Source organism: Chrysemys picta, chromosome 9, assembly GCF_011386835.1.
Source record: "Chrysemys picta bellii isolate R12L10 chromosome 9, ASM1138683v2, whole genome shotgun sequence".
Taxonomy (NCBI): Eukaryota; Metazoa; Chordata; order Testudines; family Emydidae; genus Chrysemys; species Chrysemys picta.
The window spans coordinates 7804542-7865489 of NC_088799.1; the positions used below are offsets into that span (position 1 = coordinate 7804542).

The window sequence follows — 60948 nt, forward strand, 5'->3', positions numbered from 1 at the left end:
CTGCTGGGTGCTGGCACAGAGGCCAGGCTGCCCGCAAACTGGGACTCCTGGGGGGGGGAACAGACACTCTGACTTGTATGGGGGGTTGTCAATGCGTCTGGTCTCCCGCCACCCCCAATACGTGCTTGGTCGCACCAGGAAGAGCCCCTGTGTGTGCACGGCAAGGAGCAGGCTGCAGGGGACTCCGTCGCTGCTGCCATTCGCACTGTCCCTATGGAGGGGCTGAGAGTGTGGCTGGTTTGGCTGGGGGGGTGACTTCCTCCTCTCTCCTCCTCTTTGCAGCTGGACATAATGGAGCCCAAAGTGCCAGATGACATTTACAAAACACACCTGGAAAATAACCGTAAGCGAAAGCTGCATCTCCTTCTTCGCTTCCTCCTGCACGGGGGTGGGACGTCGCTGAGCGCAAGGCGTAGCCAAGTGGGCCGCCTCATCCTAGAGCACGCGGGCATCTGCCCGGTCGTGTGTCGGGACAGGTCCATCTGCAGTTGCAGCCCCGGAGTCGCACTGTCTATGCAGCGCCCCCCTGTGTTGCGCTGAATTGGCTTGGGTTCCTTGGCCATTCCTGGGGGCTTAGCAGGGTGAGGAGGGTAAAAGAACCTCGGGGATCAGGCACTCGAATGTTCGGGGCCCTACCAAGGAGGGCCGGGCACGGGGAGACGCTCCCGAGCTCTGTGGGCCTCGCGAAGCTGCGTTGTGACGCTCTGCCCGGCTCGCTCTGATTTCCGCTCCCTCAGGGTTCGGCGGCAGCGGCTCCCAGGTGGACTCTGCGCGGATGAACTTGGCCTCGTCCTTCGTGAACGGTTTTGTGAACGCGGCCTTCGGGCAGGACAAGCTGCTGACGGATGACGGCAATAAATGGCTGTATAAAAACAAGGATCACGGTGAGCAGGGCAGGACAGGGCGGTTCGACTCTCACCACAGCTAGGACTGGGCTCTGCAGGAGGTTTCCCAAATGACAGCTTGTATCTGGCAGTGTCCAGCAGCTTTTCCAAGGGATGCTTCTTATGTTCCCTGAGCCCCATGCCTGGAACTCCTGAGCCAGCCTCTCGGCCCCTAAGCCCTTGCTTCTGTGGGTTAAATAACCAATCCTGCTGGCTCGTGCCCGCAACTCCCAGGCTTACCTGATCCTAATGGGGAGAGCGCCCCGTAGGGGTCACGCTGGCTGACAGCCACGCGTGAACTTGAATGTAGAATGGTGGAGCTGTAACTCATGGGGACTACATATCCAGCATGCAACATTCCAGTTGGCCCTGATTTGCCAGGCTGCACTGCATGCTGGGGCCTGGAGTCTTCACAGGCCACTTCTCTGGGTTTTAGATGAAGGCAGCTTGTTTTACAGGCCTGCATGCCTGCCTCCCCCGTACATCTCTTCCCAGGCCCTGCGTGGAGGTCTCAAATGCCACCTTTGCATGGAGTCAAGGCCAAACTACTCCAGCAGCGTGTGACAGAGGAATTGACCCTTGTGGAGTATCCAGACCGACTGTCTGGGAGAACGGAGCTGCCAGTGAATGTGCTGCAGAGCTCTCTGTCCCTGGGGCTGCTCCCTGATTGGGCCCCCAAAAGCAGCAGAGGGAAACCAACAGTACAGAAAGAGCTGAATGCCCCAGTGGAATTGTTCTGAGGAGCTCCCCCATGCCCAGCACGTTAGGAATACGGGGTGTGCAAGGGAAAGGAGCCACTGGGGAACCCCAGCTCCCGTCTGGGGGCGTAGGGCCCGGTCGTGATTCCAGGTCTGACGTGGGGGCTTCTCCTTGTGCTGCAGGTATGCTGAGCGCCGCAGCCTCGCTGGGGATGATCCTGCTGTGGGACGTGGATGGGGGGCTCACGCAGATCGACAAGTACCTGTACTCCTCCGAGGACTACATTAAGGTGGGTGGTGCTGCTCTGGGCTCGGGCTAAGGTGCAGCCCCACTGGACATGGAGCCCTGGCTCACATGCTGGCAGGCCTGGTGGCATAGCTGCAGGGCCAGTCCTGCCAGGGACATAAGTACCAACCTCAGTCTGCCCAGCTGAATGCTTCACCCTGCCTGAGAACCGCCACACTGTTCTCCTCCTCTCTGGGTCCCGACTGGTGATTGGCAGCACAGTGCTCCCTGGCTGAAGCTTGGCTCATTGAGATTCACTAGGGGGCCCCCAATGCCCCCTTAATGCAGAGGCATGACCTTTGAAGACTACAAGTCCCAGCAGGCAATGCACCTGATCTGATCCCAATGGAGCATTGCATGATGGGGCTTGTAGTTCCCACAGGCTGCACCTCTGTGTGGGTTATGACCAATGCAATCTGCCTACTTTTGTGTGAGTTGGGTGTAGCCCTGTGGGTAGACCTTGGGCGCCCCCCCCCCCCCCCCCCCCCCCCCCGTTGCGTGTGGTGCAATAACTGCATGTGCCAGCTGTCCCCAAGGCAGCCCCATGATGGTCTGGCTGATGGTGCCTTTATCCTGCAGTCGGGAGCCCTGCTGGCTTGTGGCATTGTGAACTCGGGGGTGAGGAATGAATGTGACCCTGCCCTCGCTTTGCTGTCCGACTACGTCCTCCACAACAGCAACACCATGAGGATCGGCGCCATCTTTGGGTAAGGGCCTGCCCAGCCCCTGCTCCCGCCACAGGGGCGGCTCCTGTGGCTAACGCTCCTTTGGGATTCTGTTGCAGGCTGGGACTGGCCTACGCTGGGTCCAACCGGGAAGACGTTTTGACTCTGCTGCTACCCGTGATGGGAGACTCCAAGTCCAGCATGGAGGTGAGGGCTCAGGCCGGGCCAGTGCACTGATCTCAGGGGTGGAAGAAGGTTGACAGCATCATGGCTGGAGTATTGACATTGGCTGCAACCCGAGCTCTGGCCCGGCCTCTCAGCAGCTCCCCAGCATGGTTGGAGGGTAGCGGTGATAAAGGACAGGTGGGGGCAGTGGGTCTCTGAACTGCAGCTCCTCGGGATGCTCTGTGAAATGGGACCTGACAGCATCCCCAGGGTCTCCCCCCACAGTCTGTGGGAGCCAACAGGAGCAGCCCAGTCTCCAGAGACCTCTGGGTGTGAACGCGAGTCCTCAGACCCTCCACTGCCCAAGCATTGAGGTTGCTTCACATGCTTAGCTCCAATTGCTTCAGCTGTTCCTGCCCCCGTTCCCCTCTCCCCACAACCCAGAGGCTGCTCCCAGTGCGAGCCCCTCTGAGCAGTCCCCCAAAGGCTGTGGGGTGCAGGCAGGGCTGTTACGCAGTGAGCTCAGCTCTCCCTCCTTCCCGCCCCAGGTGGCCGGCGTGACGGCCCTGGCCTGCGGCATGATAGCAGTGGGCTCGTGCAACGGGGATGTCACCTCCACCATCCTCCAGACGGTCATGGAGAAATCGGAGACTGAGCTGAAGGACACCTACGCCAGGTGGCTGCCGCTCGGCCTGGGCCTTAACCACTTGGGTAAGGATGGGCTTGGGGTTCAGCAGGTCTGCGCATGGTGGCAGGGGTGGAGCGGGCTTTGGTGGAGCCGGGGGTGACTTGGGGGCTGTGGCAAGGAGGGAGTGGCCTTTCCCACCTCACCAGGGCACCGTCACTGTCTGAGCCCGTTCTCGAGGCTCAGAGTGCTGATGGGCACGGGCTCCTGGCTAACCTGAGGGGGTAGTGCCGTAGATCAGGGACTCGACCTTTTGCAGACAGGGTGGTTCATGAAACCTGGCTCTGTGGCCCATTCTATCCCATAATCCTTTGCAGCTGCCAAGGACTACCATTGGGTTCTGAGAGGCAGCAATGGGAGGAACTATGGGTGGTGGGGCTGGTGTACCAGTTAGAGCTGGATGCTGGGGGGGGGGGTGTGTGTGGAAGTCCCATTTGTTGCAGGATCTGGAATGTTCTGAGCAGGTCCAGCCATGCCCCAGGCGCGCACTGCTCCCCCGGGGGGAGAAACACCGGTGCTGCGCAGGACCCTGCTGGCTAGGGACGCTCATTGAGGAGCTTGGGACTTGCTGGTTTGAGCCCCCCAGCCAGGTGCTGGAGCCTGGTGTGTGTCAGCAGAGGGCCTGGGGCCATGCTGCTCTAACGGGCTGCCCTGTGCTCTCCTCGGCAGGGAAGGGGGAGGCCATCGAGGCTATCCTGGCGGCGCTGGAGGTGGTGTCGGAGCCCTTCCGCAGCTTCGCCAACACGTTGGTAGACATCTGCGCCTACGCGGGTGAGTCTCTGGCCAGCTTCGGGGGGGAGTGGGCTGGGCCAGAGCCTAGAGTCACCATAGTCCCTCCTTCCCCCAGGCTCGGGGAACGTGCTGAAGGTGCAGCAGCTGCTCCACATCTGCAGCGAGCACTTCGACACCAAGGAGAAGGAGGAGGACAAGGAGAAGAAGGACAAGAAGGAAAAGGACAAGAAGGAGAGCTCAGCTGACATGGGCGCCCACCAGGTGGGACAGGCGGGAGGGAGCAGACGAATCCCCGTTGCTTGGACCCTTTCCTGGTGGGGAGACCACTGGGGATCTCTCTTGGCCCTAGTGGATTTGTGGGAGGGGGACAGGCCTGCAGCAGAACTGCTCATTGTGTGAACCTGCCAGTGCTGGCGATGGGCAAGGGCAGCTCCCTGGACCGGAGATGAGAGCGTGCCAGAGGGGTCGAGTGGGCTGGGCCAGGGTGGGGGTCTCTGCACAGCTGAGCCACGGACACGTGCTCCCCAAAGGGAGCTGTACTAGAAGGGGTGAACGGGCCCAACGTGGAGCCATTCGTATTGGGAGAGAACCATCTTCCTGACTTCTGGGGGAAGGGTGATATAGCCCCGCTCTAGGTTGGTCCCACGTGGCCTGGGGAGCCTGTGGTGGGCAGGTGATGGAGCTCCCTGGCCAGTTCTCCGTCTCCTCTCTGCAGGGCGTGGCAGTGCTGGGGATCGCGCTCATCGCCATGGGGGAGGAGATCGGCGCCGAGATGGCTCTGCGCACGTTCGGCCACCTGGTGAGTGACGCTGCGGGACAGGGCGCTCTGCCTCGGGGGCTGCGGGGCAGAGCGAGGGAGGTGCCCGGAGCTGAGCCAAACGCCAGCGAAGGGCTTGGTGTGGTGGAGCTGGATCCAGCCTGGGAAGGGGGGGGACGCAAATGAGAGCAGGCACAGGAGTGTGTGGGGAGTGCCAACCTGGGGCGCTGCCCTCAAACCGACTGCGTAACCCTCCGCCCCACTCCCAGCAGGCTAGGGCCATGTCCGTTCTGGGTGAGGCCATTGCTTCTCCTCCGGTCCCCTGGATCTGGTCCTGACGCTGCAGCGGCAGAGGGCCCCTGTAGGATTTTCGTTTGCTGCAGCCCTGGGGCAGTTCCAGGAACTCTGGGAGTGGCTGCAAGTCCCTGCCTCGTGAGTGGATTCAGGGACGAGGAGAATGGCCTGGGCCAGGCGACCTGGGAGTGATAGTCCCTCGCCCTGGTGGCTAATGTCTCCCTCCTCCTTTCTGTGCAGCTGAGGTATGGGGAGCCTACCCTGCGCCGAGCCGTCCCCCTTGCTCTGGCGCTCATCTCCGTCTCCAACCCGCGCCTCAACATCCTCGACACCCTCAGCAAGTTCTCCCATGATGCTGACCCCGAGGTCTCCTACAACTCCATCTTTGCCATGGGCATGGTGGGCAGCGGTAAGGGCTGCGTGGGCCCGGGGCGGCCGAGCGGGAGGTGGGCCGGTGACAGAGTTTGCTTCTTGGGACACCCCCCGTCGTCCAGGCTGCGTTCAGGGGGTTCCTGGTCCGAGCGCAGCAGCTGGTAACTCGGGTCAGTGCGCCAGCGGGTCGGGGGAGGGGCTGAATAGCTTTGGTGCCCTCTTCCAGCGGCTGCATGAAACTGACTGCCCTCACCTGGTCACCTGTCGCTGGCGGGCGGGAGCCTTACTGTCAGCTGGGCTGCTGGTCAAATACTGCAGCCTCTGATGGGTGCTGGGTGAGGTTGGGAAGGGCCCATGGGCACAGGGGAGCTGGGCCTGCTGGAAGCGGCAGGGCCGGGGGGGAGCAGGATCTCTGGGGGCGGGAGGTGGGTGACGGGCCCTTGTGCCCCAAGGCTGTTGGATGCATTGTGTGGGTTATGCCAGCAGGGGGGGCTGCATGTGGCCCAGCACCCTGGGAGAGACTGTGTCCTGCGCTGGCTGGGAGGGGGTTGGATGCCTGTTCCCAGGGCTTTCCCGCTCACCCCGTTTCTCCTGTTTGCAGGCACCAACAACGCCCGACTGGCCGCGATGCTGAGACAGCTGGCCCAGTACCATGCCAAAGACCCAAACAACCTCTTCATGGTGCGGCTGGCCCAGGTGACTGCCGGAGCTGCCGGTCCTGGTTCCCTCGGGTGGGTGGGGGTTCTGGTGCTCTGAGCGCTTCCCAGCTGCGTCTTGCCCCAGAGGTCAGCTGGACTGATCAGCCGCTGGGGGATAGCGCCTGCTCAGTGAGCGGTGGGCCTGGGGCGTCACTGTCTGGTCTTATGCCATCCTGGCCAGGAGCCCTCTGTGCTCACGTGCTCTTTGCTTGCTGTGCAGGGTCTGACCCACCTTGGGAAGGGGACACTCACCCTGTGTCCCTACCACAGCGACCGCCAGCTGATGAGCCAGGTGGCTGTCGCGGGGCTGCTGACCGTCCTGGTGTCCTTCCTGGATGTGCGCAACAGTGAGTACCTGTGTGTCTGATCCTCCTGGAGAGGAGGGAGCCAGCAGCCGGCCCCTCAGGCAGGCTCCTGGGACCAAAGGGATGTTATTCCCGTGTGGAGGTGGGGCAGATGGCCGCTCCCAGCCCCAGGGAATCCCCTGCTGTGTTGGTTGCCTGCAGGCTCTCCTAGCAGGCAGGCTGCCTTGTCTTTCGCCCGTGGAGCGGATGGGGGGGGTCATGCCTGCAATTCTGGTACTGAGGCGGCGGCGGCCTGTTGGGATGCCTTGCCATGGCAGGTGGCAGCAGCCAGGCGACCGAGACCTCGCTTTGGGGTGAGCATTGGGGGCCTAACGCTTCTTCTCTCTCCCCCTAGTCATCCTGGGCAAATCCCACTATGTTCTGTATGGGCTGGTGGCCGCCATGCAGCCACGCATGCTGGTGACCTTTGACGAGGAGCTGCGGCCTCTGCCGGTGTCGGTCAGGGTGGGGCAGGTAAGGAGGCATGGTCCCTCAGGGCTCCGGTTAGAGGGGCACGTGGGAGGTGAACTTGTTGAGCAGAGTAAGTGAGGCTGTTCTGAGGTCCCTGGGCTGGATGGGGACGTGGGTCTGTTTCCTCCCAGGAGCTGCTGGGTCAGTGCAGAGGCCATGATGGCTCATGCCAGGGATGAAGCCTCGCCAGCGCCTGTCCTGGCGTCTGGGTCCCAGAGTTCGGCGGGTGATACGTGGTGGCCGGGATGCCTCTGTGCCCTCGGCTCTAACCTCTCGCCTCCCGTCCAGGCTGTAGACGTGGTGGGCCAGGCGGGCAAACCGAAGACCATCACTGGCTTCCAGACGCACACGACGCCGGTGCTGCTGGCACACGGCGAGCGGGCAGAGCTGGCCACAGAGGAACATCTGCCAGTCACCCCCATCCTGGAGGGTTTCGTCATCCTACGCAAGAACCCCAACTACGATGTCTGAGCTGACACGGGGGATTGTGGGGGAGACAGCACTGGGCAGCGCCTGATGGGGGCAGGCGCTGGGCATCACACTGGGTGGTTTTGTTACTGAAAGAGCTGATTTAAAAAATAAACTCGAGAGAGAGAGACTGGTGCTGCTCATTGTTTGCTCTGGGAGCAGCATGTGTGGGCGGGGGGCTGGTCCCAGGCCTGGTCCCCTCTGGCCTGGACTACAGGCAGGGAGCTGAGTCATGGCTGGTGCCTTGCCAGGGACCTGTAGCATCTCTCTCTAGCTATGCCCTGTGTGAGGGGCAATGAGCAGCGGATGTGATGGCTCAAGCCCCAGTGGCTCCCCCCCTTTCCCAGCTAGACAGACTCAAAGGGGGGTGGGAGGGGGATTAACCACTGGACCAGCTCACTGAGGGGTGGGTGGATTCGCCTTTGCAGGGAGACTTGGTACGGCCTTACTCTGGTGCAGGGGTGTCAGACTCGGACAGAGGAGAGTGCCAGGGCTGCTCGTTAATTCTAGGCCATGATACATACTCTGGACTCTGAACTCCCCCCGTGCACACAGACCCTCCACCCCACAGTCGCTTTGAGCCGCGATGGGTAGGTGAGTACAGGGCGCTGACACTGGGGAGGAGGGGGAGGTTTCCTCGTTTGTTCCCTTTCTGGATATGCACATCCCAGGCACTGCTGGTCACAGGCAAGCTATGACCCTCCTGCCTTTCTCCCCCACCACTTGCTGGCCCTGCAGGATGGGCAGGAATGGCAAGGGGCAGTGGGTGCCCCTGGCCCCATGGAGCTGGTGCTGCTTGGCAGTGCTGGGGGAGGGGTTTGCACAGGGCCAGTTTGCCCTTTTCCCTCCACCTTCCCTTTGGAGCACAGTGGGGCTGCGCTCTTGGCTGATCCTACCCTGAAAAACATCTCAATCTAAAGATGGCCTGAGATGAATGAGTGTGGGGTTGGGCCAGGATTCAAGGTGGCAGAAATGGAGGCTGGGCTGCAACTGGCTGGAGCCCCGGGGCAGAGGGAGGTGCAATGTGGGGGTCTAGGAAAGACTTTCCCCTGGCTGGGCTCAGAGTGCTTCCCCCACGCAGGAACAGTGAGTGGAGATGCAGGGGCTCCCTCGTCGGCTTCCCTCAGCTGCAGTGGAAGTCAAAGCTCTTCAAACTGCCTCCAGTCCCCCATTTCCAGGGGTGCAGCCACGCTCCTGCCACCTGGCCCATGCCTGGGACCTTCCGAAAGCTGGGCAGGGACAGGCGCTCGGCTCCTTTGATAAATGCAAAGTAATGCCCACAGGAAACCATAATCCCAACTGTACATATAAAGTGAGTGGGTCTAAATTAGCTGTTACCGCTCAAGAAAGAGATCTTGACGTCATTGTGGATAGTTCTCTGAAAACATCCACTCAGCGTGCAGCGGCAGGCAAAAAAGTGAACAGAATGTTGGGAATCATTAAGAAAGGGATAGATAAGACAGAAAATATCCTATTGCCTCTATAAATCCATGGTATGCCCATACCTTGAATACTGCGTGCAGATGTGGTCGCCCCATCTCAAAAAAAAAAATAGATTGGAATTGGAAAAGGTTCAGAAAAGGGCAACAAAAATGATTAGGGGTATAGAACGGCTTCTGTAGGAGGAGAGATGAATAAGGCTGGGACTTTTTCAGCTTGGAAAAGAGACGACGGGGGGGAATATGATAGAGGTCTATAAAATCATGACTGGTGAGGAGAAAGTAAATAAGGAAGTGTTATTTACTCCTCATAACACAAGAACTAGGGGTCACCCAATGAAATTAATAGACAGTAGATTTAAAACAAACAGAAGTATTTTTTCACACAGCACAGTCAGTCTGTGGAACTCTTGGCCAGAGTATGTTGTGAAGGCCAAGACTATAACAGGGTTCAAAAAATAACTAGATAAATTCATGGAGGATAGATCCATCAATGGTGTCCCTAGTCTCTGTTTTCCAGAAGCTGGGAATGGGCGTGAGGGGATGGATCACTTGATGATGACCTGTTCTGTTCATTCCCTCTGGGGCACCTGGCATTGGCCATTGTTGGAAGACAGGATCCTGGGTTAGATGAACCTTTGGTTTGACCCAGTATGGCCATTCTTATGTTACATTCTCACAGGGAAGCAGCCAAAGCCCCTGAGCTCACATCCCGCTCACCTTGTGTCCCTTCTGGCCTGGGACACAGCGTCCCCCCAGTCCTGTTACTTGGGCAGGCAGCACCATCACCCCTACTCAGGTGTGGTGGGGTAGCCAATAGAGGCCCTGCTCCATGTCCTGGCATGTGGCCCAGACTTTGCTGGGTGCAGTCCTGGCTCTGCGGTGCAGCTGCTGTGGCCTTGGTTCAGTCATCCACCTCCACGCCCAGCCTCGCTGCCCCAGCTGCGACAGCAGAAGAATGCCCCTTATTTTCACAGGGAGCCTGGGCAAGGGTGGCGCTCAGCTGGCATCGGCAGGGCCCCAGCTGCTCCTTGCATGGGCAGTGTGAGAGTTCAGCCAAAGGCTGTTCTCTTGCTGGCGAGCGCCACCCCCAGGGAGTTCTCCTGGCACAATACGGTGCCAGGGCTCTGGTATGGGGTGAAATGCAAACTACGTGCAGCCCTTGGGCTCCCAGCAACTTGCCACTGTGACTTGGGCTGAGCCGATGGCCAGGCCTCCCAGACTGATAGCGTCCCCCCAGCACGGTACTAGCCTGGGGGCAGGGCACTGCAGGGTGAGCCAGGCCATAGCAACTCGCCCCACCCTGAGCTCTGGCTGCGTTTCCTTACTGGTGCAGATTCTACTCAAGAGCAGTATGGTCCTAAGGTTACTCCGGAACCCTTGCCTGCCCTCCCACCCACATCAGACACCCCCGCCCTTGGGCCTCTAAGTCTGGGAGCCTACCTCTGGCATTCCCCAGTTGGTATCACTATAGTCCTGTTCCCTACTTCCTTCCTCTGCAGGACTCCCCTCTGGTCCCAGCCCCAGCTAATGGGCTGATCCTTGTAAAGTGTTCTCACCTTAGCCCCTTCTACAAACTCGGAAATCTACCGCCCTCTCTGGACTGCTCAGCTCCCTTCACTAGCAATGCGTGTGCCAGATCACGTGCTGATTGCTTCACCCTCTCTCCCCACAGGCTGGGCAGCTACCAAGCCAGCAAGAGCTGTGCCAAAGTATGTGTTTATCACTTGCTTTAGGAGCAGCAGCTTCCAATCCAGCTCCGGGCACCCCCGGCCCCTCTGCTTCACCCCGGCACGTGGGTTAGTTCCCTGCTACCGGACCCTGGTTGGCATTTGCTAACTCACCCGGCTCGTGCCATGGGATTGGCTGCTTTGGTACAGTTTTGCTCAGTCATACTGATAAGTGCAGCCAGCCAATCTCCTTGCTCTCGGTGCCAGCTGCCCTGGGCATGGCCACTTGAACTCAGCCACTGCTCTGCCTGTGGAATCACTGCTTAATTTAACTCTGGCAAGTCATGCTCATCTCAGCCCTGTCCCCACCCTGCTTGCTACCCCAGCTCCTCGGCTCCTGTACGCCTCCCCTCTCTCCGCTCCTTTGTTCCCCAAACCAGCTAATCCTTCTGTTAAAGAAATGTGAAAATCCAGCTGATGGCAGGAGTGCTGGGCATCAACAGCCTGCACCCCGAAGCCACGGAACAAGCAATGCCGTAGTTTGTCAGAACCTTTTCCCTCTACTCTCAGATTGTGAGCCCCTGGGGCTGGGGGTCTTTTCTCTGTTCTGCAAAGCAGCCATCGGTTGCTATATAGCTAAGAGACTGGTAGAGATGGCCAAATCGCCTGGGAGCTGTACCCCCTCCCCCACCAAGGTACACCAGGAAGGCTCGTTCACATAAGGAAGAACAGGGGAGATTATTCTGGACTGGATTGGTTTCAATTCACAAATCACCGTCCCTCCACCAGTGGGGACTCTTGACTCAAAGAGCCCCCCCAAGATAGGCACATACGGATTGTTAAACTCCTCTGTTCTCTATTTGTACAGCACTGAGCACAGAACAGTCCTGGTGCCTGACTGGTGGTTTTAGGCACTACAGTAACAATCCCAGGCCAAACAAACCTATGGAGTTTGCCCACATTATCAAAGACTCCAGGTCTTAGAATGCAATACTCCAATGTGACCTGAAGGGGGCCTTTGTATGCTGGGACAAGTTGGATCTGCATTGCATGCTGGGACTGGTAGTTTCTGTGTCTACTCCTCCATGTTACAGAGGCATGGTGGCTGCCATCTGCTTTATTTTAGGCAGATTAGGCATTAACCAATTGCCAATGTAGGTGTCCCCCCCGCCTGGCCCCCCCAAATGAGAAAAGTTTGGACATGAGCTGAGCGGACCTGTGAGGTGATGTATCTAGAGCAGAAGATTGGGTGTCAGGACTCCTGGGTTCTATTCACAAATGACTATGAGGAATGTCTTCATTGCTTTCTGTGTTCCCTCCTCTGTTAAATGGGCTGATAATAGTGTCTTCAGAAGGGATGTGAGAGACTCTGGCCACCTTCTTAGGGCTAGAATCTGGGTGCATCTTTGACCTGTCCTCCTTTTCCATCCTCTCCCTTGCTCTGTGCCCCCCCCCCCCAGCTTTATGCTGTCCCAAAGCCTATTTTCCAAGCCACCACGTTTGCTAAGCAGTGTGCATGAAGTGAGTCACTGCCCAATATTATGGATGCAAACGGGTCAGGCCTCACCCGCTACCCATCATGGCTGTTCTCTCCCTCCTTGTTGCATCATGTCTGTGGGATCAATGGTTCTCAGACTGGCTGTGAATCAGTGGTGGGCCAGGTGGGTCCTCGCTCCTCACTTCCACGTGCTGAATCCCCTTAGAAGTTAAAGCTACATAAGTAGTTTCCTGTTACTTTTCCATGTGAGCAACTGTAAAGACCATCATGACATTATGGGTTCATGAATGGGACGGGACTGGGACGGGGGTAGCTTAGCATGATTGTGAGAGGAGAGAAGTGTCCACGACAATGTTTGGCAGCCCCCGATCTAATACACGTAACAATCTGTTCCGCCTTGTATTTAGCTGTGATGCTCTGATTACCTTTCCCAGACCTGCAGAAGAGCTCTGTGAAGCTCAAAAGCGTGGCTCTTCCACCAACAGAAGTGCATACAGAGTGTCATGCCTGAGGAGATGTATGTGGGAAGATGGAGGTGCTGGGTGCCAGCCTTTAGGTGGGATGAGATGTATGAGTGGTAAAAGGGCAGGATGCCAGACATGGATGGATGGGTGTGTGTGTTGTGGGGGTTGGTGGTAGGCAGCATCATGCTGGGGAATGTGTGTGTCGTTGTGTCTAGGGTGCCAGGGTAGGGGGAAGGCACAGAGTGCCAGGCCTAGGATGTGCGTATGTGGGGGAGAGGGCATCAGACTCAAGAGTGTGGGCAGGGTACCAAGCCTTGGGGTGTATCGGGGGCAGAGAGCCAGGTCTGGGTGGGGAGTGCTAAGCCTAGGGGGAAGTGTGTGTGGGAATAGGTGCAAGGCTTGGGGGGAGTGCGAAATCTAGGAGGAGGTGGAGGGGGGAAGATGCTAAGCCTAGGGGGAAGTGTGTGTGTGGTCTTGGGGGAGGGATAAACCTGGGGGAAAGTGTGGGGGGTGGGTGCTAAGCCTAGGCGGAGGTGGGGGGCAGGTGCTAAACCTAGGGGGAGATGTGTGTGAAATAGGTGCAAGGCCTGGGGACAGTGCTAAACCTAAGGGGAGGTGTTAGGGTTGACAACTTTCTACTCACACAAAACCAAACACCCTTGTCCCACCCCTGAGGCCCTGCCCCTTATCCAAGACTCCGCCCTCACTCACTTCATCCCTCCTCCCTCTGTTGCTTGCTCTCCCCACCCTCACTCACTCGCTCACTTTTACCAGGCTGGCTCAAGGGGTTGGGGTGTGGGCTCTGGCTGGGGGTGCAGGCTCTAGGGTGGGGCCAGGGATGAGAGATTTGGGGTACAAGAGGGGGCTCCGGACTAGGGCTGTGGGGTTTGGAGTATGGGAGGGGGCTCCAGGCTGAGGCTGGAGGTTGGGACGCATCAGGGATGCAAGCTCCAGGTAGCGCTTACCTCAAGCATCTCCCGGAAGCAGCAGCATGTCCCCTCTCCGGCTCCTACATGGAGGCATGGCCAGGCCGCTCTGCACACTGCCCTGTCCGCAGGTGCTGCCCCCACAGCTCCCATTGTCCACAGTTTCCAGCCAATGGGAGCTGCAGAGCTGGTTCTTGGGGTGGGGGAGTTTGTGGAGCCCCCTGGCTGCCCCTACATGGAGGAGCCGGAAGGGGGGACATGCCACTGCTTCCTGGAGCTGCACGGAGCCACGGCAGGCAGAGAGCCTGCCTTTGCCCCGCTAGGGTGACCAGACAACAAATGTGAAAAATCGGGACAGAGGGGTGGGGGGTAATAGGAGCCTATATAAGAAAAAGACCCAAAAATCAGGACTGTCCCTATAAAATCAGGACATCTGGTCACCCTAAGCCCCGCTGCGCCGTCAACCAGACCTTTAACGGCCTGGTCAGTGGTGCTGACTGGAGCCGCCAGGGTGTTCTGGTAGAAAACCGGACCCTGGCAAGCCCAGGAAGTGTGTGCGGGGGGGACTGTGCCAAACCTAGGACGTGTGTGGGGGCAAGTGCCAGACGGGGGATACTAAACCCTGGAGAGGTGCGTGTGGGGGAGGGTGACAAGTCGGGGCAGAGTGCCTGGGGCACCCCATCCTCCCACACCTCACACGTGCTTGTCACATGTAAGCGGGAAGGTCGGAACCGGAAGTGCGTCGTATCACGTGAACGCCGCTAATGACCAAGGGCACTGGTTGACGGCAGGTCACATGATAAAGGTTCTGTTGCGGTCCGAGTCACATGACTGAAATGCCGGGCTCCCCGGAAGGGGCGGGCAGGAGGTCACATGACACGGGTCCCGCAGCGGGCGGGGAGGGGCGCAGCTCGGCCTCAGCCGGCCCCGCCCCCTCCTCCGCCCCGTGACCGGCCTGGCCCCGCCCCTCCCCGCGGAGCGGCTCCGGAAATGGTCGTGCTGGGCTGCGCTGCGGCTGCGTCGGGCCGCTCGGACTGAAGGAGACTGAAGGTAACGGGGGCCGGGGCGGGCCGGCCGGGCGGCGCCGCCTCCCTCCGCCATGCCGGGGCGGGAGCGGGGCCCGAGCAATCCGCCGCCATCCGCCCCCGGGGGAGCCCGGCCCCGCCGCCCCAGGGCCCCGCGCCGCCCGCCCCGGCCCCGCGCCCGCCCGGCCCATGTGCGCCGGCCCGGCCACCACGTGGGGAGGGGGGTCGCTGCCCGGGCCGGCCCGGCCGCATGGAGCCCCCGGCGCCCGCGCGCGGCTTGGGGGTTGGGGGAGCGGCCCTGCGCGGGCCTAGGGCTCGGCCTAGAAGGGCAGAGACCGGGATCTCGCTCCTTCCGCCCCGGCCCCACCGGGCCCGCTGTCTCCGGCTCCGAAGGGCCTGATCCGCCGCCCGGATGTCCTCCCCCCCCCTTACACAACATATGGGGCCTGATCCCTCCCCCCAGCGATCGTCCAATTCCCCGCACCGCTTCTGTGGGGCCTGCGGGCCCCCGCCCCACCGTCCACACGCACATTCGTAGGCCCTGGTTTGCCTCCCGATCCCAAATCTCCGAAATTCCCCAATCCCCCCCCAGTATCTACACGGCCTGATTTATTTCCCTGCTGTCTATAACGCCTGATCCCAGCTGCCCCTTGGAAAGGCCCGTTGTCTATAGGGCCTGAATCGCCCCCCCCCCTTATGGTGTCTATAAGGTCTTAACGCACTTCGCCCGCTTCCCCCTTCCACCCCCGCTGCCTATAGGGCTTGAGTGCATCCATTTCCTTCCCAAATTCCTGCCGTCTATAGGCCCCGAGTGTACCTCCTGCCTCCGTGTGGTACGTATATGCCCGTATGGGATGCCACGTCTGTGTCTCCCCTCCCTCCCCAATTGCCTGGTGCGTATAATGGCCTGAGCCCCCGGCGCCCCCTCCCACCCACCCACCCACACACACAATGCCTAGCGTCTCTCTGCTATAGGGACCTGAGCGCACCCACCCACCTGACCCCTCCCCTTAAATATCCGGCGTCTATAGGGGCCTGAATGGGCCTCTCTAGCCCCCTCCCCCATCCCTGGCCACTCCCCCAATGCCTTTATCCAGGACCTAGCGACAGCCCCCACGTGCTCTCGGCTCCCCCCGTCCGTAGGCCCAGCCCCGGCCTCTCCCAAGCCGGTGTCTAGGCCCGGCCCCCACGTGTCCCCGCTGCCCGGCTTCCTTCCATCAGGCCCGGCCACGATCTGCGGCGCCGGCTCTGGCTTCCCTCCCCCCGCGTCCGTAGTGCGGAGGCGCCGGCTCCCGCTCGGGCCTCTCCCGGGAAGCGATGGCCGCCGCCGGGAGTGACACGTGTCCTTGGCAGAGGCCGCCGCCGGCCTTGGGAGCGGCGCGGGCCGGCTGGGGCCTTCCCTCGGCTCCATGCGCTGGTGCGGGGGGGGCGATCTGCGCCGCCGGCCCCAGTCCCGACCGGGGTGGGCGGCCCAGTGCTGCCCGGGCGAGTGGGAGGGGGCGCCTGTTGGGGGAGCGGGCTCTGGGGCCCCCCGAGGAGCCTGTTCTCGGGTGGGGTCCCCGTGCCCCTGGGAGGGGGGTATGTCCCCACGCCTGCTTGTTGCATATGGCAATGCAGGTTCTGGGGTCCCTCTGCCCTGGTGGTGACTGGTGAGGTGCCCACAGCTCATAGGCCTGGGTCCTACGTGCTTCTGCCTCATCTTCGCTGGGTACATCACGTTGTGCCCACTGAGCGCTCGTGAGCCATACGCAGCGCGCTGCTCCCCTAAAGTCTCTGGACAGTGGCCAGGGGGAATTCAAAGCCGGGCTTCCCCGGGGGGATATTTACCCTTCTCCTGTCTGTGTTTTGCTCCATAAACCCGGTTGTGTCTCAGATGTTTTCCTGGGCACGGGCGCGCTCCTGTATCAAAGCAGAGCGGAAAAAAAATAGGGATTCTTGCTGCCCTGCTTTCTGAACCCTTGGTTTGTGGGGTGTGCATGTTTTCCAGGGAGGGGGCAGTGTCTGAAGTTGTGAGAGGGGGATGTCCTCTGGTCTGATCTCTGCAGCTATGTATGCGGGGTAGCAGGGGCTTATTTATTCTGTGACTCTTGTGAGAACTGTCTTGGGGCTGCCACAAACACCGTTGAAGGGGACTTAATGTGAAATTGGCATTGGGGGCTCCCTGTTTACCCTCTCCATGACTCCAGGTCAAAGGGGCTCAGTTGACAAGTAAAGTCACTGCCCTGCAGCTTCTTCCTGGCTTCGGACTGGGGCACAAGGTTGGTGTGTACCGCCTGCAGGCTGAGCTCTGCCCCCCATGAGCATCTGTGGAGCCCCATGCCACTTATTGCATTTCAGTAACTGTTCTGTTACTGCTGGACCGCAATCCAGTTTCTCTCCTGCAGCTGGACTGGCCCTACAGGGCTTATGGGAGAGACAAGCACCAGAATAAAATTGGCCCCTAAAGTGGTCGTCTCTGACTCTGCTACACCCAGGGGGCGGCGCTGTAGAGTAGGGAGGGACCATTGTTCCATAGGCCTGTTCCTGACTCGCTCTGCTGGGCTCGGAGCTGCAGAAGGGGCTGCAGGGAAGAACATGGGTGAATGGTGCCCACACCCCTTCTCATCCAGAACATCCCCATCCCCCGCCCCCAATCCCGGTGTAACCTCTTCTCTAAGATGGTGGCTGTGCCGTTCCAACCCCGTTTCACTCTGGTCCAATGGGCACAGCAATGCCAGGGATGTGCTACCTGCAGGAGCAGCCCAAGCATTATCCTCTGCGAGGAACAGAGAGAGGAGACGCACATTGCTTCCTCCCCCCACCCCCAACAGTGGCTCCTGGTTCCTGCTTGTGGAGGAGCAGAGAGACACTGCGTTCATGCTAATTTGGCTCTGCTGCTCTAAGGAGCAGAGGCGGGGCCTAGATGCTGCCATCCTCCTCTGTGGGAGTCTGTTGGGGATGAGGGGCAGGGTTCCCATGCCAGTCCTCCCCTCCTCCAGTCTAGAATAAGCACAGGAAGGGTTATTCCCAAAAGCTCCCCGGGGGGAACTTGTGGTGGGCAGAGTGTGATCAGGACTCTGGGCAAACCAGCCTCTTCACAAAAGTGCTGTGGGCCTCGGTTATTTCTGCTCAAAGTCGGCACCTCCAGTGCCATGCTAGGGTGTTGGGTTCAGCACCAGTTCTTAACGTGCCCCCCCAGCTTCTCTTTGGAGGTCTCCACTCTGCTTGCTTTGGGATCTGATGCAATCCCCGCCCCTGTTGACTAGGTTAATCCTCTGCCTCTCTTCCATTATATTTCAGACATTGGGGTCATATATTAGCCACTTCAAATAGCCGGGCTGTAAACTGGAGAGCAAGCTGTTTGCCTCGATACGAATTGCATATTGGGTGGTTGTTACAAAGAAGGTTAACGCCTTCCCTCTCATCCAAGCGGCAGTAGAGCTATTTTCAGGTGAACCTAGCAGACAATTAAAATAACTACCTAAGGAGCCGGATGTTTTTCTGCCTCCCCTTAGGAAGTGATCGGCAAGCTCCAGCGATTGATCCCACGCAGGGGGTTGCTTTCTCAAATGGCTGGCTGACCTGGCTCAGGTTAGGGGAGGAGATTGGCTTATTAAGAGCTGCTGGTGGGTTGGGCACTGTATGGAGCAGGGAATTCAGCCCTGGCCTCCAGGAGTTCCCAGTCTAAATGAGACTGAGCACGCAGGGTAGCCCTGATCTAGTGGGGAGCAGAGGGTGGGGTTGGAGCAGGCAGTGGGGTGGATCTGAGCACCTGCTAATGCTAGGCAGTCCAGGAGGAGGAATGGTGTGGCTGCAGCAGCCTTGCTCCTCTCTCCTCACCCCTAGTGACTCCGGAGAAAGCAGTGATGCTCCGGTGTGGGGCATCTGTGGAAGAGATAGAAACCCTTTGTAATTCCTCATGACCCTGGTTCTCCTCTTGCCTCTCAGGCAGAGTCACTGGGGTGGGGGGCTTAAGGGCCTGGTTTAAATCTCAACCCTGCGAAAGGGCGGGAAGGTCCTGAGTAAGGGAGAACTTCTCCCAGTTCTGCCGGAGTGGGTGGGTAGGAGCCCCCTGATCAGCAAAGATTTGTGAGGACTCTGAAGAGGTGGATGCCCTGGGATCTAGCTAGTTTGTAAATATTTTGCTGTCTGTCCAATAGGGATGTAAAAGGTTAAGCGGTTAACTAGACTTACGGTCAACTGATCTTAACTGTTAACCCTGGCGGCCCTGCGCTGGCTGGGCTGCAACCCCACCCCCCACCATGCCAGGCCAGCCGGAGCGACCGCCGTTAACTGGTTAAACAATATAATTTTACTCGGTTAACTTTTTAAACTGAGATTTACATCCCTACTGTCCAGTGCTCTGCCCAGCGGGGCCCTGATCCTGCTGGGAACATGGGGGGCACTAGAGTACAACGAACCCTACCGCGGCCACGTCTAGTTCTGCCCAGGTACAGCTGGTAATGAGCCGTGGCTGGGATGCTGATCAGGCAGGGTCAACGGGGCCATGTCGCTGGGGCTGCGTCACCCTGAAGCTGGCGTGGCCCATTGTGCACAGCACTTCGCAGGCGAGTAGGACGCTGTCCTTGCCCAGAGAAGCTTGCCTTGTCATAAAATCAAGGGTTGACAAACAGTCCCACACCCCAGGCTGGGGGAGGAGAGCTTGTGGGGTGGACACCAGTTCTGCAGGCTGCTGCTTACTCTGGGGTGGATTTTGAATCTCTGTATTGATGGGGGGGGGGGTGAATGCGCTCCTCACCGGAGGAGCCAGGGGGCCTGGCTGCTAGAGCCGGCCTATTCCCTGGGCTGCCACCCTGGGTCAGTCTCAGCAGTGCCCTTTATCTGCCCCTCTGGATGGGGTTTTAACCTGCCAGGCCCAGGGGATCTGCGCCCTTGGCCCATCTTTGGGGTAGGCGAGGACAAGCTGGCAGTGTTAGGGCTTGGGCTCTTGTGGGCTGGGCTCTGGACATAACCTTTGAGGTGTTTGTTTAACGTGGAAGGCTGGTCTAATCGCTGTTGGGCTGACAGAGACCTTGAGTGGCTAAAGTCTTGGGGGGAGGGATAGCTCAGTGGTTTGAGCATTGGCCTGCTAAACCCAGGGTTGTAAGTTCAATCCTTAAGGGGGCTATTAAAGGATCTGGGGCAAAAATCTGTCTGGGGATTGCTCCTGCTTTGAGCAGGGGGTTGGACTAGATGACCTCCTGAGGTCCCTTCCAACCCTGACATTCTATGATTCTATGAAAGTTTTTGTGTGTGCGTGAGAACCTGACCAGGCCCTGAGCACAGTTCTGGTGTCTCCCTAGCATGCGGCAGGGCCCGCTGCCTGGAGACCCCTAGCTGCTCCATGAGCCTGCCTGCAGCTTGGAGCTCACACAGTGCTCCACGGGGTGGGGTCCCCAAGTGCAGAGCAGCGGGCATCCTCCTCCCACTGCCCCGACCTGGCGTTGGGAGTGGGCCCGCCAGGTTGGATTAGCATTACACAATCTAGCATCACCAGTTGCCGGGAACAGCCACTGACTGGTGCAGTGAGCTGCACCCGGGGAGGGAGGGTGGCTGAGGATTGTAAGGTGGCTTCTGGCCTCAGGGATATGGTCCTCTACTGAATGTGGGCTTTCAGGGTCCCAGGAGCCTCTCTGCTGCGGGGGAGGTGAGGTGATAGTGCCCCACGTTCCATAAATACCCAAGCCCGGGCTTAGCAAGGCCAAGGAATTTGCACCCTGGTCTGTAGGGGAGGCAGGTGTGGTTTAGAGGCCTGAGTGCGGTGGTAGGGGGTGTTCAGGCTCTCTGTCTAGTCTTGTTTCCCCACCTGTGAGATGGGAGGGTCAGGGCCACGTAAAGGCCTTGGCTACTGAAGGGTTAAGTCTCCCTGCATCTGTGGGGAGGGGCCTGCACAGTGGGGGGAGGGGGAGTGCCCATTTTGTGATTTCTTACCCCCCCTCCCCAAATGATTCTTCTTGGGGGTTTGCCTCTGGCAGATGTCTGCAGGCTGCCGCTGGGCCCCTCTGGTGAGCTAGACTCTGCCCTCCCAAGGCAGGCCCTCAGCCCCGGGGCACTTACATCTTCCCGGTGGCCTGGTCCCAGAGCTGAGGGCGGGAACCTGAGGTGGGGATGGGGGGAGTCTCCCCAGCACCATACGGAATGGTCCGGTGCCCACCCTGCTCCTGCACGGGAGGCCGTGGCATACGCAGCCCCAAATTGCATTGGGCTTTTTGCAACCCTGTCCTATTGCAAACTCCTCCCTGATGTGCTGTCCCCCTCCCCCCACTCCCCAGCTGCCCATCTCCCAGGTGGCATTGGTGCGGTTTCCTGCCCCTCTGCACCGTCCTCCCTCCTGGCTGCAGTTTGCAGCTCCCCCATTTAGTGTCACCTGCGCATTTCGGTACCGGGCTGCCTTCCAGTCCCCCCCTCCCCCCTGCAGCTCCCAAGGGAGGAGGGTGATGCTGCTGCACTGCCCCCTGTGGACCCTCCCTCTCCTCTCGGAGGGCAGAGGTGTTTTGGGGGGGGGTCCTTGGTTTGCCGGAGCAGACTGCTGGGGGGAAAAGCCTGGGTGGAGCTCTGGTGGAATCGTGCAGCGTCTGTCTGACTCCAGCCTGCGTGAGTGCCGTTGGCACAGGTGGGTGTCTGGTTGCTTTGCATGGCGAGGGGAGAGGCAGGGCAGGGAGCGCCTGGCGTGGGGCTCGGCTCCTCGCCTGCCTGCCTGCCGGGGAGCGTGTGCAGCGCGAGTGACTCATGCATGGAGACGGGTTTCTCTGACTGGTTTGGGCAGTGCCGAGGCCGCATGGCTCTGCCTGTGGGTGGGGTTTCGGATGCTCCTTGGCTCCTCAGTCTGTCTCTCCCTCTCGGTGTCTCTGCACTGCAGCAGACTGTGCGATCTGACACTGGCAGCTCCTGGCATGTTCCCGTCCTCCCTGGGGTGGGGGTGGGGGGCTCTCCCCTGCCTTGCCCATGTTTGGCTCGCCCGGCCCTCCCCATCGCTGGCGGGCAGGTTTGCAGGCTGATTTTCCTCTCTCTTGAAGTCAGTCGGATGAAAGGTCTCTACAGACCCGCTCAACCTGCCCAGGTTTTTCCCGGGCAGGGCAGGGGTGAGTATCCTCGTGTCTCCTGTGTGTGTGTCCGTGTGTGTGTGTGTGTCTCCGTGTGTGTGTCTGGGGTGGCAGTGGGGGGTTCCCTTCATGGTGCTGTAATGATCACTGTGTACATGCCAGGCTGGCCGGGTAGGGTGTTCTGACTCTCCGTGGGGAGTGGCCGGTGCTCTATCTGGCTGCAGGGTGGATCAGAGCTGTGGTGGGGAGAGGCCTGCGAGACCTGGGCTCCCCCATTCCTGGGGGGTGAGGGGTGTCACTGCACAGTCAGGAACTTCTCAGAGCTCCAAAGTCTCTCCCCCTTTCTTGAGTAACTTGCTGGTGTTATCCCAAAAGAATATTACAATTGCCCCAAGCTCGGTGTTCCCCCGGGAAGGGCTGAGAGCCTGGGTATGTGCTCCAGGCACCCTGCCAGGCTGCAGGGGAGGGGCCCAGAGCAGAGAGCCATGTCCTGGGCACTTGGCTTCCGCCCTGGAGAGGTGGAGGAGGGGAGTTAGAGAGGGTTGGTCAGTCCCATCCAGCACCCTCTTTCCTGAGGTCTCGGGTAAGATTGTTGCTGTGTCACGTTTTCCAGGGCTGCGTCCAGGCTGGGGTTGGCAGCTGCTGAGTTCTGAGCTCTGGGCACGTCCTGGGCTGGTCAGCGCTCTGGGGTGCTGGGTCAGGGTGTTTGCCAGTGGCCAGGAGGCAGCCTCTGAAATGCCAGTCCTTGGTGGGGGAGGAGGGACTGCCTGTGCCAGGGGCGTTGGACCCAGTGCTGCGTGCTACGGGGCTGAGAATGGCAGTGACCTCAGTGGGCACCTCTGCCCCTCGGAAATGGTGTGCAGATCCCCAAACCCAGGCACCCCGGGGCCACCCCCAGCCCACTCTGCAGCCAGCCTTCTCAAGTTGGCCTTGAGTGGGTTCTTGGTCACGCAGGGTGCCCATGCATGGGGCTTGGGCCTGCTCACCCACCTGCTTCTGGCCGTGCAGGTCCTGCTCCGCAGGGCTTTGGTGCTGATTCCTGGGGGAGGCTGGGCTCTTCCTGGCCCCTTTGCTCATCCTAGGCAGGCAGCAAGGACCTGGCTGCTTTTAAAAACCCCTGGACGGCAGCGGTTGAAAGGCTCCTGAAATGCAGTGGGACTCCAGGGGTCAGAGCTGAGAGCAGTGGGGAGGATGCAGGAAACGCAGGGCCCATGGACTGGGCCTGCAGCTCTTTCCCCCCTTATGTGACCCAGGCTGTTGTGGGATCCTGGCCGTGATTCCCAGGGGCGCTGGGAGAGGGGCTGGAGGTGGTGGATTTCCCCTGCGCGGAGATGGCCGCCCCCTTGTCTGCATTGGCTGTGTCTCCCCCAGGCCTGGAATGCTGACTCTGAGCATCAGGTTACAGCGAGAGCCAGGCTGTTTGTTTGGCTTGGATGGTTGGGGAAGGTTCCCTGGCAGGGCTGGCCCGGGCCGCCTGCTGCCTCTGGCTGGGCACCTTCGTGTGGCGGTGCTGGGCTCCAGCGGGATTCAATGGTCTTCTCTCTGCGCCCGGGTCTGTCACTGTGGCCTTTGCACTGTAACCAAGGGGGGGGGGGGGGAGCAGCCAGGGAGTCCTGGGGCAAGGCCTGTCAGCATCGGAGATAGGTCTGGGCTCTCCCTGCTGCTCTCCAGATCCGGCACTGAGCGAGAACGGGGCAGAGAATCTCCCCCCCTCCCCCCAGCAGACCCCTCTCTGGCTATGGGTGAGCACAGCCCTTGCTCATGGTGCCAGTCCCAGCCTTGCCCAGTAGGGAGCAGGGCAAGAACGCTGGCTATGGGGCAGCTCCCAGCAAGAATCCCTGTGATGCTGCCATGCTCTGGGGAGCCAGTTCCCAGCATGGCCTCCTTCCTCCTAGAAACATGTTTGTCTGGCCTGCGGATGCTGCAGGCAGATGGGGCAGGTAATGAGCTGGTGGGGAGCTGAGCCAGGGGGCCTGGTCTGCCCCTATTGTGTAGATGGGCCCAGGCAGGTCCCTGGAGCTGGGTTCAAGCCTAGGTCAGTGGATTCTTCACTCTTGCTGAGTTGGGGAGGCCTGGGTCCATGCGGCTCCCAACTGTCTGTGGCTAGTGGTCTCTGGAGGGAGGGGGTTGGCGTGCTGCATCCCCAAGAGAAGTTGCCACCCCCATGCCCTCTGCAAGTCTGGGGGGAACCGCCCCGGGCTCAGCCCTTGGGGTGTGTTATGGAGGGGCCCCTGCAGTGCTTGAACTGAGCACTGGGGGAGGGGGGGCTGTAGCCAGAGGGTAGGGATTCACCCAGTTTCCAGGTGTGCGGGAGTGGTGTCTCCCCCAGCTCCTAAGGACCTTAAAGCTGGGAGAGTTCTCGGCTTCCCCTCCCTGTAACCAGTGATTGTGGCCTGGTCCATTCTTGGGGGGCGGGGGGCACGCCTTGGGGCCTGTTTGGACTCTTCCCCAGGAGCTGTCTTTAATGACTCTGCTTTGGGGAAAACTCTTGGCTTTGTGGCACTTCCGACCTCCTGAAATGTTTGGCTGTTTCCGTTGGGGAGGGGGCTGCAGGGGAGCCCGTGCCTGGGAGTACAGGCTGCTCTGAGATATTCTCCTGCCCCCCCCCTTGGTTGGGGTTACCACAGGAGGGGGTGAGGGGTATTTCCAGGTACTGAGGGCACCCCGGAGCTTACTGCTGTTGGTGGGGTGTGGCCAGGGTGGGGCAGGGAGACAGGAGAACGTGAAGAAAGCAGGGAAAAGGTTGAGGGAGAAGATCAGCGGGGCTCCGGCCTCGCTGGTCTAGGGATGATCATTGGGCTGGGGTCCCCGGATTCTAGACCACCAGCGTCCCTGCTGAGTGGCACCCACTGAGCGCTCCTGCGGGGATCACTACCGGGCGCTCGCCCAGTGACTGCCTGTGCCTGGCTCCGGCTGTTTGGCCACCACAGTCCCTGGGGCAGCTCGATCTCTGCCTGAAACCCCGCTGCCAAGTTGGACTGTACTGGCTAGCTGGAGTCTGAGGCTCATTTGTCCTGGCACGCAGACCTTCGGGCCCCAGGGCAGCCTGCGTGTGCTACGGACTTGCGCAGACCCAGGCTGCAAAGTCATCAGCCAGCCCCTGCCGGAGCTGCCTTTGCCGAACTCCCTGCCCTGGGCCCAGCTCCTCTCTGCCCCGCTCACCCCAGGCTCCTTGCCCCTCTACTGAGCGTGTGCTCTTTGTTTCTCTGTCCGCAGATAGCGCGGGGATCCTTATGCAGCACCCCATGAAATGAACAAAGCCCCACAGCCCACAGGAGGAGCCCCGACAGCCCCACACCCTGCCCCTTCTCCTGGACTTCCACAGGTAGGACCCCTCTGCATTCCCCCCCGGCCCTTCTCTGAGGCTTCATCAGATGATCTCCCTGCTGACCAGTCCTGGGGTCAGGATTGGGCTTGCCAGGTGAGGGAGGCGTGCTCAGAGCCTGGAGCCCATGGGGTGCTGGGTTATTGGCAGTGCAGTGAGTGGCCCAGCGGGGAGCGCAGTGTACAGGTCCCTGGGGTGTGGCTTTGGGGAGCCCCGGTAGCTGCCGTGCCAACCTGCTCCTTCCTTGTCTCCCTGCAGTCGGCGTTTCCACCTGGTCAGACGGCACCCGTGGTTTTTAACCCGTCGCAAGCTACACAAATGAATACGCCTTCCCAGCCTCGACAGGTAAGGGGGCACTGGGGCGGGGCCGCTGGGACTCCCGCTGCCTTCTGGCCGTCAGGCTCTCTGACGGCCAGGGGTGGTTGCTGCCTCCCAGTTGCGTGGTTCTCTGGGGTGCCAGCCTGGCTGCGCTTGGGGCCTTTGATCTGCTGCCGAGCAGGTTTTGTGGTGCTGAACTGGCCCCAGCTCTGAGTCAGGCTGGAGGGCTCCAGCGTGCCAGGCGGAGGGAGGGCAGAGCTACCCGGACCCTCCTGAGCGGGGCTCTGGCCCGGCGGTGCGCACAGCCGTGCACGTGGAGGAGGTGGGGCTGGATGAACGTGTGCTCAGAGGGGGAGATGGGGACGACTGCAGGGGAGCTGTGAGGGGATGGATGGATGTCTGTCTGTCTTCCCGTCCTCCCAGCCTGCATCTCTTTCCTTGCGGAGGGGCACATGGCGCAGAGCCGCCCCCCACCCCCTCCCAGGCCTCGCAGTCTTGTCTGAACCTGAAGTGACCTTGCTTCTTCTTTCCTCTCCCCTCGCTCTTTCCTGTCTTAGTTTCCAGCAGGGCCTCGTGCTTTACACCAGCAGGTACTAACCCGCCCCTGCCCCCCTGCATGCCGTACGGCCCCCCGGGGGTGCAGCCACATGGTGTTTGTCTGGATGCTGCAAGGAAACGGCGGGGCTAGAGGAGTGGGAGGGTGCGGGCTGCACCGAGCACTGAGGAGAACTGGTTTGGGTTAACGCAAGGAGCAGGAAGGCTTGGCAAAGTCTCACGTGGTGTCTTGTGGCCCAGGACCCCTGCCACATTCTCAGGCCAGTGGTGGACTCACCACGGGGAGAGCGGGTGACTGGATTGCGCAAAGACAGCGGGGCCCGAGCGCTGGTTGAGTCGCACCAAACTCCGAGTGCGCGTGAGCCAGGAGCCCGATGCTGGGGCTCTGCAAGGCCAGACAGACAGCTGGAGTGGGGAGCCGGGAGCTTGGCTGGCCCAGTGGGCTGCTGACGCAAACAGCTCAGTGCACTGGGATCTCTGCTGGCCATGTGGGTGTCCCAGGCAGAGGAGAGGTGTCCTTGAGTAGGAGGCCATGGGAGTTTCACTGCAGCGTCTGTACCTTGACGTGAGTCCTGCATGAAGCTTGGAGCATGTGGCTGCTTCTCTGCTACCAGCCCCACAACCCTCTCTGCCTCACAAAGCTGCTTCTGTCTGTGCCTGACCTACGGGTGGTCTCGCCTTTGCTCCTCAGATGGGCTAGTCCCCTGGCAGCACCCTGAGATAGCACCGTGCTGTGCTGCTGTCGTAACCTCCGAGCAATCACCCTGTCCCTTACTAAAATGGCTCCCATGCCACGCAGCGGCTGCAGGGTGAGGTGAGCCCCGTCCCTGCTCCGCTGCCAGTGCAGCGGGGGCGGGAGAGGGCAGCAGGGATGGGCAGCTTGTTGGTAACGACTGTCCCTCTCCTGACCTTTCACCTCCCTCTGCACCCCCGGCTGTGAAGTTGGCTCTACGCCTGGTCCGACGCACTGGGGTGCACATGGGGGTTCACGGGCTGGGAAACACCCTGCTGTGGGGCCGAGCGTTCCTGTGGAGGGGAGGGAGCTGGATGGTTGGTTGGAGTTGTTTGCTGGAAGAGGTGCGCTGGCTCCTGAGTCGGGGCTGCGTGTTGGCATTTCTTTCGCACTAGCACTGCGTTGCCTGCCAGGAGGTCTATGCCCTGGAGGTACCAGCTCTGGGCTGTCTGTACTGATCAGACACAGGCCGGAGAGGATGCCAGCTCTGTACGTGCGTGCTGCTTTGTCTTGGGTCAGGCCGAGGTCCGTGGTTAAGACACGGCTTGGGCTCTGGCTGGCCTAGCAGGGCAGAGAGGCCCATTCACCACCTGCATAGTCCTGTCTCTTGATGCGTGAGTGGAGTTTGCCAGAGGGGCACCCCACAAGCTGCTGATCGTCTCTGCTTGCCCTGCCCTTTAGAGTCTGGCTGAAGGCCGGGTTGGCTTGTGCAGGTGGAGAACGCCATAGGGTCTGACAGGAGGAGGAGAAGGGAGTTCTAGCTCATGGGGATGGGCCCTGGTGCAGCTGCGGTCCTGAAGCTGAGGCCCGTCCCAGATCGGCTGGTGTCATCAGCCCCCCTTTGAACTCAGGATGGGGGCCCTTGGAATGGGCAGTCCAAGCTGTGAAACGATCCCCCCGACCCTCACGCTCTGTGTCTGGAGGCACGTTCTGGGACTGAAGGGCAGAAAGTGCCTTGGCTCACAGCATCCTGGGGAAGGGCAGGGGCAGTTGAGGGGCCACTGTGGTCCTTTTGTCCAGCTCTTGCGTATGAGGAGGGGTTAGGTCCCTGAGCCTCCTGCCAGCCCAGTGGGCCGTGGCCCTGAAGGTATCGCCTGGTGCCAGGGCTGCCTTCTCGAGCATTCGGGGGTGCAGCATCTGCGCATTGGGCTCCAAAGCCCACGAGACATGCTTGCTTTACTGTTCTCCCGCCTGGCCCTCCCCTCTGACCTTCCCTTACAGCCGGGCGGCTCTTGTACCAAAAGCCCTTTTGAGCTCCGGCTTGAGCTCCGGCTCCCCCCACAGTAGCGTTTGCTCGCCTGTCCCTGGGGTCTGGGACCTTGTGAGGCTGTGGGTAACTCCTGTCTCTTTTCTCTTCCTTCTCCCCTTGTGTGTGTGCTCGCTAACAGGGAGGATTCAGGTCTCTTCAGGTAACGCTTTTTCATTACCCCTGCTCAGGCGGTGCTCTCGGCTGGGGAGTGGGAGACAGGGCACGTGGTGTGTGTGTATGTGTGAACACTGTTACTATCTGCCATGCTTCACTCTGGTGGGGCTGTTGGTGGGACTTCAGTAACTTTCCTCCCAAGCCCAGGGGGCCTGTGACGTTACACTGGGGTCTGAAAAGGCTCAGGGCTGCTCCCACTTAAAAGGAGACCCCCTAGGAGCAAGATGCAGGGCTGGACTTTCCTGATGCACCCAGCACCCCCCACAGCAGCTGGTTAATCAGATGGTCCCTCCTTGTGCTCCCTAAGTACACAGAGCGATTCCACCCAGCTCCAGCTGGTTGCTTGGCTCCATCTGTAGGGCAGTTCGTGGAGACTACATGTCCCAGAATTCAGTGCTCTATTGCAGTCCCAGCTGCCTGGCTTCGCTCGGGCCTGTAGTCTCCACAGGCCACAGCATCTGTATTGAGGGTGCTGCGAGTGGCTGTGATCAGCTCTGTTAGACTTGTGGCCTTTGGCTGGTTGGAACTTGAGCATTGTGCTTAAGGTAAATAGGGGGAGATAGATTGTCCCACTTCCTTTGGTTCCCTACAGGTGCCATCTGTGAGTTGTAGTTTTCCACGGCTGTTAAGAAATTATGGGAATTTTTGCTTGGGGAAGGGAGCAGGGTCCAGCCCATCACCACCAGTGTCCATGGAGCTGCGCCAGCCTGGGGGACTGCACCCCTTGAGACACCCACAGCCACAGGGGCGGGAAGAGCCAGCTGGGGATTGCAGCCAACTTGTGATGGACACATATGGTAGCTTCAAAACTGTCCTGCCACCCCATGGCAGCTGGTCGTGTGTGCCACCTCTTAGCACCTGGCCACCATGTGTCAGATGGGTCCCAGAGGCACACCACAAGCTGTGTGGGGATGCCATGCCCCTGCTGTTAGTTCCTCGCACCTCCTGCCCTAGACTGCCTTTCCCATCCCAGCTGGGGGGCGAAACATTAGCTGTCTGCTTGTGGTCCCAGCTCTGGGGGTAGTGGTAGCTGCTGTCCAGCCCTCTGGATGGGGGGATGCAGAGACGGGAAGCAGCTGCCTCTGTGGGGCATGGAGCTGGGCGGTCCTGGCACCCTGCTGGGACTAACTGAGTGCCACCGTCCTTCTCTCCCAAAGCATTTCTACCAGAGCAGGGCCCAGCCTCCGACAAGTGCTTCCCGAGTGCAGAGTAACACGTCGGCCCGGCCCGGCCCGCCTGCTCATGTCTATCCAGCTGCTTCCCAGGTGATGATGATCCCCTCCCAGATTTCCTACCCTGCTTCGCAAGGAGCCTATTACATCCCAGGACAGGTGAGGGCTGCACCCGGACACCGGGTTCCTTGGGCTTCTGCTCCCTGCCGCGCAGGGCTCAAACTGTCTTTGAAATGGGGGTGTGGCGTCATCAGGACAGAATCAACCACCAGATCATCATCTTATGAGCGGGAGGGAAGGCTCTGGGGCTCCCCCATGGGAAGTCCTATGGACCCTGCCCCTCTTTCTCTGCTGCTCCATGCAGGGGGCCCAGCCCCAGGCCCTCTGGAAGCCCGTCGTGCTGCTGTTGGGGTGGAAAGGCTGGTGCTGAGTGACACCATGTGTCACCTCTGCCCCAGGAAGCCTCGAGGGCCAGGTGCGGTTGCAAGCCCTGCTCGCTGCTGGACTGGCAGGGACTGCCTGCCTGCTCCGCTGAGCCAGGTCCCATGGGGCCAGCAGCCTGATGCCAAGGCCCTCCTGCTCTGCAGCGTGCGTGCTGCCCTGCTTGCCAGCCTAACCCACGCTCTGGGTCCTGCCCTCCGTGACGGTTGCTGGGAGAGTCCCCTCAAATCTCTGTGGCGTGAAGATGTGTACTCCAGGGCCTGGCGGGCAGTAACCGGCGTGTCCTTCTCTGCCCACCCAGGGTCGCTCCACGTACGTTGTTCCAACTCAGCAGTACCCAGTCCAGCCGGGCGCCCCCAGCTTTTATCCTGGAGCCAACCCCCCGGAATTTGGCACCTACGGTAAGGGCCCCCGGGGACGCCGTTCCTCTTCCATTCAGTCTGGGGTGGGAGTTTGGGGCACCTGAAACCAAGTGCAGTCCTCCCCAAGGAACCCCCAGTTTGTGGGCTGGGAGTTTTGCCAGGCAGGCCCAGCACAGCAGCCCCTCCCTCACAGACACACCCCCTGGACACAACCCAGGCAGCTCTTGCTTGGTCTTACCTGCCCGGTGCCACTCAGGGTTGCTGGGGGTCAGAGCCCTCTGGAGCACCAGAGCTCTACCCAATGAGCTGCTCCAGGAGGCCCACTGGCTGCTCAGTGGGGCGGGATCCTCTGCCAGCAGCCTCCAGCCCTGGCCAGGAATGTCCCAAACCTGAACAACAGGACGTCACTGGTGGAGAACCAGACACAGCGTGCGATTACTCCCGTCCAGGCTCCACGGTGCCCTGTGCGGCTCTGCTGCTACTCCTCAATCCTGACCTGCAGCCCCCTTGCTCCTCCAGCCCTGGGCCCCACTGCGCCCCACGCAGCTCTGCTGATGCCCTTCGATCCCAGCGTGCAGCCCCTCTGTTGTTCCAGCCCTGGGCTTCCCACGCTCTCAGCTCTCCCAGTGCCCCTGACTCCCAGCTCTGCCGGGTTAGTTTTGTGCCGGGGATGCGCGTCCAATCGGAAGGGGGTGTGAACTGAGTTTAGAATTTCACACCTCCCTTAGCACCCCGGAGTTGGGGAATGAGAGTTTTCCCTAGAAATGGGCCTTTCCTTATTCCCGAGCTGGTCCCTACCAAAGTGTGTGTGTGTGGGGGGGGTTGGCGTTGTTCTGCAGGAGGGGGGCACTGCCAGAGGGTAGGAGAGATGTGAGCATAGGGCTGAAATGAGGGGGCGGAACGTTGAGGCTGGCCCACCCCATTAGGGCCCCCTGGCCGCCCACCCCCAGCGAGGGCAGCTTAATGTTTAACTGTCCTGGCAGAGAGGCCGGGCAGACTTTAGCCCCAGCCTGCCCTTTGGTCGCTGCAGAAGGAAACAGGCAGCAGCAGCCCCGGAGTCAGCTGTTCCCTAAATAAACACGGGCCCCTGTCCCCGGAGCGTGGCCAAGCCGAGGGCTCAAGGGGGAGTATGGAAGGGGGCTCCCATGTGCCCCCCTCCTTGCATTGGCTCCTCAGTCCCCCTTCCCAGGTTGCCCTTCCTTGGAGTGGAGCGGTGGGTTTGTGCAGCCAGCCGCCCCTCCCCTCCCCCGCGCTGCGCTCACATGGCCGGCAGGCCTGTGACTATATTTAGTCTGGATCCATCCCGGGCGGGCGGCTCTGCAGACACAGCAATGTGAGCCGCTGGGCCCTGCGTCCCATCCCGTCCCCGGCAGCGGCCGCCTCTGGACACAGCACCAAAACGAGCTCCCCCTGAGACGGGTAGGTGCAGCCCCTGCTCCCCGCCTGGGATTCAGTATCTTGGAGAGAGCCAGACACCGAGGCTTGCTGGCCTGGGCGCCGCTAATCTCCAGGCTAGGCCCGTCTGTGTCTCATCCCCAGCTTGGGGGTGGGGTAGCCAAAGGGCCCAGCATCTCTTGACCACATGCTCTTGTGTAACAGCAGCTCGTCAGCAGTGGCATCTGCAGCCTTGTGGGTGAGTCATGGCAGGCCGGCTGGGCTGCTGCGGCCAGGCGCTGGCCGGGTGTGAAGAGGGCACGGAGCCCCTAGATGGAGATACAGGGCAGGTGACTCATCAGTGTCTCATCTCCCTAAAGCAGCAGGCCGGTGGGAGTGGCAGCTTCCTGCCCGAGGCCCAGGACTGAGGTGCAAAAGGGAGCTGTGGGTCAGGGTTGAGGGGCATGAGCAGAGCTGTGGAGGGAAGGGGTCTGGGCTATAGGTATTGGCAGACTTGTGTGGTAGGAGCTGCATCGCTCTGCCCCGTGGCTGCTTCTCACCGGTGCACAAGGCCTCCAGAGTCACTAGTAAATGTCCATCCTGGGAGGCGGCTGGCTGCACGTGCCAGAGGAGGGACCTGGCACGCCGGCTTCCCAGCCCCTTGCTGCTTCCTGTCAAAGCATCATCATTCGGCGCCCTCGGCAAGGATCCCTCTTGGTGGTCACCAGCCATCAGAAAGGTTTTCTAAGGACCTGGCTTCTAGGAGCCCGTCTGGCCACAAATGCTGTGGGAGGCTGAGCTGCGGTGGGGGAGAGGGAGGGTGGCTGGCTAAACTCTATTTGGAAACTACACTTCCCAGCATCCTCTCTGGCTGGCAATTGTACCTCTCCCTCCATCTTGTTCTGAGCCTCCTGGTGTTGCATACCAGGGCTCCTGGTCTCCACCAGCTGCCAACCCTGGCAAAGATGAGGGCAGTGAGGTGTGGTTCCTGGGCTGTCTGGCTCCCAGAAAGCGAGGCTGGGGAAAAGCTCCAAGGGGCCTGTAAGGACCAGGGCTGGCTTGAACCTGCAGCTTTGAGCTGGTGTCGGGAGCTTCAGATGGGAGGGGCTCTTGTTCCCTTGCTGAGCCCCTGCAAGCACTTGCTGGGGGCTCTGTCCCTGTCTGGGGAAGGGCAGCCTGGTGGCTCATCACAGGACCAGGAGTCAGGAGATCTGGCCTCTGTTTCCAGCACTGCCACTGACTCACTGGGTGATCTTGGGCAAGTCACTTCCCCTCCTTTGTCAGTTTCCCAGGCCCTCGAGCCCTAGGAAGGACCACGTGTTCCTACGGATGGAGGAACTTTGGGTTATTGCCCTCCCCACCCTGGCCAGCTAGCAGGACAGTTCCTGGCTAGCCAGCCTGAACTCCCCACGCTTGGTCTGCCCCGTTGCTGCTTCCTAGCCTGAGCCGCGAGTGCCCCGCTGGGGTGTGTGGGTGGCCAGTGGGGTGGGACAGGCCCTCGCCCTTGGTGTGGAGATCTGGAGCCTCCAGGGGGTTAGGGGCCCAGGAAAGTGCTGGATTTGGGAGGAGGCCAGGCTCCCACCTGTTACTGTCTCTCCCTCCCCATGCTGGCGTCCATCTCACGGTCGCCTGCCCCGCTGGGGGAGTGTGGGGGGCATCTGTCTGGCCCGTCGTTCAGGGAAGGCTGGCTGCTGTCAGAACTCAGGCCAGAGGCTGACACTCTTCTTCCTTGGGCGCCCTCCTGTGCCCAGGTCATGCTCTTGTGTGCCACGGGGACCTTATCCCTGGGCCTGGCCCCCCCATTGGTGATCTGGGCAGAGACAGGGTCTCTGCAGAGAGCTGATTCCCAGTCCTGGTTCTGAGACAGACCAGATCTGACTTGCGCTGCCTGACTTCAGAGTCACCCTGGCTCTGAGCCGCCGGCCCAGGCTGCTGGCTCCTTGCCCCGCATCACTGTTCCTGGGGCTCTTGGTTGCCCTGTTCTGTCCTGGTTTGGCTGAGTCTGCTCAGCATCTGCAGCTGGGGGTCATGGGACCTTGCAGCAGCCATGGAATTGGGGGACCCCAGGCATGTTGCCCTGGTTGTGACCCTGGCTCAGCCCAAGGGGGTCAGGCTACTGTCTGGTGCTGTAGTCCAGCTGTGTGGGGCCGGGATGCTGGCCGGCCTAACAGCCATGGGTCTGATATGGGGCCTGAGCCCCAGCTCTCCAGCCATCTGGGATTGTGGGTGTGAGCAGAGTGGGCTGGCAGCTCTGGTTCTTACACACTTCTCTGCGGAGCTGGGGCGGGTGCAGTCTGGTGTGAGGGAGATAAGGCCGGGGAGCTGCTGCCGCCGAGCTGGGGCACAAGGAAGGCAGCTGCAGGAGGAGACACCTGAACCCCAGCGCTTGCTTGGGTCATCCTGTCTCTCCGGATGGGGCATGGACTCCACACACACACACAGGCTTCCTCTTCTGCCCACCTGATAGGTTTGGAAGGGGGCTGGGTGCGAGTTTGAGCTGTCCTGTAGCATTCTGGGAAGTGTAGCTGGGCCTGGAGTAGGGATTTCTCGCCAGGCTTCATCTGCCAGCTCCGGCGGCAACCTAGGTAGCAAGTTTAACTCCTGCCTGCCAGTGGGATGGCTTCCCTTGCCTTGCCGCCAGGTAGGGGTGGGCGTGGGGCTGGCTAGCCCTCCGCAGCAGGAGGCTAGACGTGGGGGCAGCTCAGCTACGCCCTGCATCACGGGGAAGGAATTCTGGGAAGGGCTGGTTGGTCCTGTTGTTCAGGTTTGGGACATTCCTGGCCAGGGCTGGAGACTGCTGGGAGAGGATCCCGCCCCACTGAGCAGCCCGTGGGCCTCCTGTGTTTATGGGCGCAGCAGCTCATCGGGTAGTGCTCTGGTGCTCCAGAGAGCTCTGACCCCCAGCAACCCTGAGTGGCACTGGGCAGGAAAGGCCAAACAAGAGCTGCCTGGGTTGTGTCCAGGGGGTGTCTCTGTGAGGGAGGGGCTGCTGTGCTGGGGCTGCCTGGCAAAATTCCCGGCCCACGAACTGGGGGTTCCTTGGGGGGAACGGCACTTGGTGTCGGGTGGCTCCAGGCTGTTAGTGCTGGCTGCTGCCTGGTGCAATGGGGATTGGACCACCCAGTTCCTCTGACTGACTCTCCTTTCCCAGCTGGTGCCTATTACCCTGCTCAGGGGGTGCAGCAGTTCCCAGCCGGGGTCCCCACTGCCCAGGTCATGATGAACCAGCAGCCGCCCATCCCGACAAAGCGAGAACGCAAGACGGTAAGGAGGGGAAGGGGAAGGGGGCCGGGTTCTTGCGCTGCCTCCCCCCAGGAGCCCTGTGCTGGTGACTCCCAGCGGTGAGGGATGGAGCCTGTTGTGGGGTGCCTGAGAATGGCTCAAGGCTGGTTGCCTCCCCGCCCCCCCAGCTGAAAATGCTTCCTCTGCGGGGAGTGAGGGGCCAGAACCCAGCTCCATGCAAGGCCGTTTGGCCAGGCCTTACACACCCCACTAAGCAGGGAGCGGGCGGGACTGTGGGTGGGGGTGAGGCGGGCCATGCGTGGCTGTGTACAGGGGGCGGCGGTGGTGAGGAGAGGGAGTGCGTGGCTGGCTCCCGGTTGTGTCTGCAGAGTCAGGCCCGACCTTCCCTGTCCTCCCTGGTGGGGAGAACATGCTGTGTCACGGCGGCTGCGGCTGGGGGTGGGTGCTGCAGTTGCCAGCCGGTGCCTGCAGTAATGCTGTTGCTCAGAGGTTTGGCACAGGATCTATTTATAGCATTAAGCCGCCCTCTGCGAGCGCTGCAGCTTGGGTCTGCCAGGGCCCCTTCCGGGGGGGCAGATCCCCCCCGGGCTCCACCCTGGCTCATGTGGGGACGTGTTCCTGAATGGCGTGTAATTCAAACCCTCTGCCACCTCGTTTCCCCTGGCCCGGGCTGCCTGGGCAGCTGGGCACCTGCGCTGCTGTCGAGTGGGACGTATGTGGGGATCCTGGTTTGCCGGGAGCCCCATCTGCCCAGGCTGTGCACCGTGCTGCCGTGGCAGAAGCAGGCCACCTTGGCAGCCTGGCAGGGAAGAGGCACCTGTGCCTCTTGGAGCTGTCTCTGCGTCAGCCCACGTTGGATGGGGGGGAAGAGCTGTCGGTGCCAGGGGCAGCCTGCTCTGCCTGTTATGGGAGGCAGAATTCCCACTGCAGTGCTGGGGGGTGGGGTGCCGGCCAGGGGCTCTGTGGTGTGTGGGTGTCAGATCGGTTGTGGGGACTGGGCCATTCCCAGGGACCATGGTGCAGTTTTGGGGTCTCCATGCAGCTAGGGCAGAGGTGACCCACATTCTGCCCTGCCCCGAGGGGCATAGCAGAGACAATGGATCCCAACCTACATTCTCCACACAGGCACCCCTCTGCAGCGAGGCTGAGGCTGGTAGGCAGGGGTGGCTTAGAGTGTGGTGCACGCTGCACCGGGTGGAGGTGGGAAGGGGGGCGCTATTGCAGGACCAGGAGGAGTAGAATAGCACTGTGTCCTCGGGGAGGGTTGGGGTGCCCTGCTGGGCCCTTGGGGTAGGTAGCTGCCATGTGGCTTGGAGTGTGACTGCCCTGGCAGCAGTGGGGATGTCTGCCATGCTGGGGGTGGGGTGTTCTCAGGGGGTCGCTGCACCCCTCGCAGGCAGGGTGGAGACTCATAGAACCCAGCTTGTCTTGCCCGGCCCCCTGCCAGGTTCCAGGGCAGGGTTGTCCCTTACAGGCTGGGGGCCTGGGGTCCCACCGCTGCCCGAAGGGGTCTCACCCTGGGTTACAGCCAGGGCAGGGGCATGAGACGCCCGGGCGGATGCAGGGGAGTTTTCAGCCAATGGGGGCGCTCAGTTCCCTGAGCATTGTGACACCCCCTTGTCTCATGCAATCAGAATGACAGGACTGTCCCACTGTCCAGCTTGGGGAGGGGAATATGGGACTGTCCCAGTGCCCTGCTGGGGTAGGGTGTGGAGGGGGGAGATGCTTGGACTGTCCCACTGCCCAAGTGGAGGGTGTGTGTGCAGGGGGAAGTAGAGATTCCTGGACTGTCCCACTGCCCAAGTGGGGGGAGATACCAGGCTGTACTGGGTCGGGTTTGCTGTCTTGGCTGGGGCTGCTGGTCTCTCCTTCCCCCGGGGGCCGGGGGGGCTTCTGCGGGGCCCAGCTGGTGCTGAGCTGAAGTACCCAGCACCCCAGGAGGGCTGCTCTGCCATTGGCTGCCAGACAGAGCCTCTGTGACCTCACAGGCTGCTGCTAAGTGCCTTCCTCCCCCTGCCCTTGGCCTGGCTACTCCCCCTCCAGCGGCCGAAGTCCCATCCTGGCTGCTCTGGGGCAGGAGGAGCCGTTTCCTCCTGGCCTGGCCTCTGTGGGAGGGGGGAGCTGGGGAATGTGCCGAGCAAGCGGGAGTGAAATGGCAGCTGGCTGCGGCGGCGCTGGCCCCCTGCCATGGGCTGTGTGAGGTCCCAGCCGAGCGCGTGTTGGAGCGGGGTGAGTGCTGCGCTCCACGTGGCTACAGCAGCCCACCGGAAGCTAAACAAACCTCCCCTTCCTGCCTGGCCTGACCTGCTCCCCACCCAGCTGCTTGGGAATCAGGTACGGGCTGTGCTGGCCCTGGGGTGTGCAGGGGGCTCTGTCCTGGAGCGGATTCCCCAAGAGGCCTCTGCCTGGCTGGTGCAGGGCAGCCTGGAGTGGCATGAGCTGGTTAGCTGTGCCCTGCTGCCAGCATGTCCCTTGCTTTGGGAAGTGTGTGCCCCTCCCTTCACCCTGCCAACGGGGTGGGGGGGGGAGAGAAGGGAGTGTGCCCCCTCCTCCCCCGCTAACTGCTGCTCTGCCTCTCTTATATTGGCAGATCCGGATACGAGATCCGAACCAGGGTGGCAAAGACATCACCGAAGAAATCATGTCTGGAGCAAGGACCTCCTCCACCCCCACCCCTCCTCAGGTAAGAGGCCCCTCCCTAGCTCCCCGGCACCCCCCACCACAAGTGATGGGCCCTGCATGTTCCTTCTCTAGGGCGGGGTGGTATGTGGCTGTGAGTTTAAGGGCTTGTGTATACTTACGACACTGCACGGGTGTAGCTGCGCTGCTGTAGCGCTTATATGAAGACGCTACCTACACCGACAGGAGAACGTCTCCCTTCGGCATGGGCGCTCCCAGCTCCCCGATAGGGGGTAGTTGTCCCATTCAGGGGCATGGAAAATCCACACCAGTGAGCGACGTAGTTAGACCAACTTAAGTTAGTAGTGTGTGTGGAGGGGTGTGGGGGAAGGGCACTCCTTAACCCTTCACGTGCTTCTGTTCCACAGCCTGGAAGCGGTTTGGAGCCACAGGCCAATGGAGAGACACCCCACGTAGCAGTTATTGTCCGGCCAGGTGGGTGTCCGGGCTGAGGTAGGGGAGCCGGACAGAGAGAATCAGCTGCCTGCGGTCAGTGTGTGACCTGGGGCAGGAGCAGGAGAGCAGCCAGGCAGCTGAAGGGCGGGGGTGACTGTCCCCCACTTGCGGCCTGTTGCTCTCTCCCTGGCTGTGACTCCCTGCAGGTGGAGCTGTTGGGGTGAGGGTGGGAGAAGCCGGTGGGGGGTTTCCTCTTGTGGAACTTGGGGGCCCTGCCCTGAGCTCGTGGCAGCATTGCACTCAGGCTAGTTCGGTGTCCCGAGCGATGTGGCTCCTGCCCCTTCTCTGGGCAGTCGATGCTCCAGCCCCACGTTCCGTACCTGGGAGGCCGTTCTCCCTAAGACTCAGCCTAGAATCCCCCCTTTCTTAGTGTCACTCCATTTGCCCGGAGCCCCCCTCCTTGGGGTTTACTGCCTGTCGGGTGGTTAGACTCATGCGAGCTCAGCACACCCAACGCTCTCCATCTCTGCTCCAGGCTCAGCCTCTCCAACTCTGTGAACTCCTTCCCCTAGGGCAGGGTATCCCTAGAGTGGTGTGGAGAGGGACCAGGCCCTCCCAGCTCCAGCACAGGGGTGCCCAGTGTATGCAGCTCAAACTGGCATCAGCCTCTCTTCTTTGTGCCCACGTCCCATGGCAAACTGGTCTGGCTGGAAGCCAGGTCTCTCTCAGCTTCTCCTTCGCCCTGGCCGCAGGTCTGGATTTCAGGTTATTCCCCCTCAGAGATCAGCTGTGGTTTCCTGAGCTGAGTCTTTCTGTCCCTTTCCGCCTGTTTCTGATCACTTTGGACCCTTTGTGATCTCGGCCGGGCCTCCTAGCTCAGAGTCACCATGACTCGGTGCCCCGGGGCAGTCCCATCCCCAAGGCGGTGTGCAAGCCAAGCGTCTCTAATGCTGCAAGTCGTACTGGCTGAGATGGTGCAGAATGCTTCCCTAAAGCCCAGGCATTCCTCTGCTGAGTTCCCAGCTCGCAGCCTGCTTTGTCCATCCAAAGCCAGCACTTGTCTGGCTGGGCCTGCCTGGATATATACGAACCCTGTGGCCGCTTGTAGCCCCTGCTGTCATTAGTCTGACATTCCTACCGAGATGCTAGAACCATTCCATGCTCAGGGTGCCTCTTCCAGTGCTGAGAAGCCAATAAGTCTTGATTTCACGGAGCTATCCAAACCCACCCCAGACAATTCTCACTCGTTTCCACTCCCTCATCCTGCTGTTGGGCCCCTTGTCCTGCCCCACCTCCGGGAATGCTTAGTGATTTGTCTGTGTCAGGGGTTCTCAACCAGAATGTTTCAAAGGGTTGTGTGGCAGCTCCTGGGGTCCCTGTCCCATGGGGCTGACTGCGCTCGCCTCCCTGCTCCAGGCACTGCAACCTCTCGGGTTCCAGTGACACGCAGGGTTAGCCCAGCTGTCATGATGACGGGAGCCTGGGTAGGCCAAATTTGAGTGAGTGGCACTGCAACCCAGTGAGCCAGGTCTCAACTCCACTCTCGCACATTTGGTCCAGTCGGGGGGCGGGGCCAAGCCTGAGTGTTGCTGCAACCCCAGAGGTTGCAACGCCCGGAGCAGAGAGCCAAGCCCAGGCAGCCCCACAGCACAGGAGCTGCAGGAACTGCCACTGTGGTGTGAGTGCCGGGGCAGGACCGAACCCCACCAGGCTGCAGGATCCAACCGAAACCACCCCAGGGCAGGGCTGTAACCAGGGTGGAGCAAGCAGGTCAGCTACCCAAGGTGCAAAGCCATGGGGGTGGCTCGGGATGGCGACGCCAGGTGACTTGGGCCAGCCCTGCACGGCGGGGCTCAGGGAGGGACCACCACCTTCACCTTCGACTCATCGCAGCGGGCCACCCAGCCTGTCTCGGTTCGGGGGGCGCAACCAAAAAATGGGGCGGTCTGTGCGCCGCGCCCCCCCTCTCCCTCCTGCATGCTTGCAGGCCCTGGGTGCTAAAATGCCTAGTTACAGCTCTGCCCCAGGGCCTCCGCCCCCAGACTGTTTACTGGGTTGTGACAAGCCATAGGCATTTACAAGTGGGTCCTGAGCCCAGAAGGGTTGAGAACCACTGGTCTAAGTGACTGTTGTGTTGTTTCACTAGAGGTCAGACTTGTGGGGTGTCATTGCCGATGTGCTCAAAGAAATCTAATAGATTAGCAAGGCACAGCTTTTCCCTGCAGAGGCTGGTTTCTGCCAATTTGTCCAGTGCCGAAGTTCGGCGTAACAGCCGGGGTCTCCTCTGGAGCCCGGTTTAAAAATCAGCACTATATTAGCTACCTTCATCATCTGGTACAGAGGTGATTTCAGTGATAGGTTACATGTTACAGACAGTAGTTCCGCAATTTCATTTGAGTTCCTTCAGATCTCTTGGGTGAATCCCATCTGGTCCTGGTGACTCATTGATAAACTAAACAGTAATCTGGTCTTAAACCTCTCCTACTGGCACATCAATTTGGGACGGTGCTTTAGATTTGTTACCCACATCAGAGCTATCCTTTTGGGGCATCTTCCGCCAGATCCTCTGTGGTGAAGACTGATGCAAAGAATTCAGTTAGCTTCTCTTGTCTTCCTTGAGTGCTGCTTTAACACATCTGGTGTCTGACTCTTTGTCAGGCTTCCTGCTTCTCACGCATTTGTTTTTTGCATCTTTAGCAAGTTGCTTCTCAAATTCTTTCCTGGCCAGACTTCTTCTACTTTTACATTTTACTTGCCAGAGTTTGTGCTGCTTTTTTTTATTTTTTATATGGAGATATACCTATCTCGAAAGGCTATTGAGTCCAGCCCCCTGCCTTCACTAGCAGGACCAAGTACTGATTTTTGCCCCAGATCCCAAGGTGGCCCCCTCAAGGATTGAACTCACAACCCTGGGTTTAGCAGGCCAATGCTTGAACCACTGAGCTATCCCTCCCTCCCTGTTTTTCTCACTGGGATTTGATTGATTGATTTTTTAATTTGGGGTATACATTTAGTCTGAGCCTCTATTAAGGTGTTTTGAAAGTTGTCTCCATGCTGCTTTCAGGTATTTTACCTTTGTTCTCTTTTTAATTTCCTTCTACCATCCTCATTCCTGTGTAGTTCCCTTTTTTAAAGTTAAATGTTACTATGGTGGATACAGTAGTGGGGTGAAAAGATCAGACACATAAGACACTTACAGGATCCTGCGACGATGCAGACAATCAGCCCAAGTCTGCAGGGGAAAAGTTGTGCCTTGCTAATCTATTAGAATTCTTTGAGCATGTCAGCAAGAGTGCATCCCGGCAATGACACCCCGCAAGTCTGACCTCCAGTGAAATAACGCAACAGTCACTTGTAAATGTTTATGGCTTATCACAACCCAGTAAATAGTCTGGGGGTGGAGGCCCTGGGGCAGAGTCCTAACTAGGCATTTTAGTGCCCAGGGTGAGCAAGCATATTTGCGCCCTCTACCAGAGGCATTTGGCCAAGTAGCTGGGAAGTATCAGACACGTAGATGAACATTGCTTCACTCTGGGAACTATCGGACGCATAGATGAACATGATTTGTTGGGGGAGAGTCAACACGACTTTTATAAAGGGAAGTCATGCCTCACCAATCTATCAGAATTCTTTGAGGGAGTTACCTACCAAACGTGGATTGGGGGATCCAGTTGACAGTGTCTCTGGATTTTCAGAAACCCTTTAACAAGGTCACGCACCAAGGCTCTTAAGGAAACTAAGTAACTGTGGGATAAGGGGGATGGTCCTCTCATGGATCAGTAACTGGTTGAAAGATAGGAGACAAAGGGTAGAAATAAATGGTCAGTTTTCACAGTGGAGAGAGGTGAACAGCAGGGTCCCCCAAGGATCTGCACTGGGTCCAGTGCTGTTCAACATTTTCATTAACAATCTGGAAGAAGGAGCAGACGGTGAAGTGACAAAGTTTGCAGATGATACAAAATCATTCGTGTCCAAAGCTGCCTGCAAGGAATTAGAAGCTCTCACAAAACTGGGTGATGGGGCAACAAAATGACAGATGAAATTCAATGTTGATAAGTGCAAAGTAATGCACACTGAAAAAAATAATCCCAGCTATATGCACACCCACTGTAGTAACATTTAACTTTAAAATGGGGAACTACACTGTTCTTTCCTTGTTACCACTCAGAGATCTTGGAGTCTCCGTAGATAGTTCTTTGTGCACTGTGCAGTAGTTTTCAGCCGTGGTCAGAAAGGTGAACAGTTAAGAACTATTAGGAAAGGGATAGAAAATAAGACAGAAAATATAATGCCTCTATATAAATCCATGGTGTGTTCACACCTTGAATACTGTGTCCAGAGGATATAGTGGAGGGGAAAAAAACAATAATTAGCGGTATGGACCAGCTTCCATACGAGGAGAGGCTAAAAGGATTAGGCAGCATAGAAAAAAGATGACCAAGGAGGGATAAGACAGAGGTCTCTAAAATCATGAATGGGGCGGAGAAAGTGAATAGGGAAGTGTTATTTACCATTTCACACCCTACAAAAACGAGGGGCACCCGATGCAATTGATAGGCAGTGAGTTTTATACAAACAAGAAGAAGTATTCCTTCACACTATGCGCAATTAACCTGTGGAACTCATTGCCACTGGATGTTATGGCCAAAAGTGTAACTGGGTTCCAAACAAAACAAAACTGGAGGACAGGTCTATCAATGGCTATTAGCCAAGATGGTCAGAGATGTAGCTCCATGCTCTGGGTGACCCTAATCCTCTGATTATCAGAAGCAGGAGAGGAAGATGAGTGGATCACTTCATAATTGCTCTGTTCTGTACACTCCCCTTGAAGCCGTGGTGTGGGCGACTGTCGGAGACGGGGCATAATGGCCCATGGTTTGACCCAGTGTGGCAGCTCTTGTGATCTGATGTGGCACTGAAGCCTTGTATGTGATTCCCAGCTTCGCTCCAGTGCCTCTTTAGAGCCCAGTCTCCCGCGTGCTGTGCTCCAGCACAGTCGCTGACTGCGGGGGTATTTGTTAGCAGTTCAGCCCCTTGATGCCTGATCTCCCCTGTCTGCTGCAACCCCCTTGCTCCTGTGGGGCAGGACCCTCCTTCGTCTCCATAGACATTGGCCCTCTGTTCCTCCTCCTCCTCCTCGCTGCTGTTTCCTCCTGTCTCTTCCTGCTCCTCTCACTGGCGCCTTTGTTCTTCCGCTTTTGTCCGGTGCTTTAACCAACCCTGCTTCCTTGGCTCCCCCCCCCGTGACCCTGAGCCCCTCCCTCGTCTGTGGCAGCCAGCTGACCCCCCAATAGCCCACCTGTGCCCCCAGCTCGACGGATTGGCCCGGGGAGGCGAGCTTTCCCTGGGCACCGCTAACGCCCCGTCTCCCTTCTTTGCAGATGACCGCCCAAAGCCTGTCCCGGTTGTAAGTAAACCTGTCTCCCTAGAGCCAAGTAAATCAGCGTCCCCGTCTCCCCCGCCCCCCCTGATCGCCGAGGTAGAGCCTGTGCTGCTGGCCCCGGTGCCGCTGGAGAGCCCAGTGGACGTGGACACTAAAGCGGAGCTGGCTGAGGCTCCTGCAGAGACACATGAACCTCTTAAAGCCACCACTACAGTGCCAGGGGGCATGGAGCAGCCCGAGGAAGCCCCTGCCTTGGACACAGAGCCCCAGGAGGAGGCAGCTGCCACCCCTGTCCTGGAAGCCCCTGCCCAACCGGTGCTGGTAGAAACACAAGAGGAGGTGGCACCAGTGGAGGAGGTGGCACCCGTGGAGGTGGCACCCCCGGAGGAGGTGCCCCTGGAGGAGGAGCTGCCAGCTAAGCCTACTGCTCCCCCCAGCCCCCCGCCCTCCCAGGAAGAGGCCTCCAGCGAGGCTGCTGTTGAATCCAATGGAGCCTTGGAGGAAACGCCAGAGCCGGTGGCCGAGCCCCCTGTGTGCCAGCCAGAGCCAGTCGTGGAGTCTCCTGTTGCCCAGCCAGAGGAGCTGGTGCTGCCCAACGGGCTGGAGGTACCTGGCAAGCAGGAGGCCGACGAGCTAGAGGAGCTGCCGGAGTCGGACCTCAGCCCCATCTCGGAACCCGAGGAGGTTAAGGTGGAGGAGCCGGCCATCCCAGCCTCCCCCCCTGCGGAGGAGGAGGAGGAGGAACAGGAGGAAGAAGAGGAGTGCGAGGAGCCCCTAGAAGCACCAGAGCAGAATTCCCCGTTGGAAGCGCCTCTTTCCCAGAGCTCCGAGGAGATCATGCAAGGTGTGGGGGCTGGGGGGGGAGGGGCACCCCTGGGCTAAGGATGGGGGCTCCTGGAGCAGGAAGCTCCAGGGTCGCAGGGGAATCGCTCCCTGTACTGCAGGGGGAGGGGCTCAAAATGGGGTTTGTTTGCTTTTCATCGGAGGGGTGGCCGGGGCACATATCTCTCTGCCCCTTGCGGGGCCAGGGTCTCACTTTCCCACCTCTCCCCTCCAGTCGCCGTGTCGGTGCCAAAGAAAAAGCGGAAAATGAAGGAGCTCAACAAGAAGGAAGCCGTGGGCGACCTGCTGGATGCCTTTAAAGAGGTGGGTGTGTGGTCTTCGGAGCCAGCATGGGCGCTGCGTTCCCACCCCCGCACCGCCCAGGGCTGCTGCCTCTCGTGATGAGCTCCTGTTAGTGCCATCGTGTCTGGGCCACTGATGCACCGTGATGGAACTGAGGATCTGAGCTGCAGCAGGGGCAGGGTTTGAGGGCACGGGGTAGTTGTGTGCCTAGCGCTCCCTCTAACTGGGAGCTCTCTGCACTGGGGGCTGCTATGGGACAGGGTATCCTGGGGGCCCTGAGTACGTTTCCAGGGTCTTGGGAGGGTCTGGCTGGGTTCCTCGCTCACTTCTTGTCTTGCTGGCTCCTTCCATTGGAAGTCTCAGATCAGCGATGGTGCCTCTGAGGTGGAGAACAAGCCCCCAGTCCCTGAGCCCAAGGAGGCCGCCCCAGCCTGCCCTCAGGAGGAGACGGAGGAGACCTGGGAAGAGAAGGAGGACAAGCTGGATCCGGAGAAGCTCAAGGCTGCAGATCAGAAGTACCAGTACAAGGAAGGTGAGCCTTCCTTCAGCCAAAGTAGGTGTCCTGCTCATTGCTTCCTTCTTGCGCTCGGACGGGCCCGGCCTACTGTGATGACATCCGCTACGAGCCATCGTGTCTGGGCCACTGACGCTCTGTGATGGAACTGAGGATCTGAGCAGGCGGGGGTTGCACTGGTGGGGTGCCGGGAGCGCGCGCCGGTCGTCCTGCTGACTTTCACTGCTCTTGGCTTTCACATCCACGTGGTCACTGTCCTGGCTCGCCGGCTTCTGCAGAGACTCCACCCCAGCAGGGTCCACTAGCACCTAGCGCAGACTGGAATTGGGGGGGGGAGGGGGGCAGATCCATTCACAACCTGCTAGTCCAGTGGGCGCTGGAGGACAGTGGGTCTTCGGGCAGGGCAGGAGCTTCAAGCTTAGGCTGCAGGTTGGGTCCTGCAGACGCCGGAACCCAAGGGGTGATGCCAGCCCTGCACGTCGGGGAGCTGGAAGAGCTGCTGGTCCCAGCATGCCCTGTGGCCTGCAGGCTTTGCCCGCTGCCTGCCCCTCTGCGGTATGTGAGGCTGCCCTGTTGTGGAGCCTCCTGATAGCCGTCGTGGCACAAGGATCTGCATCTGCCATGTTGGGTTGATGTGGGCTTGACTTCCCACATCCCCGTACATCAGGGTGGTGGGCAGAGACTGGCAGTGTCACCACTGAGCCAGGCGTGACCTTCCTCCCACTGCAGGGGACCCGTGGGGCCGGGCTGGGGCCAGTACCGCTCAGTGCCCGCCGTGTGGGGCTGCTCCTCTCTCCCTGCCTTGCCTGCTGCTTCTCTGCCCCCTCTTCCCGCCTTACGACGTCCCCCGGGTGTGGGCTGTGGCTGGGAGCGATGTGGTTTTTCAGGGTGGTCTTTCCTCTGCCACAGAACAATGGAAGCCCCTGAACCCAGAGGAGAAGAAGAGATATGACCGGGAATTCCTGCTCGGGTTCCAGTTCATATTCGCCAGCTTGCAGAAACCCGAGGGGCTGCCCCAGATCAGTGATGTGGTGCTGGACAAGGTCAGTGCCACCACCAGACTGGTGAGGACCCTGGATCTACCGCCGCGAGCTTACCACCAGATGGGGGAAATGCCACTAACCGCTCTTAGTTCCATGCTCGGTCTCTCTGTGGACTCTATGGCCAGAACATGAGACCCAAGTAGCTCGGGTGGTGGGATGGGCACTGGGAATGGGCATTGCCATGGCCTGGATCAGATCCCAGTGGAAATAGGTGATACCCACTGAGCCAACATTGGCCAGTAGCTGTTCTGAAGTCATCCGGTGCACTCGGGCACGTGGTGCTGGGCAGCTGAGAAAAGTGCCCAGTCTGGAATGGGCAGAGCCTCACTTGCTGCTTCTGACCCTGCCTTCAAACCACAGCAGCTCCTTGGCTGAGACATGCCAGAGGTGTCTTCCCTTGGAGTTGTCCCATCCGTGTCATCTCCCCTTGCTGTGGGAGAAGAGAATGTTGCTAAATGCAAAGTAATGGAAAACAACCCCAACTGTACGTACAAAATGATGGGGTTAAATTAGCTGTTACCACTCAAGAGAGAGCTCTTGGAGTCACTGTGGATGGTTCTCTGAAAACATCCAATCAGTTTGCAGCGGCAGGCAAAAAAGGGAACAGAATGTTGGGCATCATTAAGAAAGGGATAGATAAGACAGAAAATATCCTATTGCCTCTATATAAATCCATGGTACCGCCCACATCTTGAATACCGCGTGCCGATGTGGTCGCCCCATCTCTAAAAAGATATATTGGAATTGGAAAAGGTTCAGAGAAAGACAACAAAAATGATTAGGGTATGGAACAGCTTCCATGTGAGGAGAGATTAACAAGTCTGGGACGGCTCGGGAAAGAAATGACTAAGGGGGATATGATAGAGGTCTATAAAATCATGACTGGTGTGGAGGAAGTGTTATTTACTCCTCATAACACAAGAACTAGGGGTCACCAAATGAAGTAAATAGACAGCAGGTTTAAAACAAAGATAAGGAAGTACTTCTTCACACAACGTACAGTCAACCTGTGGAACTCTTTGCCAGGGGATGTTGTGAAGGACAAGACACTAACAGGGTTCAAAAAGAGCTAGATAAGTTCATGGAGGATAGGTCCATCAATGGCTATTAGCCAGGATGGACAGGGATGGTGTCCCTAGCCTCTGTTTGCCAGAAGTTGGGAATGGGCGACAGGTGGATCACTTGATGATGACCTGTTCTGTTCATTCCCTCTGGGGCACCTGGCATTGGCCACTGTCGAAAGACAGGATACTGGGCTAGATGGACCTTTGGTCTGATCCAGCCTGGCCGTTCTTATGAGACTGTGATCCAGCCATTTTCCTTGCTGCGCTCCCACTGGGCCCTGGTAGAGCTATATGGCCTGAGCCTTCTGGGTGCCCTGCTCCCCTCCTGGCATTGCCCCCTCGGCTACAGTGACCCTTCTCCACTTGGCAGCCGAGGATGTAGCTTGCCAATGGGGCCTGGCTCTGCCTTCAGCCCAGCAGACTGGGAATTCTCAGTGGGTTTCTCCCCCTCCCCCCCTTTCTGACTTGCAGGTGAATAAAACACCTATGCGACCGCTGGACCCCATCCGCCTAAGCGGGATGAACTGCGGCCCTGACTTCACCCCTTCCTTTGCCAACCTGGGCCGTCCGTCCATGGGCAACCGGGGACCGGTAAGTGCTTCAAAGGTCACCAGCCTCTGCCTCCTTCCTGCTCGCCTGCATGACCATCTCCTGGTTGTGCCATCGTGTCTGGGCCACTGATGCTCTGTTATGGAACCGAGGATCTGAACGGGCCCAGGAGCCTTTGCGGGTGCCATCAGCCCATCTGGCTTGTTCTTACAGTGGGGGCTGGATACAGACCCGTTGCATGGGGTGCAAGGCCCCGAGTCTGCCTGCCAGTGGCATGTGGGGAGATGAGAAGGGAAGTGCTGATGTCTCCTCTTCCTCCTCCTCAGCCCGCAGGGTTGGGCCCGCGCCGCTCGCAGCAGAGCCAGAGGAAAGAACCCCGGAAAATCATCGCCACGGTGTCCCTGAACGAGGACATCAAGCTCAACAAGGCTGAGAAGGCCTGGAAGCCCAGCAGCAAGCGGGCTGCCGAGGAGGAGGATCCTGACAACATCAAGACGCAGGTGGGTATGGAGGAGCTGTGGGAAGCCAGGGGGCTTGGGGCGGACGGGGCCGGCGCTCACTCACCGTGTCTGGGGCGTCCCTGCAGGACCTGTTCCGGCGCGTGCGCAGCATCCTGAACAAGTTGACGCCGCAGATGTTCCAGCAGCTGATGAAACAGGTCACGGAGCTGTCCATTGACACCGAGGAGCGGCTCAAGGGCGTCATTGACCTCATCTTCGAGAAGGCCATCTCCGAGCCAAACTTCTCCGTTGCCTATGCCAACATGTGCCGTTGCCTTATGGGGGTGAGTGCCCTGAGGGCTCAGCTCCGCCGAGCTCTGTGTGTCCTGGCACCTTCCCGCCACAGAAATCAGAGCCTCTTAGAGCCTTTGTGGAGCCGGGACCCCCATCTTACAGGTGGGGAAACTGAGGCACCGTGGGGGTCAACAGAGGGATTTCTATGAGGTGGCAGAGTGGGGATGGATGGAAGCCACGAGTCCAGGCTCCCAACTCTAATGGCTCAGACACTGCACCTTGCGTGGGGTGCAGCGGGCAGCTGTCCCCTTGTTGGGCTGGAGCAGGACTGGCTGCGGGGGGTGAGGGTATAGGGTTGGTTGGCCAGCCTGGTGGGTATTACCCCCCCCTCATCTCTGGTCCCATCCCTCCCTGCAGCTGAAAGTCCCCACGACTGACAAGCCGGCGGTGACCGTGAACTTCCGCAAGCTGCTGCTGAACCGCTGCCAGAAGGAGTTTGAGAAGGACAAGGACGACGACGAGATCTTTGAGAAGAAGCAGAAGGAGATGGACGACGCTGCTGCCGTGAGTGGGGCTGTTCCCAGGGGGCAGGGGGGCGAGGTGTGATCGGGAGCAGCGGGGTGCGGCTCTCTTGGCTAAACCCCGCTCTCCTCCCCTCCCCACAGCCGGAGGAGAAGGCTCGCCTGAAGGAGGAGCTGGACGATGCGCGGGACAAGGCCCGGAGGCGCTCTCTGGGGAACATCAAGTTCATCGGGGAGCTCTTCAAGCTGAAGATGCTGACGGAGGCCATCATGCACGACTGCGTGGTCAAGCTGCTCAAGAACCATGACGAGGAGTCGCTCGAGTGCCTGTGCCGCCTGCTCACCACCATTGGCAAGGACCTGGACTTCGAGAAAGCCAAGGTAACCCGCCGCCCTCTCCCCCCAGCTCCCCTGCCCCGGGCCTGTCGGTCAGGGAGCACCGGAAAGCAGGGCGTGTGGCAGCAGCTGCCCTTACAGGCTGCTTCACCTTGCTCAGTGGCCTAGGACTGTAGGGTACCAGGCCTTGCCCTTCAGAGCCATGCTGGCCCTGGCACCCCATTGCAGGGCGGGTTGTTGATGCTGCCTATGGGGGGCTCTGGAGGGGGACAGGGAGCGTGTGTGGGGCTGAGCTGTTGGGACTGGGGAGTCGGTGCCTCCCCCGGGCGACCGGTGATCCAGGATGCTGCGCTCGCAGCCGTAGTGCAGGGAGCCGTGGGGCCCTGGCACGCTGCCATGCCAGGCGTGGGGAGGGCATTGGTGGTGACTGGGGTAACGCTGTCTCCCCTCGTGCAGCCCAGAATGGATCAGTATTTCAACCAGATGGATAAGATCATTAAGGAGAAGAAAACGTCGTCTCGAATTCGCTTCATGCTGCAGGATGTGATTGACCTCAGGCGGGTAAGGTGCCAGCCTTGCCCCTGGATAGGCGGGCATGACCCTCCCGGGTAAGGGATGTGCACACACAGGTAGATGAGTGCCAGCCCCACCCCCATGTCCTCAGGATAGACGGGGGCATGACCCTGCTGGGTTGGGTGAAGTACACATCCCTCCTCCAGCCTTGGGATAGATGGGTGTCAAGCCCACACCCCTCCCCTCCCCCTGGATCCATGGGGCCAGCCTTGCCTCTTGGATAGACAGGCATGACCGTGGCGGGTAAGGTGCGTGCCCTGCCCCCTTCCCAGCAGGAGGGCTTCAGCTCAAAGGCTTTGGGATCCACACCCGTACTGTGACCTCTGCTCCCAGCTAGTGACCCCTGTTGCTGGGGTCCCACGTGGCACCGCAGCCCCTGCTAGCCTCTGGGCCTTGGCTAGAATCCCTCCAGCAGCTGTTTGATGCAGGGAGGCTCCCGATTCTGAACCGCTCTGCACCAAAGGCTGCTGCAAACAAACCCCGAGAGCCAGGCAGAGGGGGGCACGGTGGGGTCTGGCATAGAGCAGCGCTGTGGCCATCAAACCCACAGTTCTACTCTCCCTCCTCCTGGGTTGGTTGGCATTGTGTAGCCCCCACCCCTCCAGAGATGTGCGGGTGGCATGCCACCTGCTACTGGCCTGGGAAAACAGCAGGAGGCTGTCTGGGCCGGGGAGTGGAGCTGGAGAGAGTCCATGAAGGCTGCCCCCCTGCCGGGGGCGGGGGGGGGGGGAGAGACATGGGAAATCAATGCCTGGCTGCGATGGCAACGGGCTCTGGATTCGAAGGCAGGTAGCTGAGGCAGCGTGTGGGTAGAACCGTGTCTGTGCGGAGTGAGCCCCTGGCGGGGTGCCGGATGCTGGAGAATCCTATGCCAACGTGGCCCATCTGGCCATTCCTGTCCTGCACAGATGGGAAGGCAGTGCGTAGACAGCCCGATGGATCCTTTCCCCCTCCCGCAGCCGCTGTAACCCCCGCTCCCCCCGTGCCCTTTGCAGAATAACTGGGTGCCGCGGCGAGGGGACCAGGGCCCTAAAACCATCGACCAGATCCACAAGGAGGCGGAGATGGAGGAGCATCGGGAGCACATCAAAGTGCAGCAGCTCATGTCAAAGCAGGACAAGAGGAGAGGGCCTCCTGGTTCCTCATCTGGAGGTGAGAGGCCTGTGAGCTTCTTGGAGCACCTTGCTGAGTCCCCATGGCCCTGGCCAGGGGGACAGGCAAACCATGTCGAGTGCTGGGATTGGGGGGCTCATAGAATCATAGAATATCAGGGTTGGAAGGGACCTCAGGAGGTCATCTAGTCCAACCCCCTGCTCAAAGCAGGACCAATTCCCAACTAAATCATCCCAGCCAGGGCTTTGTCAAGGTGGGCCTTAAAAACCTCTAAGGAAGGAGATTCCACCACTTCCCTAGGTAACGCATTCCAGTGCTTCACCACCCTCCTAGTGAAAGTGTTTCCTAATATCCAACCTAGACCTCCCCCACTGCAACTTGAGACCATTGCTCCTTGTTCTGTCATCTGCCACCACTGAGAACAGCCGAGCTCCATCCTCTTTGGAACCCTCCCTCAGGTAGTTGAAGGCAGCTATCAAATCCCCCCTCACTCTTCTCTTCTGCAGACTAAACAATCCCAGTTCCCTCAGCCTCTCCTCATAAGTCATGTGCTCCAGACCCCCTAATCATTTTTGTTGCCCTCCGCTGGACTCTTTCCAATTTTTCCACATCCTTCTTGTAGTGTGGGGCCCAAAACTGGACACAGTACTCCAGATGAGGCCTCACCAATGTCGAATAAAGGGGAACGATCACGTTCCTCGATCTGCTGGCAATGCCCCTACTTATACAGCCCAAAATGCCATTAGCCTTCTTGGCAACAAGGGCACACTGTTGACTCATATCCAGCTTCTCGTCCACTGTAACCCCTAGGTCCTTTTCTGCAGAACTGCTTCCTAGCCATTCGGTCCCTAGTCTGTAACAGTGCATGGGATTCTTCCGTCCTAAGTGCAGGACTCTGCACTTGTCCTTGTTGAACCTAATCAGGTTTTTTTTGGCCCAATCCTCTAATTTGTCTAGGTTCCTCTGTATCCAATCCCTCCTCTCTAGTGTATCTACCACGCCTCCCCGTTTAGTGTCATCTGCAAACTTGCTGAGAGTGCAGTCCACACCATCCTCCAGGTCATTAATAAAGATATTAAACAAAACCGGCCCCAGGACCGATCCCTGGGGCACTCCACTTGAAACTGGCTGCCAACTAGACATGGAGCCATTGATCACTACCCGTTGAGCCCGACGATCTAGCCAGCTTTCTATCCACCTTACAGTCCATTCATCCAGCCCATACTTCTTTAATTTGGCGGCAAGAATACTGTGGGAGACTGTATCAAAAGCTTTGCTAAAGTCAAAGAATAACACATCCACTGCTTTCCCCTCATCCACAGAGCCAGTTATCTCCTCATAGAAGGCAATTAGGTTAGTCAGGCACGACTTCCCCTTGGTGAATCCATGCTGACTGTTCCTGATCACTTTCCTCTAAGTGTTTCATAATTGATTCCTTGAGGACCTGCTCCATGATTTTTCCAGGGACTGAGGTGAGGCTGACTGGCCTGTAGTTCCCCGGATCCTCCTCCTTCCCTTTTTGACCCTGCTGCTCCCAGGGTCTCAGGCCTGTGACATTTACAGACCGGTTTGAATGGTTCACCCTTTCCACACGCCCACCTGGGGGCTCTTGGGGATGGCTGATAGCCCTCGCCCCGGCAGACCCAGAGCGCCCGCCGGGGCAGGATCCCATGTTCCTGTGGGCCTGGGGCTGCCTGCTCCTCAGGCCCTGGCTCTGCCCTGTGAGCGTGATGTGGGGGGTCTGTATCTCTCAGTGGTGCTGGGGGTGGCTGGTGACCTTGGCCTGGTCTGTCCCTGTGCCGTACAGGTGGGCGAGGGAGCCAGGTTGCAGATGATGGCTGGAACACTGTCCCCATCAGCAAGGGCAACAGGCCTATTGACACCAGCCGGATAACCAAGATCACAAAGGTGAGTGGGGTGGGGATGGGGGCGAGCGTTGGTGGTGTCTGGGGGAAGGGAGCTCTCTTCAGCCACAGAACTGGGCTCCAGTCTCAATTTTCCTTTACATGGTCCTAGTCCTTATGCTTATAAAGCTTTGAAAACGTGCTGGCGTGTAACCAGTGTCGATGTCTGCAGACAGCCTGAATCGATAGCTGTGAGACGGATGACCGGCTCTATTCAGCCCAATTGGGTGTTAACTCTGAAACCTAAAGAGGGCACACTGAATGCCACCATTAACTGTTTTGCTGGGGATCATCTCAACAGAAAAGTCCAGCTCCTACTTACCCTTCGGTCCAGGCCGCTTCCCCAGGAGCGCTGAGCACATAGTGCCAGTGATAACGAATACTGAGCAGCTGCCGCATTGGCTGCGCTGTTCCACCTCCTAGCAACCTCACGAAGCGCAGCTGCTGTGGAATGACTCGAGCAGTGCCAGATCAGAGGCTTTGCTGCAGGATCTAGGGCCAGCTTGATTCGGGGCGCGCGGCCGCCTGCCCGTAGGCTGCGTGGGCTCTTGGGCGAGCAGCATGGTCCCAAACCGCCTGGGAGCCCAGCTCTGGGTGGATGCTGCGTGTCTGGCAAGGCCTTTCCCTGCTGGGCTCTGAGCCCTGTGTGCTGGCATGTTCCCTCCCCACCGTCTGCCAGCTCCTTTCGGCGGGGGGGAGGCGGGGCGTAGTGCTAGACAAGAAACAACTCGAGCCAGCTCCGTGTCGGTTTCTCTCTCTGCAGCCTGGATCGATCGACTCCAATAATCAGCTGTTTGCACCTGGTGGGCGTCTGAGCTGGGGGAAGGGCAGCAGCGGGGGATCTGGTGCCAAGCCTGCTGACTCAGGTACGTGAGCAGTGCTCGCCGGCTCTGTGGCGGGGGGAGCCTGGTGCCTGGGTGGTCTGTCTCAGAAATGGGAGGGGGGGGGGTGCTGTGCCCACACCCAGTTCTGACTCATCTGTTCTCTGTTCCCAGCTTCTGATGCCACCCGGCCAGCCACTAGCACCTTGAATCGCTTCTCAGCCCTGCAGCAGTCGGCCCCCGCAGAGAGCCAGGATTCCCGGCGCGTGGTACAGAGGTGAGTCCCGGGAGCCCGTTGGGCTGTTGGCCGTGCGGCCGCCAGGGCCTGGTGAGTGTGTTTTGGGTGATCTCCTGCTATTCCCAGGCACGGGGCTGGGCACGGACCGGGGACAGAGCCCCTAACACACAGCGAGGGCCTGGCAGTCCCAGGCGTGTGGGGGGGACGCTGCTGGAGCAGAGCTTTGGAGAGGCCAAGAGCCAGTGGGGCGCTGCTGGCTGACATGTCCCCTGACCCTGCTGCACCTCTGGGAGACAGGAGCTCCTCTCTACCACCTGCAGCTACTACTCATTCAGCCATGGGGTGGGGCAGGTGGGAGAGGCCCGTGGGGTGGGGGGAATGCTGCTCGGTGCCAGGCCCGTGGGAGATACCAAGCCTCAGATAGGCAGTGCCACAAAAATCAGATGACAAAACCGGGGCGCTACCAGCTGAGACCCCATAGGATGATGCAGGAGCTGCTGAGGAGGAGGCTCTCACATCTGCAGAGAAGGGGATGCGGGGGACACACAACAGGGAGCCAGGCAAGGCTTTAAACCCCCAGGAGAGGGCCGGAGCCTTCCCGCCCTGGGTTCAGGAGGGTGGGGAAGCAGCATGTGCAGTCAGGAGAGCAGAGAGTCGTTGGGGAAGGGGGGGGCCGCTAGAGTACTGGGGGTGCTTCACCTACTTTGCCCCCCACCTCTCCCCAGGAGCAGCTCCAGCCGGGATCGGTCGGAGAAGGCCGGAGAGCGAGGGGAGCGGTTTGAGCGTGAGCGCTTGGAGAGGGGTGACCGCTTGGAGCGCCCCGACAGGGGGGAGCGGGCAGACAGGAACCGGCCCCCCATCACCAAGCGGAGCTACAGCAAGGAGACTGAGGACAGGAGCCGGGAGCGCGAGAGGCAGGGAGCCCAGGAGGCCGTCCGGAAGGTTTCCAGCATGACGGAGGAGCGGGACAGGAGCAGGGAGCCAGGTGAGGAGCGGGACTGGCACGGTGCTGAGAGGGGGAGGCGGTGCCCAACGCCCAAGTCCTGTCAAGGGCCTGGCTGTCCGCCCTCGGCTGGGGCATCCACCCCACAGCCCAGCCACGCTGATGGGATCTCTCCCTCTGCACAGTTAAGCGAGAGCCGGCGCCCCCTGCGGCCCCCGCCAAGCCAGAGCTGTCAGAGGAGGAGCTGGAGAAGAAATCCAAGGCCATCATTGAAGAGTACCTGCATATCAACGACATGAAGGTGAGAACTGGGACAGGGGAGGCAGGGGCGGCCCCTGGCCTGTCCCTCGGGAGGAGCATTGCACGCGGCCCCTGGCCTGCCCTCGGGGCCCTGCGTTCCTGTGACGCCTGCAGCCCTGGAACTGGCAGCAGAATTACAAGTGATAATGATCTTTCCTTTTAACAGTAAAGGTGGATGGGGTCAGGGCTGGCTAGGCGGGGCGGCGGGTAGGGCTGGGAGCTGTCCGCCCTTTGCTGGGGACCAGGAGCAAGCATAGGGCCGTTCTGAGCCATTCCAGTCTACCCCGTAGCAGATGCTGCAGTGTGTGCAAGAGGGTGGGACCAGGGCGGTGCTGAGCCCTCTCTCGCCCTGCAGGAGGCGCTGCAGTGGGGGTGGAAAGGTGGGACCAGGGCGGTGCTGAGCCCTCTCTCGCCCTGCAGGAGGCGCTGCAGTGGGGGTGGGGGTGGAAAGGTGGGACCAGGGCGGTGCTGACCCCTCTCTCGCCCTGCAGGAGGCGCTGCAGTGGGGGTGGGGGTGGAAAGGTGGGACCAGGGCGGTGCTGAGCCCTCTCTCGCCCTGCAGGAGGCACTGCAGTGGGGGTGGGGGTGGAAAGGTGGGACCAGGGCGGTGCTGACCCCTCTCTCCCCCTGCAGGAGGCACTGCAGTGGGGATGGGGGTGGAAAGGTGGGACCAGGGCGGTGCTGAGCCCTCTCTTCCCCTGCAGGAGGCGCTGCAGTAGGGGTGGGGGTGGAAAGGTGGGACCAGGGCGGTGCTGAGCCCTGTCTCCCCCTGCAGGAGGCGCTGCAGTGGGGGTGGGGGTGGAAAGGTGGGACCAGGGCGGTGCTGACCCCTCTCTCCCCCTGCAGGAGGCGCTGCAGTGGGGGTGGGGGTGGAAAGGTGGGACCAGGGCGGTGCTGACCCCTCTCTCCCCCTGCAGGAGGCGCTGCAGTGGGGGTGGGGGTGGAAAGATGGGACCAGGGCGGTGCTGACCCCTCTCTCGCCCTGCAGGAGGCGCTGCAGTAGGGATGGGGGTGGAAAGGTGGGACCAGGGCGGTGCTGACCCCTCTCTCCCCCTGCAGGAGGCGCTGCAGTGGGGGTGGGGGTGGAAAGGTGGGACCAGGGCGGTGCTGACCCCTCTCTCCCCCTGCAGGAGGCGCTGCAGTGGGGATGGGGGTGGAAAGGTGGGACCAGGGCGGTGCTGACCCCTCTCTCGCCCTGCAGGAGGCGCTGCAGTGTGTTCAGGAGCTGGCCTGCCCCTCCCAGCTCTATGTCTTTGTGCGGAATGGCATTGAGTCCACGCTGGAGAGGAGCATGATCGCCCGCGAGCACATGGGGCTGCTGCTGTACCAGCTGGTGAAAGCAGGAAACCTCACCAAGGAGCAGTACTACAAAGGGTAAGGGGGGCCCCCACGCCTAGGGAAGGGTCTGTAGCCAGGAGGCTTTTGTCCCTCCTGGGGTGGCTGAATCAGGGTTGGGGGCCTGGCTGGTCCCATGGGCAGGGGTGGGATTTGCTCCCCTGCTCCAACCTGCGCTCTGCCCCTCTGGCTCGCTCCGCAGACACCCCTGGGCTGGCAGGGAGACACGGCACCCGTGCTGCCAGCCCTGAGCTGCCCCTCCCTGCTGATCCGCCCGGCCCTCCTCTGCTTCCCTCGCAGGGTGCACGACATCCTGGAGATCGCTGAGGACATGGAGATCGACATCCCGCACATCTGGCTCTACCTGGCCGAGCTGATCACCCCCATCCTGCGGGAGGGGGGCATCCCCATGGAGGAGCTCTTCAGGTGAGCAGCTCCCTGCGCCGCTGGCCTTCCAGGCCCTGCTCCTGGGCTGGGAGGGGAGCGTAACCAGGCGCGTGGCTGGCTGCGTAACGAGGAGCTGACCCGTGTCTTTGTGCCCTGCAGAGAGATTGCCAAGCCCCTGGTACCCATTGGCAAGGCCAGCACCCTCTTGCTGGAGATCCTGGGGTTGCTGTGCAAGGGGATGGTAAGTGCCGCCCCCGTGGCCGTCTGCTCGCTTGACCCTGCTAGTGGGGACCGAGAGCCACGTCCGTGGCAGAGGGGGAGTGGGGACCGAGAGCCACGTCCGTGGCAGAGGGGGCTGGTATCTGCATGTAACACCTGAGCCCTGGCCCAGGCCCCCACCTCTCCTGTCTGGCTCCGGGGCACTGCCCCTCCCCCCCTGCAGTCCTCATCCCTCCTGTCTGGCTCTGGGGTGCGGCCCTGATTTCCCCAGTCCCTCCTGTCTGGCTCTGCCCTGGCCCTGCTCCCTGTGACCTCGCTGCCGTAGGGATGTTTAGAGTTGGAGGAAGCTGCAGAAAGGGATCTGGGGGTCATAGTGGATCACAAGCTAAATATGAGTCAACAGCATAACGCTGTTGCAAAAAAAGCGAACGTCATTCTGAGATGTATTAGCAGGAGTGTTGTAAGCAAGACACGAGAAGTCATTCTTCCGTTCTACTCTGCGCTGATTAGGCCTGGAGTATTGTGTCCAGTTCTGGGCGCCACATTTCAAGAAAGATGTGGACAAATTGGAGAAAGTCCAGAGAAGAGCAACAAAAATGATTAAAGGTCTAGAAAACATGAACCCTGTGAGGGAAGACTGAAAAAAATGGATTTGTTTAGTCTGGAGAAGAGAAGACTGAGAGGGGACATAAGTTTTCAAGAACATAAAAGGTTGTTACAAGGAGGAGGGAGAAGAATTGGCCTTAACTTCTGAGGATAGGACAAGAAGCAATGGGCTTAAATTGCAGCAAGAGCGGTTTAGGTTGGACATTAGGAAAAAGTTCCTAACTGTCAGGGTGGTTAAGCACTGGAATAAACTGCCGAGGGAGGTTGTGGAATCTCCATCATTGGAGATTTTTCAGAGCAGGTTGGACAAACACCTGTCAGGGATGGTCTACTTAATCTTGCCTGAGTGCAGGGGACTGGACTAGACGACCTCTCGAGGTCCCTTCCAGTTCTGTGATTCTATGACCGAGTGCAGGCTCCAAGCTTTGCCCTGCGGCTCTGACTCCGCGATGCAGCCCCGTGGAGACACTTCCTGCTGCGGAGTGTCTCTCCCCCCCCCCCCCCCCAGGCAGTCCCCTCCTCCAGCTGGGTACAGCTCGCTCTGTCCTCCCAAGCCTCGGAAAGGGGTAGTTTGAGCCTGCCTGGGAAGCCTGACGACAGGAGAGCTCTCTGTCCCCCACCGTCCCCCTTTGCAGAGCCACAAGAAGGCAGGGACGCTGTGGAGAGAGGGCGGCCTGAGCTGGAAGGAGTTCCTGCCCGAGGACCAGGATGTGAACAAGTTTGTCACGGAGCAGGTGAGCGGGGCTGGACCCTCTCCAGGACTCGGGGGGGGGGGGGGGGGAGCTGCCCCTTGGCTGGCTTTGGAGTTCTGGGTGCTGGAGGACCCAGCAGGGAGCGACCTGACGCTGAGCAGTCCGGCGCCCAGCACTGCCAGCGGGATCCCCCAGCCCCGTCTCTTGGGGCGCGTCTCCCTCCTGTCGCAGCGCCGTGGCTTCCCCTCACTGGCTTCTCCCGTCCCCAGAAAGTGGAGTACACCATGGGGGACAGCTCAGACACACCCAGCCGCAAGGAGCTGACTGCCGAGGAGCTGTGCAAGCAGATGGAGAAGCTGCTGAAAGAGAACTCTAACAACCAAAGAATATACGATTGGATCGAGGTGAGTACGCTGCCCCTAGGGCCTCCCCAGCAGGGGGCACTGGGGCGCTGGCCATGGGGGGAGCCCCCAGGTACTCCAAGGGGGAGTGGGGCGGGGCGCTGGCTGTGGGGGCTCCCCCCAGGTACTCCAGGGGGGAGTGGGGCAGGGGCGCTGGCTGTGTGGGGAGCCCCCAGCTACTCCAGGGGGCAAGAGCACTGGCTGGGGGTGCACCTGGTTACTCCAGTCCCAGTCTCTCCCAGCAGGGGGCACTGGGAGGGAGTTGGGTAGGGGCGCTGGCTGTGTCTCAAGATCACTGCTGCTGCTCCGCAGCTTCCCTGGGGAGGCCAGGCCTGGGGTGGGGGCGGGTCTCCCTCCTCCAGCGCTGTGCCTGGCTGCCCGCTCTGAAGTGTTCTCCCCCCACCAGGCCAACCTGAGCGAGCATCAGGTCTCGTCCAACGTCTTCGTCAGGGCCCTGATGACGTCCGTGTGCCATTCGGCCATTGTCTGTAAGTAGGGAGGAGACTGCCCCGCCTCTGGGGGCCTCAGTTGGGGCCCAGACCTGCCCACGAGGGTGGCCTGAACTAGCCAGAGCCCTGGCAGCTGGGATGGGAGGGGGAAGCTGGCTGGTGCCAAGTGCAGTGGGGACCCCGTTCCTCCACCCTTCCTGGGGCTGGGCCGCAGGATCTGCTGGGAGTGGGGCAGGCGCTCTGGCCCTTGGGGCAGGGTGGGAGGAGCGGGTCTGGGGCCGCCCCCCCGCCTCTCTCACTCGCTCCCCTCCCCCCGCAGTCGAGAACCCTTACCGGGTGGACACAACGGTGATCAAGAGCCGGGCCAAGCTGCTGCAGAAGTACGTGTGCGAGGAGCAGAAGGAGCTGCAGGCGCTCTACGCCTTACAGGCCCTCGTGGTGAAGCTGGATCAGCCGCCGAGTGAGTGTCTCCAGCTGGCTGGGGCCCCGCTACTGGCTCCGAGAGGGCCGGGGGATGGCGGCCCGGGGAGACCAGGGAGATGGGAGGGCAGCCGTCACTTGATTCCCAGCCCATGCCCGTTGGTCGACGTGCTCTGGGGTCATGGCTTCTGTGCAGGCCGCTTGGGGTGGGATGGGGGTGCCCAGCAGGGGCTATGCCCGTGTCCCCCTGACCCCCTCTCTCGCCCTCCCCACAGACCTGCTCCGAATGTTCTTCGATGCCTTGTACGACGAGGACGTCATCAAGGAGGAAGCCTTCTACAAGTGGGAGTCGAGCAAGGACCCGGCCGAGCAGCAGGGCAAGGGGGTGGCTCTCAAGTCAGTGACGGCCTTCTTCACCTGGCTGCGGGAAGCTGAGGACGAATCGGACAACAACTGAGGAGCGGGGCCAGGGCCCCACCGGCCCGCCCCGAGGCCTGGACTCTCTTGCGCAGAGGCCGCGGGGAGCCGCCCTGCCTCCTGGACTCCCTCCTTTCCTTTTGTTTTGTTTTCGAGGCCTGTATTGGTTTGTGTCTGATGATAATAAATTGATGCTGAAGGAGGCAGGCATGCTGTGGGGCTCTGCTCAGCCCCCGTGCAGGAACCCGGATGGATTGCAGTGAGCGGGGCCAAACTCTGCAGGGTGCAAAGCACCAGAAACTCATGTCTGTTGGGGGCCGTCTCCTCCCCCCATTTATTGCTGAAATATAGAGAGATTATATATATATAAACTTATTAAATTTGGTTTGGGGACAGGACTTTGCTCTCCCGCTCCCCCATCCCCGGATCACAGCCTGCACCACAAACCTGCCGGATGGTTTTTTATTTTCAAAAAAATCATTTCAGCCCCCTCCCCCAAATCTCCCACCTCTGAGATCGGCTTGGGAGCTGCTGGGCCCGTTCCGGGGGGAGGGGGGTTCCAGCCCCCTCTGCGCCGGGCGAGCCTCCCATGGGGCCAGCTCGGCAGCTCCTGTCTCCCCCCCCCCCAACACGTTTAAGGCCACAATTGTGCGAGCTAGCAAGCGGTGGCTTCATCTGCATCCCCTGTATTTATAGAGCGCCGGATGTTAACGAGCCGCACGCGTAATTATTAAAACAAGGATTCAATTACCGGTCACGTGAATTTGTAAATATTTTTTTTTTTTTTTTTTTTGCTTTTCTTTATGGAGTATTTAATTGAAGATTTAAAGGCATCTTTTCACCTTAAACTGGAAATAAAAGAACATTGCTAAATACCGCCGCGTGTGCCGCTGTCGGATCCGGGCCTGCGTCTGCGAGGGCTCGCCTGCCGCCCCCGCAGCGCTGTGCTGAGAGCGGCTCCAGGCCAGCTAGCAAATGGGCACTCGGCAGCTACAGCCTGGCTGGAGCCGGTGCTGGCGGGATGCCCTGGATGGGATGAAGGCTCCTATGCGGCACTGTAGCCATCGCTCTTCCAGCGTAAGGATCGCCCACACGGGAGTCCGAAGAGAAGCACTCGCGGGTCTGGTCTGGAGGGAGATCCGGGAACCTCAACACGGCCCAGGAGTCCAGCGAAGACCAAGAGCTGTGGGGCAGGTGCCACCCGGGGGCAGCCTGGGTCCCTGATGGACTGTGCCCATTCTTCCTGTGGGCAAGGGGAGGGGGCAGGAAGGAAGGGG

At 60.0% G+C, this 60948-nt stretch overlaps 2 protein-coding genes and 3 non-coding genes across 22 annotated transcripts in view; all 5 read left to right on the forward strand.

Moving 5' to 3' along the window:
* The window catches only part of PSMD2 (proteasome 26S subunit ubiquitin receptor, non-ATPase 2), a 16318-nt gene extending 8671 nt beyond the window's left edge, over positions 1-7647 (forward strand). The window contains exons 8-21 of the mRNA XM_005284007.5: positions 283-343; positions 738-884; positions 1766-1872; positions 2448-2575; positions 2653-2740; positions 3247-3409; positions 4053-4154; positions 4231-4376; positions 4831-4914; positions 5407-5575; positions 6140-6234; positions 6457-6583; positions 6936-7054; positions 7340-7647. Of these exons, the coding sequence (XP_005284064.3) occupies positions 283-343; positions 738-884; positions 1766-1872; positions 2448-2575; positions 2653-2740; positions 3247-3409; positions 4053-4154; positions 4231-4376; positions 4831-4914; positions 5407-5575; positions 6140-6234; positions 6457-6583; positions 6936-7054; positions 7340-7522 (1719 nt within the window). The 3' untranslated portion in view covers positions 7523-7647. The remainder of the gene's footprint in view (positions 1-282; positions 344-737; positions 885-1765; positions 1873-2447; positions 2576-2652; positions 2741-3246; positions 3410-4052; positions 4155-4230; positions 4377-4830; positions 4915-5406; positions 5576-6139; positions 6235-6456; positions 6584-6935; positions 7055-7339) is intronic.
* Positions 7648-14423: 6776 nt separating this feature from the next.
* EIF4G1 (eukaryotic translation initiation factor 4 gamma 1) lies at positions 14424-60423 on the forward strand. 18 transcript variants are annotated; one of them, XM_065557661.1, is made up of 34 exons: positions 14424-14566; positions 24780-24888; positions 25147-25233; positions 25764-25796; positions 27883-27903; positions 29075-29248; positions 29832-29931; positions 34418-34530; positions 37100-37192; positions 37557-37623; positions 42966-43811; positions 44025-44113; positions 44450-44645; positions 45516-45670; positions 47185-47304; positions 47589-47762; positions 47849-48046; positions 48414-48560; positions 48662-48898; positions 49310-49414; positions 50422-50578; positions 52347-52447; positions 53207-53309; positions 53439-53541; positions 54228-54487; positions 54631-54746; positions 55947-56119; positions 56381-56506; positions 56627-56708; positions 57928-58026; positions 58254-58388; positions 58792-58873; positions 59154-59294; positions 59530-60423. In XM_065557661.1, exons 2-34 carry the CDS (start codon positions 24814-24816, stop codon positions 59709-59711), a joined length of 4890 nt encoding a protein of 1629 aa, XP_065413733.1. In that variant the 5' UTR covers positions 14424-14566; positions 24780-24813; the 3' UTR covers positions 59712-60423. The 18 variants fall into 18 exon arrangements, with proteins under 18 accessions (XP_065413733.1, XP_065413735.1, XP_065413734.1 ...); XM_065557663.1 differs by having other exon boundaries at positions 45516-45649; XM_065557662.1 differs by having other exon boundaries at positions 44450-44624.
* Positions 44183-44259, forward strand: LOC112060270 (small nucleolar RNA SNORD66). The gene has a single exon (XR_002889581.1). It is a non-coding gene; the product is annotated as a small nucleolar RNA SNORD66 (small nucleolar RNA).
* Positions 44694-44770, forward strand: LOC112060269 (small nucleolar RNA SNORD66). Its single transcript, XR_002889580.1, has one exon. It is a non-coding gene; the product is annotated as a small nucleolar RNA SNORD66 (small nucleolar RNA).
* LOC112060271 (small nucleolar RNA SNORD66) lies at positions 47349-47426 on the forward strand. Its single transcript, XR_002889582.2, has one exon. It is a non-coding gene; the product is annotated as a small nucleolar RNA SNORD66 (small nucleolar RNA).
* Positions 60424-60948: the final 525 nt, after the last annotated feature.

Excerpts from the sequence above, each read along its gene's own strand:
- EIF4G1 (XM_065557661.1), top strand. The coding sequence starts at position 24,814 with ATGAACAAAGCCCCACAGCCCACAGGAGGAGCCCCGACAGCCCCACAC. Across the intron at positions 48,899-49,309 it reads TGGACTTCGAGAAAGCCAAG|CCCAGAATGGATCAGTATTT; the intron begins GTAACCCGCCGC and ends CCCCTCGTGCAG. Across the intron at positions 58,389-58,791 it reads GAATATACGATTGGATCGAG|GCCAACCTGAGCGAGCATCA; the intron begins GTGAGTACGCTG and ends TCCCCCCACCAG.